This window comes from Bombina bombina, chromosome 2, assembly GCF_027579735.1.
Source record: "Bombina bombina isolate aBomBom1 chromosome 2, aBomBom1.pri, whole genome shotgun sequence".
NCBI lineage: Eukaryota > Metazoa > Chordata > Amphibia > Anura > Bombinatoridae > Bombina > Bombina bombina.
The window spans coordinates 551,408,976-551,481,064 of NC_069500.1; positions in this window are offsets into that span (position 1 = coordinate 551,408,976).

Sequence of the window (72,089 nt, forward strand, 5' to 3'; positions counted from 1 at the left end):
GTGAGTATTTGTGCACAACATGGTTAATTATTTTGACAATTGCCCCTGTATTTTTTAACTGTTAGCGTCATGTTCAGCTATAGGATTACATTTAACCATTTGTTATTTACCGACGCTAATGTCTATTTTTATTGAAATGCAGATATGTAGCATGTCTTACCTTAAGTGTTCAGATAGAGAATGCAATGTAAACATGTAGTTAGCATTTTACACAAGGTTTGTTTTAGGAGAAATACGCATATGTAGCATGTCTTAGATGAAATGGCAAGATATTATCTCATGCAATTTAACCCTGTCATTGTCTTTTTCTGCTAATGTCTATTTTTATTGAAATGCAGATATGTAGCATGTCTTACCTTAAGTGTTCATATAGAGAATGCAATGTAAACATGTAGTTAGCATTTTACACAAGGTTTGGTTTAGGAGAAATACGCATATGTAGCATGTCTTAGATGAAATGGCAAGATATTATCTCATGCAATTTAACCCTGTCATTGTCTTTTTCTGCTAATGTCTATTTTTATTGAAATGCAGATATGTAGCATGTCTTACCTTAAGTGTTCATATAGAGAATGCAATGTAAACATGTAGTTAGCATTTTACACAAGGTTTGGTTTAGGAGAAATACGCATATGTAGCATGTCTTAGATGAAATGGCAAGATATTATCTCATGCAATTTAACCCTGTCATTGTATTTTTCTGCTAATGTCTATTTTTATTGAAAAGCAGATATGTAGCATGTCTTACCTTAAGTGTTCATATAGAGAATGCAATGTAAACATGTAGTTAGCATTTTACACAAGGTTTGGTTTAGGAGAAATACGCATATGTAGCATGTCTTAGATGAAATGGCAAGATATTATCTCATGCAATTTAACCCTGTCATTTTATTTTTCTGCTAATGTCTATTTTTATTGAAATGCAGATATGTAGCATGTCTTACCTTAAGTGTTCATATAGAGAATGCAATGTAAACATGTAGTTAGCATTTTACACAAGGTTTGGTTTAGGAGAAATACGCATATGTAGCATGTCTTAGATGAAATGGCAAGATATTATCTCATTCAATTTAACCCTGTCATTGTCTATTTCTGCTAATGTCTAGTTTTATTGAAATGCAGATATGTAGCATGTCTTACCTTAAGTGTTCATATAGAGAATGCAATGTAAACATGTAGTTAGCATTTTACACAAGGTTTGGTTTAGGAGAAATACGCATATGTAGCATGTCTTCGATGAAATGGCTAGATACAGATTTATATATAATTTTTTTTTTTTTTTTTATGTTTCTGACAACTTTTAATATGGATTATGGTTTTTAAAAAATATATTTATACAACAATATACTAGTTTAAGTATTCTGTTTGAATTATGTTCTGTTCTAAATTTATAGGTGATTCTGGGTACATGAGCCGGCCTTGGCTCATTACCCCCTTGCGTAGCCCAACTGATGTGTCTGAGGAGCGCTACAATAGGGCTCATAAGAGAACCAGGGCGGTGGTTGAAAGGATGTTCGGGCTCCTGAAGATGAGATTCAGGTGCCTGGACCGTTCTGGAGGAGCACTCCAGTACAACCCAAAGAAGGTGGCTAAGATCGTTGTAGCCTGTAGCGTCCTGCATAATATTGCACAGCGGGCTGGGATGCTGCAGGCCGTCCCGGTGGACAGAGACCTCCTCAGAGATGAGGAGGATGATCCTGTTCTAGAGGGGGAATTCCAGGACGAGGGACTTGATGTCAGAGCAGACGTCATCAACCGCCACTTTAGACGGTAAATAATAGAAGTTACACTGGAGTATTTTCAATAGATGTGAACTCTAGGGAAATGACAAGTAGAGAATTGTGCAAACATGTTAGTATTGATAAAATGTTATAATAATATTTATTTCTCATAATATAGGTGATGCTCTGGGCATTGGGTCCTATAGCGAGTCTTTGCCACCTGGTTTTTATAGAGGACATCAGATGGTAAGTAGAAATGTATGGACTGTTGCTGGCATGATTTGTACACAAATACATAATATGGCATAAATTTTTAAAAATATAACTTTGTTTACACATTACTTATGTACATAATCAGAAAGGGATACTCTAGAATGACTATGGTTCAATGTCACACAGAGGTTTGTTCTGCTCAATATGACTCATCTTCACACTTGATAGAAATTAACACAGGTTCATACACAGGCTTAGTAAGCTAGTGATAGATATTTATTATGAAATGGGGGGTGGGAGAGGGGTACAGAACTGATTCACACACTTGTATGAAATCTTTATATATAATTTCTTACATTAGGGAGATGACTTAATATAAAGACTGAAAGGGAACAATTTGAAGCCTGACAGTGAAGATTTCCAAGACTGACAGTGGGGAAAAAGCCAAGATTGAAATTGAAGTATACCAATGGGATCATGTCTGGCATATTTAAATTCTGCTGACCTTGAAAACCATACAAAGACATGTTCACATGGTAAGTGCAAACTATTTGATAGAATAAGGCTGTGGAGACATCCTATTGGAGACACTTAGATGATTTTCTATTTTGTAGATGGTATTTCCCAGTCCTCTATTTAATGAACTGATGAATAAGACACCTATTGAAGATCAACTGTTTACCCCTGAATTGACATTCAAAGACCATGCATTGTCCAGGTTGGTGTACCAATGCATGCTAGTGAAGACTGTAGAATATTAGTAGCTTACATACATTAGTCATATTTAGTTCTTAATTAGATATTTAGGGATCACAATCAGACACTTAGATGATTTTACTTTTTTAGATGGTATTTCCCAGTCCTCTATTTAATGAACTGATGAATAAGACACCTATTGAAGATCAACTGTTTACCCCTGAATTGACATTCAAAGACCATGCATTGTCCAGGTTGGTGTACCAATGCATGCTAGTGAAGACTGTAGAATATTAGTAGCTTACATACATTAGTCATATTTAGTTCTTAATTAGATATTTAGGGATCACAATCAGACACTTAGATGATTTTACTTTTTTAGATGGTATTTCCCAGTCCTCTATTTAATGAACTGATGAATAAGACACCTATTGAAGATCAACTGTTTACCCCTGAATTGACATTCAAAGACCATGCATTGTCCAGGTTGGTGTACCAATGCATGCTAGTGAAGACTGTAGAATATTAGTAGCTTACATACATTAGTCATATTTAGTTCTTAATTAGATATTTAGGGATCACAATCAGAAAAAGGAATACATATTATAGTTGATATAGAGGTATTTGAATGGACATGAAATATTACATTTATGTTCAGCATACATATATTGTTTACATGTGATATACATTATTATGTATAAATTTAATTTTTGAAATTTAAATATTATTTTTAATCAACAATATAATGGTGTATGTATTTCATTAATTTAAAATGAATGTAATGATTATCTTTAAAAAATGTTGATCAAAGTTAGAGCATAGACACCATATGATTTTAAATGTATTTTATGAATATTTTACAACGTGTGTATTAACTTTGTTCCATTTTTATTATTTGTCATTTCAGATTGGCATCTGATGACTTCATGGAATATTTATTTATTTTCTATTAAATATATATTTTTTTTTTAGCAGATTCTAATATATATCAATATAATCTGTAAATAAATAAAACTTGGACTCCCATGACTGGTAGTTGGCTATTTGACAAGCACATGCATAAGAGAAAATAATGCATTAATAGTAGAAAATAAAATTCTTCAGAGAATATTAAAAGATATATTTTAACATTAATTGGGGAGTCATATTCTTCAATGCTTTTATATTGAAAAAGTATATATTAAAAATATTTAGGATATGTATTAATATTATGATTGTTTTAACATTTAATAAGGTGAAGTGGTTCAATTACATGAAAGTGACAGTGTTGTTGAATGTAAAAAGAATTGTATAAGATCATGTATCTTCCTTAGGTATCTCAAAACATTATTAGAAAATATTTTACAATTATTACATTTATAAATGGTAGGTCATTTAACTTTATAATTTTTAATAATTAGTTATTGGATGCCAGGTTAATCTATGTAATTTTCTAGTGGAGTCATTTAACTATACTTAGTAATATTATGTATTTATTACAATCTTACCTCTTGGGTTAGACATCAAATATCTATATAGAATGTAATTTCCCCTTTAGTTTATTTTGTCAATGTTAAATAAAAATACAATATGTTTGGGTCCTTAAAGGGGTCATTCAAAATGTATATTTTGTATACATTGTTACAAATATCATACAAGAATTTAAACATATTTAGAATGTACTATAGAATTACATTCAGTCTTTAAATATACTTGTTAAAATAAAAATAAATGCACATATCTTAGTGAATGATATAAGGCATCTATATGCAAACAACAATCAGCATCAAAATAGCCTATGTAGAGATGTATTTAATCCACGAATATATATAATTACAATATAATGATTGAATAACAAAACATATTAAGTTGGTCAAATATAAGATTATGATACAAAATGCATACATAACATATAGCTTAATGTCCCTCTACGCTGAAGGCTAAAAAATACCTCATTTAATAAATATATTTCAGTCAGTGTGTAAAACAATCTAGAAGTTAATCTAAATTTGCTTTACTCATATGTTAGACTCATTTAGCAAAAGGAAGGTGCCTAGGTTTATGATATATTAAGCATTATTGTGAAATGTTTATTTAAAGGGACATGAACTCAAAATATACTTAAAGGTAGCCATTTAAAAAAACAATGATTTATACATTCTGAATGAGTATTCTATTTTAATCAACTTTAAAACTTGTCTCATATTATGAATGCTCATTGTGATGTTGCTATCATTACTTTAGAAATAAGGCAGTAAATAGCTAATTTATTTGCTTCAGTACTCTGGACAGAACTTGATTGTTTGGAATAATTGATGCAACAATCGTCAAGGACAACCCAGGTTTTTATTAAACAATTGTCCGTAATATAAAATATCATTATTGATTTTCAAAGAAACATAACAAGATAACTTAACATTTGATAATCGTATTAAATAATAAAGTTGATTAACATTTCATGCTCAATCACCAATGGTAAATTTGTTTGGACAGTGTCCCTTTAAGAGCTTGAAATAGTGTATTTACTTCTCTTCCTATCTTGACATACTTTGCTTGAAAAGCATATCGAGATAGGCTCAGTAGATGAAGATTGGTGGATGCACAGAGATGCCTTATGTGATTGGCTCAACCATGTGCATTTAAATTTCTTATGTTGAGGATATATAAATACTAAGAGAAAATGATTTACATTTTAAAGTCTAAACAATCTTCTATCTCTACAGATCATTTGATACAATTGTTTGTAATGTCTCTTTAAAACTAAAGACGCCATTGCACAATAACATATATGAGCACTTCAGAGAAATACAAGCTCGAGGTTTATTTGCGAATAACAAAGCTGTAGTTTAACATTTATAAACAGATTATCAAAGTTACTGACATTCTTCCCGGAATTTTAACATTAATAAATATTGCGTGGGAAACGCATCTTCAAACACCAGATTAGCATATTTAAACATTAGTGTAATGTCACGCAATAGCACACAATCAATGTGCATTATAAATACATTTAATAGAGCAATGTCAATACTTCACAATCAATTTATTTAAAGAACAATAAAGACATACAATATTAAATGTGTATTTGTATTAAAGAAACAGACCGTTATTAAACCGAGAAATGTCTACAACATTAATAATGTGACAGGATGAGATTTTAAAGAGTATTTAATCATTAATATTTCACGGATCACGGATATTAAATCTGCGTCACACATATCCGCATGACAGGCCCATGAGTTACAAATAAGTCTACATGAAAAATGAAGTTACAGCACCACCAAGCGGTATGTGTAAGGAAGTTACTAAGATATGAAACATTAAGGAACGGCCAATCAGAGTTCATCACACAAACACAACTTGAGTCAGGATGGTCTCACAGACATTATAACAATATTTAAATATTTTATCCAATCAGATGTACAGATAAATTGTCCCATGGTGCATCTCATGTTTACTTCACCATATAAAAGTCCATTACACGTTGCCATCTTTGTCAGTTCTCTAATGCCTGCAGGCAATATATATTATTATTATACAACCCAGCAGGCATGTCAGTTCCCAGGTTCACCAAGGAGGAGAGCGCTGCACTGGTCCACGCCGTCAAGGACTTTTATCCCCAGCTGTTTGGGAACAAGAGGAGCTCGACAGATGCGCCTGTTAAGAAGGCCCTCTGGGAGTCTATCACCAATGCGGTTAGATTGGTGTGTGACGTCCAGAGGACCCAGGATCAGATCATGAGGAGATTCGGAGATATGAGGTTGCGTTTATCGAAAAAAGTCAACCTCATAAGGGACTGGGTACAAGCCCGTAAAAGAGGGGGCCAAAGAAAGGCCCCGCGGAAACTGTACCTACTCCCTTATGAGGTGACTTTATGCGAGCTCCTCAATCTCCGGGTCCCCAAAAGATTTAGATCCTCGCCATCCTCGGCCTCCTCTTCTTCCCTCCCAGCTGCGGGATCTGAAAGTCCTGACGCGGGGGACAGGGCAGATGCTTCTCCGTCCGGTGGCCTGGGAGGACCCGATAGAGAATCTGAACCAGGTAATTATCCAACTTCATATAATATTTATAATGTTAAAAATCCAAAATGTGTATTTAGTCAGATACTAAACCTATACAGATCTCACAACATACACTACATATGATGTTTAGATATCTGATTTTACATTAGTGATACATGAAATTGGAATGATGTTTATTGCGCTCTACAGAATATGCGTCACAGAGCGGAAATCTAATTTCGCATCCACGTTAACATGGGTTTGCGGAAAGTGGCATTGCTTTATACATGTTGGTCAAATGACGGATGCGTAATTCCGCTTGGAATCATTGCGCAATGATCGCGAAAATGGCATTTCTCATCCACGTTAACATGGGTTTGCGGAAAGTGGCATTGCTTTATACATGTTGTTAAAAATTAAATGGAAAATCTTAGATTAGTGAAGAATACAGTATTCTTATTTTAAATATTATATCTAATAAAAAACGAATAATACTAATAAATTATAACATATGGCCATCAATTGATGATTATGTAATAACAAGCATATATTCTTAAAGATACAGTAAACAACACAACTGATTGAAAATAAGAGTCCAGGATATATTTATCATTCATTTAATTGCGGAAACTATTAACTCATGGGACTACCAAAGGATTAATATTTTTCTATTGATTTGTTATTAATGTAAATATTTTAAACATGGCATGATTAGTATTAATGATATGCAATCCTCATTTAATATATTACAGATATGGATGTGGCTGCTGGATCCTCAAGCCAGGGCTTGTCACAGTATGGTATGTCTCATTTTAATTGACATTTGTCTTAGAAACATGGAATGAACATTACATACTAAATACACATTGTTCTATATTTATATGTAATGTCTATTTAATAGATGAAAATTATATAATTATTCGGATATACTTAAATAACATATTTGATTTTAATTGCATGCTCAATACCATTCATTACATCAACATATGGAGTAGATAATTCATTAACAAACAACAACATTGTGGAATCTATTTAATTTTAGATTAAAGGGATACTGAACTACAATTATTAATATTGTCTTTCACATACAGTATGCAATATTAATAAACATAAAATATAATACTATCATCATATGTGACATATTCTATTGCTAAATGTATTTTAAAATAAATAAAGTACGTTTATGTGCATCTAAATATTTGTTGACCAACCTGGGTTTATATTGATGATTGGTGGATACCTTCAACAAACAATATTTATTGAATCCAATATTCCTTATCTGCCTTTAAGATTAATATCGAACAACATTCGAATTATAATAGGAGTCAATGTTAAATCATTTTTTACAGTTTGAACATAGAAATCAATTATTTAAATTAATCATGTCAGTGTCCCTTTAAGACAAAATAGATTCATTCATCATTACATTATTTTTATTAAAAACTATTGATATATAAATCTAATTATCTGTTGGAGTTACTTTATATATATCTGCATACTCTAACAGCACCATGATTACATATTTGTAATAATAAAGTTTGTTATGTATTGTGATAAATATGTGTTGTGTCCTAAACAAGATTACTGTACATTGAAAAAATGGCTCGATGTGACACATGTTTGTTTAGATTTGTCAACAGATGCTCCTCAATATGTGGTTTGTGTGTATTCTTGTAACTTCTTAAGGACATATGACGGAATTATTCCGTCATAAAACAATTGAGCTAAGTGAAAGCTGTGTCCTTAAAGGGTTAAGAACATTGATCATTGGGTATATTTAGATATGCAATAGCAGCATCTGAGATGAATTTGATGTCTAATGTAGTCTGACATTAAACATATGTTGAATACAGATATGTTTACAGAATCCCCTTGATTCAATCAAGCATTTTCTGGTGTAATGACTGCTCTATTCTTCACATTTTAAAGTTGATTAATGTTAAAATTCTAGACAGATGTGATTTAGTGATATCCAAAATGTGTTTAATAATATATATCTATATCATTCATAGAGAGAGTTGGTGTGGGGAGCCCACAGGAATCCAGCAGTGACATAGAGCCGCCTTTGCGGTCTCCTGGTAAGTCCATTGACTCATTTATATGTAATTGAAGGTGTATTGCTAATCAATATTATGATCATGATTCCGATGAAGCATAACATTATAAAAAATCATAGAATTTATCTTCTGATTATATATTTATTTTTTATATTGAGCGATTAATAATTTCTACTTTATTATTCTACACATTTGTTATTCATAAGATGTCTAACATATGTTTTTTTAAATTTTTTTTTTTTTAACAACAGTCATCAAGTGATACACACATGAGAAATCTTAAATGTTCTATGTACTATGCTTTTATGAATTTAACATTAAGACAAACAATACATTAATATTCTGATTTATTGACAATAACAAATCTATTGTCATTTGTATGCTCCATCAAAATGATGTAAATCATAACTTTGTGTGTGTATATCTTTAATGCAACATTGATGTGCGTATTTGAGCAACAGTAACATATGTTATAATATCTGATCTTAAGGTGTACACAACATGTTATGTTTTACAGAGATTGATGTCACATGTGGGATGGAGGAGGAAGAGGCTGCCTTGGAGTCTGATGGTATGTGAAATATATCTATCATGTTTCCAACATGTTTCTTTTTTTGAAATCATTTTATTGAAGACATTCAAAGTCTACAGCTTTTTCCCTTTAAAAAGGAATATTATTTGTCTGTTCAAATACACTACTGCCCCCTTTCTATATCAGGCAGCATGAAAATCTGCTTGTATATATTTTTTTAAGAATATATAATTCATGCCATCATTATGTCACATGCATATTCCATGCCAAAACACAATAATAAGTTTCACATTGTACAGACAGTCATTGAGATTCATCTGAGTGCCTATATAGATACCATATCCTCATTTCAGAATAGTTTACAGATTCAAACACACTTCGAGGTATATTGAAAACATAATCAATTTTAAATGCGTTGATTTGATGTCAGGATGTATGAGATGTTAATATATTTATTTTACATTTTCAGATGGATCCACCACTTCTGGTCATCTGGATTCCGCCCCTGCCCAGTCACAGACCCCTCCCCATGCACACACCCCTGACCATGGCCACACCTCTGCACACACCCAGAGCCCTTCCCATCACCAAACCCATGACCATGCCCCGACCACTGCCAGCCCTTCCCATATTTCATATCCTGTCCCTCCCAAAAAACGCCCATACACCCCCCTTCGCCGCTCTCCCCGTATTCTGGCCCGTACAGCTGCCCAGACCCAAACTCCCCACTCCCCAGCTGTACGGCCTACCCTGGAGCAGCAGCTCACCACTCCCCAAGCCATTCCCATCCCTCCCCGAGCCAATCCCATCCCTCCCCCCTGTTTAAACCTTCATTGTCCTGGGTGTCAGATTGTCCTTCCCAGGCACAGCTGTAAGTATCATTCTAAATACACTTTATAAGATACTTAAAGGTACAGTGAAGTTAAATTGGTTAAATTGTGATTCAAATCCAGCATGCAATGTTAAGCCAATGTATAATAGAATACTCTTATGAATTATTCGTCATTCTCTTGATATATTTATTGAAAACAACTTATTCCTATAATTAGTTTAAACAATAAAATAAATGTGGCCATCATTTCTTTATTGTTGGATGAATGTATCCATCAACCAGCATGCACAAACAAGGTTCATCAACAAATATTGGCTTCCATAAAAACCAACATTCTTGCATTCAAAATATAGCTTGACAATTAAAACATATAATGAATATGTGTAATTTCTAAAGATTTGTCATGTCATGCTCTATCTGAATCAGTCCATTAAATATTTAGGTTCAGTGTCCCTTTAATTGGATATCACTACATATACCAAACACCACTACTTGGATACAAAATTTTATGTCCAAATGTGGATACATTATCTCTTGTCTAACCCAGTGGGAATGTAATTTCTTCTGGTTGCTATGTTTACACAGCTTGTCCTCAATGCCAAAATGTTTAAGGATATGTGTGCCTACCACAGTCTAAATTGAATTTTTAAATTGCTAATGTAAGTACAATGTAAATCCTTTAACAAGATTTGATACACTCAAGCTGTATAAGTGGATCATCTAAAACCAATTAAAGGGTTCAACATGTTTGAGTAACATGAGCCTTTAATGATTTCTGTCTGTCTGAATAACCTAATTCATGTGTAAAGAATATATGAAAAATAATTGATGTAAATAATTATTTGTCTTTATGATGACAATGTATGTATTAAAATCTTTTATTCTGTTGTGTAATTATCCTTAATATTAATTTTTATTTTATTTTAGGCTGTGACTCAGCATGGCTCATGCTAGAAGGGATAGCAAGAGTAGAGCAGGCCGTGTTGAGGAACGCAGCTGTCCTGAGAGGGATGAACGACACCATGCAGGCCCAGCTCCGGGTTCAGGACTTGACTCTGCGTGAAATTATGCAATTACGTTCAAGGCCTGAATCTGGAGCTGGACATGCACAGGACAATGAAGAGGATGACCAGTAAGTGGAGGATCTGGATATGCTCCATGGTGGCAGATAATAATCCTCTGTCCACATGTTGAATTTGTATTTATATTGTTGCCATTTGGCCTTTTTATCAGTTTTTTGTTGTGCCTGTTGCACTCTTTTACCTTGTCATGTGTCTCCAATGAGGCTATGCTGGCCCTTGGCAACTCTCTTCATGGACTGTGATGCACTGTGTTACCTTGCCATGTGTCTCCAATGGGGCTATGCTGGCCCTTGGCAACTCTCTTCATGGACTGTGATGCACTGTGTTACCTTGCCATGTGTCTCCAATGGGGCTATGCTGGCCCTTGGCAACTCTCTTCATGGACTGTGATGCACTGTGTTACCTTGCCATGTGTCTCCAATGGGGCTATGCTGGCCCTTGGCAACTCTCTTCATGGACTGTGATGCACTGTGTTACCTTGCCATGTGTCTCCAATGGGGCTATGCTGGCCCTTGGCAACTCTCTTCATGGACTGTGATGCACTGTGTTACCTTGTCATGTGTCTCCAATGGGGCTATGCTGGCCCTTGGCAACTCTCTTCATGGACTGTGATGCACTGTGTTACCTTGTCATGTGTCTCCAATGAGGCTATGCTGGCCCTTGGCAACTCTCTTCATGGACTGTGATGCACTGTGTTACCTTGTCATGTGTCTCCAATGAGGCTATGCTGGCCCTTGGCAACTCTCTTCATGGACTGTGATGCACTGTGTTACCTTGTCATGTGTCTCCAATGAGGCTATGCTGGCCCTTGGCAACTCTCTTCATGGACTGTGATGCACTGTGTTACCTTGCCATGTGTCTCCAATGGGGCTATGCTGGCCCTTGGCAACTCTCTTCATGGACTGTGATGCACTGTGTTACCTTGTCATGTGTCTCCAATGGGGCTATGCTGGCCCTTGGCAACTCTCTTCATGGACTGTGATGCACTGTGTTACCTTGTCATATGGCTCATATATTCCTTATTTTTACAAGATTATTTATAAACGTTGTGTATGTTTTCTTACATACTAATAAAATAAATTTTATTTCACAAATCTTTGTCCTCATTCTTCCTGTTATTTTTTGCAAGCTCTAGTTTATGTTGTTTATCCTTAAAGGGACCTAACAAATCTATTTGTTATAATGAAATCATATATGTAAGACAATAGTAAATGACTTTAAGATTAACATCTCCAATGTAATCTTATTATTTGTGTTTATATTATTTTCTCTTAGCTCTATCATTGCCTGATTATGATTAGCAGAGTAATTTCTTTATATATGTATATATATTTTTGTATTTGTGTATATATGTATATTTAAATGTTCATATCCATGTGTGTATTTATAAACTCTGCATGAATTGATGCACCTTTACCAAATGATCTGAGTATTGATACAATGATATAATCCCTGTAAAGTGTTCATTTTATTTAAATAGTATTGACTATGTGTATGCTCTTTTTAAAAACAAAATAATGTCCCTTTAAGTGATGTTGATCACTATTGTAAATGAATGTATTTCCATTTGTAAAGCGTTTTTGTCCTTTTTACAAGAACAAGGACATATAGTTTTATTAATAAACAATCTTATTGTAATGTTGACAGCACCTGTATTTCATTTTCAAATCTATATTATTGTCAAAGTGTAACCAAATCAATCTCTGTGTGTAATACAAATAATGTAGATGATGAATATTAGTTAACTAATATGTTAACAAAATACATCTCCTCCCATATATGGCTATAGGTAGGCTGACCATAATTAAACTTGAATAAATGACACGTTTAATCAATACATGTATAACTATTGTTATTCAACAACAATCCAAAGATATCTTAAAACATCAATGGCATATGTATTTCTCATGTGTATCTTTTAAATGTTAAAGATATACACCATAGCTATAGTTCAAGGGACAGTCAAGTCCGAAAAGATGATTCATAATTTGGTGACATTCCTAGATAGCAATCTACACACATACTAGTTCCTAAAATATAAATACGTTTCTTAATGATATGCCAAGATGTCACTGAGTCCTTGTATTGTCTGCGGTTTTTCAGCGATCTCGGATGCGCCATGTTGCTTAAGACGTCACCTGCCAGGCTGTCCAATGATTCCTTGTATTGACTGACGTTCTTACGTGATCAGGAATATGCCTTTTATTGGATTGCGTTTTGACGCGATCAAGGATGCGCCTTTTTTTTTTGGGCGTTCTTACGTGATCAATAATGTGCCTTTCATTGGATGGCGTTCTTACGTGATCAAGGAAGCGCCATGTTAAGACGGCACATGTAAAGTTAAAAAAACGTGTGATTGGATTGCGTAGTCCCGCAATATTTGTGCACGTTAAAAACGTTTGTGACTGCATGCAATTTTAAAAAGCTTGCGAATATGTATTATTTGCATCATGTTACATTGTTGACCCGTAGCTGATAAAGACCAACACATTCTCTTTTGCTGGATGTCTGGTTGAATCAACGAACGAAAGCAAAATGTTTTCATGCATAGGATATTTCTAGGCAAGTGCAAATCTCTACAGTCCATGTTTAATATGTTTGTCAACAATGTTCCTTTTTCTTAAAAATTAATGTTGTGTTTAATGTTGAACATATCTAATTAATAAATATGCGCTATTGTGTTTGAATAAAGTAATCAATATGCATTTATCATATGCTAAATATATGATGCCGACTTCTTCTAAATGTAATTTCGTTGTATATTTTATGAAAGGTTCATTAGACACTCACATTATAAATAAAAATATTTGATTTTGTCTCTAGTTAGATAGTCCATTGTTTAACCAATAGGTTTATTTTGTCTTGTGTTGTAAGAAAATGTAAGTAATTTTCTTACTCCTCGCAAAGCCAATGAGTTTCATGTGAGTACCATCTCCAGCTTTGTCCAGTTTGTGTAAAGGTTCTTTTCATATGTTAATGATGGGGTATTGTGTTTTACGGTTGTAATGGTGGTTCATCTATATTTAAAATATAGCTAACCCTATTTTATTTGCAAGTGTTTGAAGCTTTTTAATATTGCTATCAGTATATGTTAATCTTGTTGTTTGTAGTAGTGTCTATTACATACAGTTATGTAAAAAATATAGGATACTGTCCCTTGAATGCAAATGTTGTTTTTTTGTATCATGTATGAGATCCACATAGTTTAATCTTCAAATATATTTTTGTTAGCATATTTCACCCCCCCACTCCTAAAAGGACTTTAAACCATATTCATTGTTAAAATAAAAATAGTTACAATAAAATATTAACACAATAATGTCTCTTAAAGAAAATAGACTTTATTTAACACGTCAATATAAATGTGATTTTCAAATATTTTTTTTGACAAAGTACATGTAGATATAGCAACAAGCTTAAAATGTGTTAGCATATGTAATGTTGTTAAAGGGACAGTTTCGAAAAAAAATATTTTTACATTATTCGAAAAGTCAATTCTGTAATAACAAGGATATCAAATGTTTCTCAACAATTGAACATTTGCTATCTAAATTTGCTATCTAAACCTATGAGGTTGGTGTGCTCATTTCTTAAATCTTGAAGAGTGCTTGTAATCATTATACAATTTGAGCACTAGAGGGCATTTGGATAGCATTTGTATATGTAAAATCTTGTGCTCATACAGCATATTATTGACCATGTATTGATCATTGATATCTAAAATGTTGTTATGTCAGAACAACAAATAAGTGGTCATTTTTCATAGTCATAGATACAAGGGTAAGCACATAAGTCACACATGTATTTCTCCATGTTTTGTTGTTTCAAACTTTATAATGCGTAATACAGTGTTTTCTTTGTAATCAATAATTTTCTGACTGTCCCTTTAAGCTGTGTTATTGGCATTCAAACAGTAATATGCCATCATGGATAATTGTTATGGTAATTTAGTTAGCGATTCGGGAAACAGTTTGGACATCACATCACAGAAACCAATCAATATCATGAACAAGGATAGGTATGTGATGATGTGGTTTTCACACACTTATAACCCACACTCTGCAAAGAATCTTCCTCCATGGACCCGGTCCCATAGAAGTCGATTATATACAGAGTGTGGTCCACAAGTGTATGAAAACCACATCATCACATACCTATCCATTACACAAAAAAAAAAATTTAAGATGGAAAAAAATACTTACTTCCTCTTCCTTCCCCTCTTCCCACGGGGCTGAGGCTCTGGGAGAGGCAACTGCCGACTCCGAAGAGTCCTCCTTGGAGCTGTTGTGGGAGGAGTGGAAGGAAGAGTACTGGGACGACCAAGGTGAGGAGTAGATGGCTGAGGAGGAGGAGGAGAAGATGGCTGAGGAGGAGGAGGAGAAGATGGCTGAGGAGGAGGAGGAGTAGATGGCTGAGGAGGAGGATGAGATGGGCCGGCAGGAGGAGATGGCCCAGCAGCAAGAGGCCCAGCAACAAGAGGCCCAGCAACAGGAGGTAGACCAGCATGCGCCTCCCGGAAAAATGTGAACATTTCCTGATGAAGATTGAACATTCTTGTTTGTCCTTCTTGTATTGTATTCAGTATACTGATTATTTCGTTTTGGCCTTGAATTATTTGATTCTGCCCATCAAGTATTCTGCGTCGTCCTTCTATGTTTTCTATCCGGGAGGTACGCATCTGGTCTATGTACTCCAGTAGAACCCGCACCTCCGCTATTTCTTCTTGTTGTGCCTGTTGAACCCGTGCACGGCGGGGTGCCCGTGCACGGCGGAGTGCGGGTCTTTGAGGGACCTCGGGTTCCGCGGCTTCAGCGGCATCCTCCTGTGCTTCCGGGGCCTCTTGATCATCTCCCGTGCGCTGTTCGTCACGGGGGGCCTCTTCCCTCCGAAGTGGGAATTCCTCACCACCACTCTCATCCCGGGGAGATGCAGGAGGCTGTGCTGCCTCGTCCCCAGACTCTGTATATTAAAAAAAAATTAAAAAAAGAAATGTATATATTAGCATATTTGCAAATAAAGGTTTAAATGACTTAGCTTACGATACAATTACAAATGCAGAATCATTAATCCACTTTGAAATCTAACAAACAATCAATACGATTTCCGCTTTTTCTAAACAGTGTTTGTGATATCTGGTCAATGTGAATGTTTTTGCGTTTGTTTTCAGTCTGTTTAAATGCACACCTAACCTATAGCCTAGATACTGATGTAACCGCTAAGTAATAGAATGCGTGTAAACAGCGTAATAGCATTAATCGGATCCTTAACACATGAAACCCAATGTTTTATCTTTCATGATTTATAAGCATACATTTAGTATCAACTTTCGAATGTACTTTTGTTATCTAATTAGCTTCATTCTCTGGATATTCTTTGCTGAAAAGCATATCTAAATATGTTTATAAGATTCTGATTGTTAGCTGAATATAGCTGCCTCCTGTGATTGTTTCACCGTGTGCATGGCTATTTCTTCATTAAAATATATCTCAAGAATGAATCAAATTATGTAATATAAGTACATTTGAATGTTTTGTCAAATTGTATTCGCTACCTCAATCATGAAAGTAAATGTTTGCGTATAGTGTCCATTGAAATACATTCGTATGTGAAATTATTGTTCAATGAGCTTACCGTCAGATGAGAGTGGCAGGTTCCCGGTATCGATTCCTCCGATACCGACTACTTCCACCTCGGAGATGCTGGGCCGCAACATTTCCTCCCATCTGCAGTACTCCATTTCAAGGGCAGGGCCGCCACCGGTCCCTGCGGCATGTCGGGCCTCCAGGCTTAACTTTTTTTTAAGTTCAAGTTTACAGTCCCGGTACCGATGTTTGATGGAATCCATATCCCGGTTCCGGCAACCCACTGCATTGACTGCATTCCGAATCTCGTTCCAGAGCCTCCTCCTGTCAGTCGGGGTAGTCTTCTGGTGCTGCAGCATCCTATACCTGGCCATATAGGCCTCTACGAGGGCCTCCTTCTCCTCCATCGTAAACCTCGCCTCCCTAGTCGCCTTGGCCTTCCCCTGTGACGATGCCCTCTGTTTCCCGGACTGTGAAGCCCTACTCTGACCGCCACTGGGCCCAGCCACTTGGTCATCTTGAACCAAGTGGCTGGGTCCACCCACCGCTTCCACCCCCGCTTCCTGCCCCCCTTCCTGCCCCCCTTCCTGCCCTGTTCCTCTCCCCCTCCCTCTACTCCCCCCTCTACCTGTCCCCTGCCTGGCCTCCATCTCCTCCCTAAACTAAACCCCAAATAATAAAAAAAAAGTGAGTGTGATGAAATGAAAGGGGGTCAAAATAAAGAACTAAAAAGACAAAAAAGGTGCTTAAAGTGTGAGGGATGTAAAAAAAAACAAAGAGGGTAAGGAGTATTTAAATAAACGAAAAGAATAAGACTAAAAGGAGGATATGTAAACTAAATGTAACTAGGGGATGGGTATGGGATGGGTATGGGGTATGGGATAAGAGTAAATGGGATGAAAGGGAATGGGACTACAAGGAATGGGGTATGGAGTGTAGTATGAGGGGGTAGGGGGTATGGAGTGTATGTAGTGTTATTGATAAGTGTATGTATGTATTGAATGTGTTTGCGTGTAAATGTGTTAAGTGTACAGATAAATCACTCGCTCGCTAACTAACACTACTTCTAATTCTCAATAACAAACACTCCCACTAACGCTCACTAACTACCACTAACTGACGCTCACACTAACAACTATCACTAATAACTCCCACTAACTCACTCACGCTCCCACTAACAGACTCTCTCCCACTCCCGCTAACTCCCACTAACTCACTCACTCTCTCACGCTAACACTACCAACTGACTATCTCACGCTAACACTACCAACTGACTATCTGACGCTAACACTACCAACTGACTCTCTCACGCTAACACTACCAACTGACTCTCTCACACTAACACTAACTCACTCTCAAAAAATCGCAAAATCTCTATTCTTAAATCTCCAAAGACCCACCAGCAACACAGTCAAAGAAGCCCTGCTTGTGTGGTGCTTATATACCCTGTGTAAATGTTTAATGATGTCCCAATTTCCATTGTAATTAGTGTTCAGGTGTGCTTTATTAGCAATTAATATTATTGCAATGTGTATTAGGTGTGTTAATTTGCGCATGCTCATTTTGAGTTGGTATTTGTGGAATGTGTAGAATGCGATGATGTCATAGTGGTCGTTTTCTCTAACATTGTCCAATAGTATTCTTTTTAAATGTGAATTTGCGATGGTGTGTTCTTCGTGAAGTGTTGTATATGTATGTTTTTCATAATATATAATGATATTGAATGCGATTTTTTTTTTAGTGTATGTATATATTTTTTAATCCTTGTTGTTATTGTGCGATTTTCCGCATCTTAAAGTATATGCGTATTCCACGTATAAATAGTATTAAAACTTCCCCCGCTTGTGAATGTGTAATGCTTGTGTGCTTTGTTGATTGATTGATGTTGTGACATTTGCGGCGTGTTATTGTTGTGCATGATGTGGTATGCGTCATATGACCGAGCTGTGCGTATTTCTCGCGAGATCGAGTGTTAGGTGAAAAAAGCTATTTTTTGCCTTTCCCATTGATCTCTATGGGAGACTGTCTAACGCGGGCAGGATTACGCGTGTGACATACACGCGTTAGGAGCATCGTTAGATGGTCTTATATTAACTCTAAATACCGGAGTCAAACAATGCCGTGCGTTAGACATAAAACACGCGTGGCGTTAACAGCCCATCTACCGCCGAACTCTAAATCTAGCCGTTAGTGAATAAAACACACCTTACATGGATGTGTATGACAATTACATGGTAAATAACAGAGGACAAGGTTTATGGTAAACTATAATAATATGTATTTATTTTTTTGGCTACTTAGATGAGGGAGCTGAGGTGCATGTAGTGGATTTTCTTGTTTTCCTGGTTTTGGAGGATTCTGGTGTTTCTGCTGGTGTGCTGGCCACAGATGATAGGCTGGAGGTAGTGTCCTGCTGGTGTGTAAAGTGCTCAACCAACACACCCAAGAGTTGATTTTGTTCTCTCCATCTATTGTCCATCTGCATCTGCATATCAGACAGAATTTGCATCATCGGTGACTGGTTCTGAACACTTGCACTTAAAGGGACATAATACTCATATGCTAAATCACTTGAAACTGATGCAGTATAACTGTAAAAAGCTGACAGGAAAATATCACCTGAGCATCTCTATGTAAAAAAGGAAGATATTTTACCTTTACAACTTCCTCAGCTCAGCAGAGTAAGTTCTGTGTAAAAACTTATACGCAGTTACTGCCCAGTTGCAGGTAAAAAAAAATAAAATGAAGAAATGAACAGCAGCCAATCAGCATCAGCAGTGCTGAGGTCATGAACTCTTTTACTGTGATCTCATGAGATTTCACTTAACTCTCATGAGATTTCATTGTAAACTTCCTTACACTGAATAGGGAAATAAAATGAGAGTGCACAGAGCTTAATCCTTCGGGTGTCCCGGGACAGACATACTGATTTGTTGCTTAGAAGTCCTTTACAATGGCATGTGGCTACTGAAAAACTTTTGAGGTAAAATATCTTTCTTTTTTACATAGAGATGTTCAGGTGATATTTTCTAGTCAGCTTTTTACAGCTATACTGCATCACTTTCAAGTATTTAAATATTTGGGTATTATGGCCCTTTAACAATGCTGCCATGTCCCTCTGCAGCTCTATGCTACATTGTTGTATCCTCTCTTGCCTCCTGAAGAACCTCTCTTGGCCTCTTTGTATGCTCTCAGTGCTTGTTATGAGCCTCCTCTGGAGTGCAATGTATTTCTCACCCAGGGGAGAATACAATGCATCCACAGGCTCTTGAACAACAGGGCTTCTAGTTGCTTGTGGGGAAGGTTCAGCTGCATCTGATGGTGCTCGTGGGGCAGGTTCAGCTGCATCTGCTGGTGCTTGTGGGGCAGGTTCAGCTGCATCTGATGGTGCTTGAGGTGCAGCTGTAGTTTCTGATATATATCCATCTGCAGATGGGGGAGGTTGTCGCATGGATGAGGATGGGGGAGGTCGTCCCATGGTTGATTGATAATCCCACTGATGACCAGTGTGTGACCACTCAGCCTCTCTAACTGGCACTTCTTGTGACATAGTCTGGGGGTAAAAGCCATGAGCATCACTCCCGGGTCCTCAACTGAAGCCATCCAACCATGCTCATGCCTGGGAGCATACTGTTCTTGCGGATGCCTGAAGACTGGTGGTGGTGGTCTGGATGTTTGTATCCACGTGACAGGAGGTTCTGTGGAGGAGTCAAAGGATGAGAAGGATTAGTACATTTAGATATATGTCCATGTGGGCATACAATTACATGTGGCTTGTGGCCTGTGTTACTCTGAGACATGTTAGTATTGCACTATTCCACCTCATATCATGAATTGCATTGTGTTAAGTAGCAGTAATGTCAAGTATAATTGTAGATGTTTTTTGTTAGTACGCCAAATACCATGCTCCTCATCGTGTACATGAATGTGTGATATTAAGGGATGCTATATCTTAAATACATATAATACAAGTGTGTGGGATGTTACTCACCAGCATGGTGTGCTGTGGTTGCAGCCCCTGAGTCCCGTGCCCCTGGAAGTCCATGGACTGCTGTGATACTCAGTGACCTGCGTATCATCTCCTGCCAGGTGTTATACTCTATATCAAGGGATGGACCAACGCCTGTTCCCTTCTGGTGTATAGCTTCCTGCCCATCTTTTCTTTGACCCACCTCTTGCAGTCATTCCAGCGCTTTTTCAGGCCCTCAACAGTCCTCTTCTGCAGGGTCACACTGTTGACAGCATCCTCTACCGTCAACCATGCTATTTTTCTCTTTTTGGCAATGCCTTTGCCCTTCTGCTGCCAGAAGAGGGCACTGCAATTGTCCATGATGGCCTGGAAAAGGGCAACATTTTCCGCAAATGAGAATTTGGGACATCTTAGCCTCTCATCCTCCATAGCCACTTGTCTTCCTCCCTGTGATGTCCCTGGTGTGGGTTCCTCCCTATCCTCTCCCTCCTCCCCCCTTCTGTCTCCATGTGCACCCTCTGTCCCTCTCCTAGATGTGCCTGCTCTCTGGGGCTCTTGGGCATCTCTACTCCCATCATCCCTTTTGGCTCTCCCTCTCCCCACTTCACTTACTCCCTGATTGGGGGCCCACTGCTCATCCTGTCCTCTCCAATACTCCTCTCCCCTCCCACCTACCTCTCCCTGCCATCCTCACACTAAATCACACTACACCCACTCACACTTAAATCACACACAATCACAACCAAACACTCAGCCTATCACACTGTAAAAATCAAATAAAATATGTGTGAGGTGTTAGAAAAAAAAAGTGTGGTGTATTTGTATATGTATGTATGTATGCAATGTGTGCAATATGTAAGAATATGTGTAAGTGTAAAAGCTTACTCAACAACAATGCAACTAACTCCTCTGTTTGCGCCTCTCTCTCTACTCTGACTGATCCTAGTGTGTTGTAGCTCAACGAACAATCCAAACACACTGAAGAAAATGGCGGCTGCTCATGGGTTTATATATGAATTTGAATAGCGTAATTACGCGTCACATTTTTATTTGAATTCCAGTTTCATTTTTACGAGTGTTAACCTAATTTGCATAAAACTATCGTTTATTGACACTTTCCATGCACACAATACTGGCGTAAGCTATTTGCGACGACTAAAATGTGTATTTGCACAAATTTCTTAAGATCGCCAGTTTGTTTAGCATCTAACGGCGCAGTATATGTAATACCCCGATGTGCAAGGTGAAATTACGGGCGGCATGGGTTTCAACGCTTGCGCCGAAGCCTGCGCCGAATATGTAATCGTGCCCATGATATTAAACTGTTACAACTTATATCAGTTGTTAACCATTAGTTAATGTTTTTTTATTGAGCTTAAAGGGACATGAAACCCAATTGTTTAATGATTCTGATAGAGTAAACAATTTTAAACACTTTAATTATCTAATTGGCTTTATTGTCTTTGTATCCTTTGTTGAAGAAACAGCAATGCACATGGATAGGCCAATAACATAAGGCATATTAAGTGCAACCACCAATCAGCAGCTCCCGAGCCTACCTAGATACCCTTTTTAATATAGGATACCAAGTGAACAAAACAAATTAGATGATAAAAGTAAACCGGGAAGTTGTTTAAAATAGAATCATGAAAAAAGTATATTCATTTAAATTAAAAATAAATATAGTATTTAAAAAGAATAGAATATTTATACACATACATGCAAACCAAACATTAAACCACAAGATTCACAAATCAATATCAGATGCCTACTACAGCAATGTATTTTGTGCAATGTGTATGCTGTATGCCAAAACATCAGATCAAAGATCAAATACATGTCCTCGACAGCAAATGTATGGGAGAATAGAGAATGCCAAACCTTTTGGTTAGTATAATAAGGGATATTGCACCGGATTGGGTGTTCATATATTTTATAGAAAAACAGGAAACCTGAGCACTCGATGGGATAAAAATTAAAATCTTTAATGTAACAAAGTTAAAAGTTGCATAGGGTATGCGATGAACATACAGGGGTCTAGGATAATGACAATCCTGACGCGTTTTGCGCCCCTATCGGCACTTAATCATAGGATGATTCACTCACAATCCAGCTCTCACCTTCAAGGAGGGAACAACCAATCAGGCACTAGATGCGGTTAACTGATCGACAACCCCCCCTCAAAGGGAAAAGGTGGTATTGGGAGTTAAACAACTTAAAAACATTAATAGTAATAAAAACTGTTAGATCAAAAAATCCTAGAATAATTGTTCAACTGAATATGACGGCCTGGAGAGGATATACAAAAAGGATTGCAGCAGCATTTAAGTATATATATGTTAATCACAGATATTAGTGCATAGTATAGTACTGGAACGATGGGGCACTATACTAGCAAAATATTGCTTCTAGTTTCAAAAAAGGATTTACATAATAAACATAAATAAACATAAACTAAAGAGAAATAATAAATTAATTTGTGAAATAAGAAATATTTAACTCTAGGTTCATACCTTTGGGATGTCTGGTATCTAATGTAAGGATCCAGAATAGTTTTCTCTTAGTTAAAAATGTATGTCTGTCTCCCCCCCTAGGGTGTCTTTTGACTATCTCTATAATTTGAGCTCCAAAGTTAGGAACACTTGTAAGGTGCAGACCATTGAAGTGTTTGGCTAAAGCAGAGTCCTTATTGAAATTTTAAACATCCCTGATGTGTTCCCTGACCCTTTCCTGGAATTCACGAGAGGTTTGACCAACATACTGTATATGACAGTGGTTGCATGTAATGAGATATATGACCCATCTGGATCTACAAGTTGCATGAAAATTAATGTCAAACAATTTGATAGTAACTGAGGATTTGAAATGATTGCCCAATATTATAGTTTGACAAGCTATACAATTGAAATTGTTACACTTAAAGTTTCATTTTTTATGTAACCAAGTCCTAGTATTTGTATTCTTTTTAGTAACAACCATACTTGGTGATAGTTTTGAACCTAAGGTTTCAGGTTTACGTGAAACAAATCTACATTTGTTAACAAACAGAGCCAGAGAACTATCACCATTCAGAAGTTTCAGATGCTTCTTTAAAATGGCAATTACCTTGTTATAATGCAATGAATATGGAGTACTGAAAACAATTGAACCTTCTGTGAATGATTTGTTTTGATTTTTGTATTTTTGACCGTCTCTCGCTTCTTTCTGGACAGAGTCAAGCAGGGATCTATTATAACCTCATTGAAGGAGTCTGGACTTAAGTTCCTCAGATTGATCACAATACACACTGTCACTAGTTGTGTTTCTTCTCAATCTGAGGAATTGGCTATTGGGGATAGATTTTAAGAGATGTGGTGGATGAGCTGATTGAGCATGCAATATGGTGTTACCGGCTGTCGGTTTTCGATAAGTACTAGACATTATTGTGCCAGTATCAATTACACCAACAAGAGTAAGGTCCAAGAAGTTTACCTTTTCTTGGTCAATTTCTCCAGTAAATCGTTACTCTGAGATATTATCATTGAGAAAGTTCAAAAATTTGGTAATATTAAAACTTTCGCAATTATCAGTATCAATGATAAATATCATATCGTAGATGAAACAATTATAAAAAAAAATTACTGTCTGAATAAATGTAATGGAGTTCCCACCAACCCACAAATAAATTGGCATAAGAGGGGGGAAATTTTGCCCCCATTGCCGTGCCACAAATTTGGAGATAGAAAATTTTATCAAATAAAAAATAATTGTTGGTCAGTACGAACTCCAAACATTCGCAAAGCAACAACTTTTCTTCCTGGGAATACAAGGTATCCCTGTCTAAGACCACTTGACTGCCCTAATTCCCAAATGATGTGGAATACTTGAGTAAAGAGACTCAATGTCTACAACAACCCAACGATAAGAATTTTTCCACTTTATGTGCTTGAAATTCTCCAAGAGATGACCATAATCCTTAAGATAACTGTATAAACTGGTGACCAATGGCCGGAGAATAGAGTCCATCCACTCGGACACAGGCTCCTAAAGGGAGCCTGTGCCCAAGACAATGGGCCTACCTGGAAGGGATGTCATACTTTTGTGAATTTTGGGAACATGGTGGAAGATGGGAATGACTGGAGATATGGGAGTCAATAATTCTGCATCCCTTTTGTTAAAAATGCCTAATGCTATTCCATCTTCCAACAAGTTAACCAAATTGTGCCTAAACTTAGTTGTAGGAACAGAGGGTAGGGTACGGTAAGTGGTGCTGTCTGATAATTGCCTCTTTGCTTCTACAACATAATCTGCCTTATTAAGGAGTACAATAGAGCCTCCTTTGTCTGCATTTCTTATGACAAGATTGTCATTTTCTTTCAATTGAGTTAATGCAGTTCAAATATTTTATGTTCACCCAGCTTTTGATAAAAGTAGCCCTGTGACTTGTATCACAATGCCAATGTAACTTATTGTTTATAGATGAGACCATGCTCCTAGAAAATGCTGCATGCAACCTTTAAACCAATTGAGGCCACATAATTAGTTATACAGGTAGCCCTCGGTTTACGCCGGGGTTAGGTTCCAGGAGGAATAGTTGTAAATCGAAACCATTGTAAATTGAAACCCAGTTTATAATGTAAGTCAATGGGAAGAAAGGGAGTTAGGTTCCAGGCCCATCTCAAAATTGTCATAAGTAACACCTAATACAATATTTTTAAAGCTTTGAAATGAAGACTTTAAATGCTAAACAGCATTTTAAACCTAATAATATAATCACACAACACAGAATACATAATTAAACTAAGTTAAATGAACAAACATTTGCTGAACAGCACCTAATAAAATAATTACACAACAGATTGTATCATCATCAAACTAAGCTAAATGAACAAAAACTGTTGCTGAACAGCATTATAACCCTAATAAAAAATCATACAACACAGACTTTGCTTGCATTTTTCTGCAAACAGTTCTTTGTATTGTTAGAATGTTAGATAATATTGGGTCTGTAGCAATTTGATGCATTCCAGTATGGACTGATTCATAGACAGGAAGATCTTGTTCCTTTGAAAGCTTTGCTCGATAGCTAATGTCTGTGGTCTGTGTACACTGATTCATTTCAGCCTGCATGTGTGTATCTTTGCTGCAACACAAGCGGACAGCTCCACCTACTGGCTATTTTAATCAATGCACACAATGCTTTTCAATAGCAGTCACATGACTGAACAAAAGGTTGTTATTCTGAAACAGCGCAAATTGAACCGGCGTAAACCGAGGGCCACCTGTATTATAATACATTATTAGAAGCCCAAACATTTAAGTCCTTACTGGCTACTAAATATCAAAATGGTATTTTGTATGTAAAATCCAAGTAAGGGAGGCACTTGGTCTTACCTTTTGAAAAATCTCTTTCACAGGTATAATCTGCTCCTTGCATATACTCATATGAAATACCTATATAAACTATTGTTTACAAAGGATGTGGCTTTCTGATCATTTTGGTGCAACAGACAAAACCAAATATTTGTGAACTGCACTTTTACTCTACTATATCATGTGCAGAAATAGGCCTAAAGCCACAGATAGCAGCCAATTTCAGCATTTGTTTCCCTAATACATGCTGAAAATGTAATCCTTGCACATCTGTTTTGTTTACTGTCTTTTTAATTTATGTGATAAACTAAACACACACTCACACATATCACTTTTAAAAGGGATTTTGGCTTAAGAGCACATCCATGCAACAAAAACAAGAGATCAAAAAGGAAATATAATGAAAAAATTGTCTATAAGGGTACAATTGTATAATGATAAAATTGTCTATAAGGGTACAATTGTAAATATGATTACACAAGTAGATAATACATGATGCACCCAGCCCTATATTAAAGGGACAGTCAACATCAGAATTTTTGTTGTTTAAAATGATAGATAATCCCTTTATTACCCATTCCCCAGTTTTGTATAACCACTTTTTACCTCTGTGATTACCTTGTATCGAAGCATCTTCTAACAGCCCCCTGATCACATGACATTTTATTTATTATCTATTGACTTGCATTTTAGCCAATTAGTGCAGTGTCTGCCACAAGCCACGGGCGTGATCACAATGTTATCTATATGGCTGACATGAAATAGCTCTCCCCTGTTGTGAAAAGCAAATAAAAAAGCATGTGATAAGAGGCGGCCTTCAAGGGCTTAGAAATTATCATATGAGCCTTCCTAGGTTTAGCTTTCAACTAAGAATACCAAGAGAACAAAGCAAAATTTGTGATAAAAGTAAATTGAAAAGTTGTTTAAAAATTACATGTCCTATTTGAAACATTAAAGTATTTTTTGACTTGACTGTCCCTTTAAATGAAAAAATAGAACACCTACAGATAAATAATTTGATCAACCCTTAAAGGGACAGTCAACACAAGAATTTTTGCTGTTTAAAAAGAAAGATAATCCCTTTATTACCCATTCCCCAGTTTTGCATAATAGAAATACTGTTTACCTCTGAGATTATCTTGTATCTACTCCTGCAAACTGCCCCCTTATTTCAGTTCTTTTGACAGACTTGCATTTTAGCCAATCAGTGCTCACTCCAGGGTAACTTCACATGCATGAGCTCAATGTTATCTATATGAAACACATGAACTAATGCCCTCTAGTGGTCAAAATGCATTAAAATTAGAGACAGTCTTCAAGGTCTAAGAAATTTGAATATAAACCTCCTAGGTTTAGCTTTCAACTAAGAATACCAAGAGAGCAAAGCAAAATTGGTGATAAAAGTAAATTGGAAAGTTGTGTAAAATTACATTCCCTATTTAAATCATGAAAGTTTTTTTTGGACTTGATTGTCCCTTTTAAAATTATTTAATTTGTTATTTTTAAAATGACTTGAAACTCTACTAAATGTGTTATCACTCGTAATTGTGGTTAATTATGGCTAGCTGTAATTACATTTGTCCACTGCTCTAAGCAATCACAATCTAGTATGAAACTGGTTTAGGCAATATGCAGTGTTTTAAAGGAATCTATGGTAACATAATTTATTTTTCAGCCTTTCTATGGAGCACGAAACAAGCATATTTTTTTTTTACACCAAAGATAGGTGTTTTACAACAAACAAATTCAAAGCAAATACTGAAAGTACACTGCAAAGTTTTTTTTACTACACAAAATGTAATATTTCATATTACAATCTGAAAATGCAACTGAATTGTAAAATATCTCTATACAACGTAAATGTAATAATAATACAGTAGCCAATGAACAACAGATATAAACAAGCTCATGCACTGATCAAGCAATCATTCTAGGGTGGAGTAAAAAACACAATAGGAAGAGTGAGCGGATGAGAGTACATAACAACTTTTTTTTTACTAGGTATCACTTAATATAATTTACATAGCCTAACATTTTATGTGGAATTTAATTTTGATTGTTGTTCTTGGAAGTCTCCATATGTTTTCAGACCTTATAAAAACAAAATATATAGAAAGCCTTGTACAAAATATCAAGATAATTATTATAAAGGGTTACTTGCTTGTTCCTTATAAAAATATAAACTAAACTGGTCTACAGTATAACAAAATGTAAATCTTGGGATTTGCAAACTAAAACATATTTTGTTACTGGGGAAATGGGGCAAGGTTGTTAAGTGTAGAGGGGTAGAGACAAACTAAGCACCTAATAACTAGGTGTGTTACACACCAAATGTCCCAGAGTAAAAATGGCTATTAACAATGTCCTTTTGCAAACATGTAAAATCAATAACTAATTGCAGTCAAGTTTAAGGAAAAGTCCCAACATAGAAGTAATTTTATTTTTAAATGGTGCCAAAGCACACTAATCTAAATGTTATATTAAAAATTGTTTCAGCATTTCAAATGTCACAAAGTTAAAAGCTGGAATGGCATTGATTTCATAAATGGGAGAAAGTTTTATTAACTCTATAAATTGGCAGATGGAGCTCCAATACATTACTTTGTTGCATTCCTCTATGGCAGCAGTTTGGTTAACCCCAACTGTAACTCTTTCTAAAGACTAATGTTAACCCATGAAGTTACAAATGTCAACATTTTACTTGTGTCATTTGAAATATGACAGCATTTAAAATTGAACACATACAATAAGAGTTTATACTAATATTTCAATATAAACTGTCCTGATTTAAATACTATTTTACAGAGGCCTGTCAAAACCTTACAGGGTTCTAAGGAAAGGCTGTGGCTGGGATCAGTCAGATCGAAAAGGATCGGGTGGATTGATGTCCGCGGCATCAGAGCAGGCGGACAAGTTACGGAGCAGTGGTCTTTAGACCACTGCTTCATAACTACTTTTTCCGCTGAGCATGAAGGCTTGCGCGGAAACAGGGGCATCAAGCTCCATTCGGAGCTTGATAATGTGGCCCCTATGAGTCATTCTTACCATTTGGTTAGTCACTGTGGTGGCCATTTTGGAAACTCTTTTACCTGACTTCACCAAGTCCCTGTATATTGACACCACCACTGATTGCAGGACTAGATGAGCCACCTTGAGTTGTAGGCCCAGTTTCATTTGACCTCTGAGACCCCTATATCCATGCCACTGTTTATTTATTGAACATGCTCTGGACTGCTTGAAAGATACAGAGAAAGTTGTATATAATAATACTTGACCCCTTTCTATAGCTTTTGAAAGTTTGTTATGATTGCATGCAAAATACTAATAAAAAGAGACTTGTATATTGTTGTCCATGATACACTGTATAGCTAAATAATGGAGCTGGAGAGGATTACAAATTGAAAGCAAATGTAAATCTGCTAATCTACTTAATTTACATAGGATGTATGGCACTTTCTGTTACTATTACTGCTGCTAGAAGAGTGGCAGGTTTTTCTTAAAAAATGTTTGGTTTTAAATATGACAACTTCTGAGTTTTGTGATGGACAAAATACTAAAAATTCTGATTCTGATTTTGATATATGATATTAAATTGGTCATGTTACATGAAGAAGGTAGATTATAAATACACAGATCATAAGGGTACTTTTTATTTTGCATTTCAACAGTTTTTTCCTATTGTTTGGTAGACATGCGTCATAATTATGTATTACTAACCCTGTTTAAAATATCTTCTTGTCTTTGACCATTCTATTTACTCTAAATCCAGACCTCTTGACCAAATGTTTTGTATTTACATGTTTAGTACCATGTCTTTGGTTCCTCTGAACTATACATGAGTACTAGAATTCGTGTGCAAAGGGCCTCATATGTCTCTACAGAGGGTTTTCAAATTCCAAATTTTTGTTTCATGATTAAGGTAGAGCATGCAATTTCAAAGTGAACAAAGCAAATTTTATAATAGAGGTAAAATGAACATTTTTAAAGATTGCATTCTCTTACTAAATCACAAAATATTTTTTTTGAGTTTTGCATCCCTTTAATGAACACCACAGAAATTTAGATTAATAAAAAGTAACACATATTGCTCAAACTACACCCTTAAGCCATGAAAAGTGTTCTTAAATTCAATAAAATCTTAAGAATTATATGATCTTATTATAAACCCATACATAACCATAAATGGAAACAGAAAATTGACAGTTGTAATTTAATTATCTTCCATACATAAAAACACCATGTTAGCATGATAGTTATACATAAGAGCGATAAATATGATGCTTAGTTACATAAGAAATGCATACAAATATATATAAAATATTAACATGACAAGTGACCTGTATTAGAGTTTCTCTGAATAACAGAACACTGCAATTGTTTTGTGGAAATATAATATGGTAAATATAAAACAAAGGATTGTTATAGATTTGCAGACCACTTCAGCACTGTTTATAGTTATGTGAGCAGCAACATGTCTGGAGCTTAGTTTGTTATTAAGGCTGTTACTTCATCACTTGTGCGCAGCACTTGAAATAGCTAGCACCTGCTTTAATCATCCACTTAAAGAGACTAATTCCAAAATAAATTGCTCTTCTCAGATCATTGCACGATAGCGGAAATACTTATGGCTCTATCTCAATTAGCTCTGCTGCAATTCCCTGATGAGCAGTGTCTTATCAATATGTTCAAGTGACAGCATGTCATATAAGCACTCTTTTGTATGTGAAATTTATGTATAACCTTTGTCAATAGTAATCTGTGTCCATGATCAAGCTTAATTATATATAACTCTAGAGTGAAATAAATTTAAAAAGAAAGTTTTGCATTTGTCCTGCAGAAATAAATTAAATTATTCAAACTATTAAAGTTTTATTTCAAGATTGCTATTCAGCAGTTTACATTACACAGAAATAAAATGTTAAACTACAATAGGAATATACCCTAATCTGCACTAGAGTATTTTATTATTTCACTGTTGCATTAATATAACTATGTGTTTATCCCCTGTAAAGCGAGCCCTAACTTGCGCGCATATTACAAGTTGAAAGTAAAGGGTTTCCCTCGAGCGCAAATTAAATTAGCTATCGTCGGGTTAGCAAGACTGAAGATCTCTGAAAAGGGGTTGACTTAAAAAAAAATGTTGCACTAAAACACAACAAATATTGCATATGGCTAGCTATTTGACTGCAAAGGGCTATTATATATATATATATATATATATATATATATATATATATATATATATATATATATATATGCGTAAATATGTATATACATGTCTATCTATGTGTTTATATATGTATATATATATATATATATATATATATATATATATATATATAGATATACACAGTTAAACGCATATTTACACATGTATATACATATATACTATTTATATATACTGTATATAATATATATATATATATATATATATATATAAAAACTGGCCATAGAACAAGCTATTATGCTATTATGCTGTTGTTCATTCCCAGGTTGAGGGCTTCTCTGTTTTTATTTATATATATATACACATACACACTTTTGAGCCCTTTCCACTCAAAACATAAAAAATAATGTTTATTCAATTTTAATATTTGTTTTGGGTTTCACTGTGTAATTAATGTAAATATTTCCCATTCCAATGTTCTTCACATGGAAGAAAATTTTATTTTTATTTTTAAATATTTATTTCTATATAGATATATATATATATATATATATATATATATATATATATATATATATATATATATATATGAATATATGATATATATGTGTGTATGTATATATATAATTATATATATAAGTAAGAAAAGCAGTTGGGATTCGCACACACACCCAATAGGTAACTTTTTCTTGATATAAGTAATGTCCGGTGCAATACCTAATAGGACCACCCTTCAGGTCCCAGGGTAAAAATATATATCCAGTGAAATAAAGGTAGCACGCGGATTCAAAAGGCTGAACCTTTTATTAGAGCAACATTTCGGGGCTCCTGCCCCTTTCTCAAGCTCTAAAAATATATATATATGTGTGTGTGTATATATATATATATATATATATATATATACAGTATATATATATATATATAATATATGATATATATATACATATATATATATATAATAAAAAGAAAACTCTTATATGTGAAGAACATTGGAATGTGAAATGTGAATAACTCACGTCAGATTAAGTGCACTTTGTTTTATGAGGTATCGGGTTAGCACGCAAGTGATACATTTTAAGGTTTTTCTAATTACTTGCTCCATTGAATTCTATGGGGATAAAAAGTTAGTGCAGTTGAGATATCCGTGCAATGTCGTTGTTTGTAAGCGAGCAAAAGCTTTAAATAGCTCGCCACTTGTAATCAAGCCCTAAGTCAGCTCCAGAGCAGCAACTAACTACTGGATCCTGGATGAACACATCTGGTGAGCGAATGCTAAGAGACATATGTGTGTATGCACCAATCACCAGCAAGTAATGAATTGCTGCTCCTGAGCCTACCTAGCTATGTTTTACAACAAAGCATATCAAGAGAAGAAAGATGGATGAAGATGGATGAAGATGGATGAAGATGAAGTGCCACCATGAAGATGGAGCACCGCCCATCATCATCATCGGTGAGTATCAACTTTGGGGTTAGTGTTAGGTTGTTTTTTTTTTGTTTTTTTATAGATTATGGATTTTATTTTTTTGGGCAGCAAAAGAGCTGAATGCCCTTTTAAGGGCAATGCCCATCCAAATGCCCTTTTCAAGGCAATGGGTCATTTTTTTATGTATGTTTTTTTATTTTGGGGGGTCGGGTTGTAATTTTAGAGGGGTTAGTGTTTTTCACAAAAAGAGCTGATTGCTTTAGAGCAATGCCTTTACAAAGGCCCATTTAAGGGATATTGGTAGTTTATTTTCAGAAGAGTTTTTTTTTTATTTATGTTGTGTTTTTTTTAAGGGGTATTAGAAAAAGATTAACACATTTTTTTTGTAATTTCTTCTTTTAATTTTCTGGAATGTTAGTTTTTTAATTGTTGTAATGTTCGGTTTCTTTATTTTTCAGTAATGGTAGTTTTTTTATAATGGTAGTTTTTTGTGTGTGTGTAATATTAGGTTTTTTTATTTTTCTGTAATGGTTGGGTTTTTTTGTGTAATGTTAGGTTTTTTTCTGTAATGTTTTTTTTCTTTAAAGGTAAGATTAGATTTTTATTTATTTTACAGATACGTTTTTTTTTTTTTTTTTAAGTAGTTAGGATTTTATTTTAGTTAATTTAGGGGTATTTTTATTTGGGTTAAGTTAGGGGGTGTTAGGTTAGGGGGTTTAGATGTTAGTTTATAACTTTGCATTGTTGGGGGATTGTTGTTGCGGTTTAGGGGTTAATAGTATTATTTATTGTTTGCAATGTGGGGGGATGGCAGTTTAGGGGTTACTAGTTTATTCAGGTACTTTGTGATGTGGAGTGATGGCCATCCAAATGCCCTTTTCAGGGCAAAGGGTAATTTTTTTTTTTTATGTACTTATTTTTTATTTTGAAGGTTGGGGGGGTGGTAGGGTTGTAATATTAGAGGGGTTAGTGTTTTTTTTACAAAAAGAGCTTGCTTTAAGGCACTGGTTTTCAAACCTGTCGTCAAGCCTCCCTAACACTACAGGTCACATTTTGAGGATATTTGGGGGCCCGATCCGATATGCAGCGTCTCCCGCAAAAGCCGGCGATGCCAAATTTTGCGCTGGTTTGGTATCCTATATACGGCGTAACATAGAAGTTATGCTTGTATATTTCTGCCTTCGCCCGTAGTTTTTTCCCCCCATAGACTGACATACAAAAAAGGTGCAGTTTGGTATCCAATATACAGAGCAAAGCCTTACGTGGCGAAAATGGAGAAATCTTACTCCATTTTCACCTCGCCACAAAATGCACCCGTAGCAGGCCTTGCACTGAGTATTGGAGCACCGTAACTCCCTAAAATGCCTGAAAAAAAAACCTAACACCTAACGCATGCGCAATGTCTATCTACCTGTAAACCGCAATCCCCCACCGATATACCTAATAAAGTGTATTAACCCCTAAACCGCCGCTCCCGGACCCTGCCGCCACTAAATAAAGTGTTTAACCCCTAAACCGCCGCTCCCAGACCCCGCTGCCACCTACATTAAATATATTAACCCCTAATCTGACCCCCCTACACCGCCGCCACCTACATTATATTTATTACCCTCTAATCTGATCCCCCTACACCGCCGCCACCTACATTATATTTATTACCCTCTAATCTGATCCCCCTACACCGCCACCACCTACATTATATTTATTACCCTCTAATCTGATCCCCCTACACCGCCTCCACCTACATTATATTTATTACCCTCTAATCTGATCCCCCTACACCGCCGCCAGCTAAATTAAATGTATTACCCCTAATCTAATCCCCCTACACTGCCGCCACCTATATTAAATGTATTACCCCCTAATCTGATCCCCCTATATCGCCGCTACCTATATATAATGTATTACCCCCTAATCTGATCCCCCTACACCGCCGCCTCCTACATTAAATATATTAAGCCCTAATCTGATCCCCCTACACCACCGCCAGCTACATTAAATATATTAACCCCAAACCTAAGTCTAACCCTAACACCCCATAACTGAATTATTATTTAAATAAATCTAAATAATATTAATATTATTAACTAAAGTATTCCTATTTAAAACTAAATACTTACCTATAAAATAAACCCTATGATAGCTACAATATAATTAATAATTACATTGTAGCTATTTTAGGATTTATATTTATTTTACAGGTATATTTGTATTTATTTTAACTAGGTACAATAGCTATTAAATAGTTAATAACTATTTAATAGCTACCTAGTTAAAATAATTACAAAATTACCTGTAAAATAAATCCGTCTTCACCCAACCGGGCCGAACTCTTCATCCGATGCTGGCACAAGTGGTCCTCCATCAGGCAGATGTCTTCATCCAAGCGGGGCAGAAGAGGTCCTCCATCCGGCAGAAGTCTTCATCCATCCGCGGCTCCATCTTCAAGACCTCCGACGCGGAACATCCTCCTCGGCCGACGGACTAATGACGAATGAAGGTTCCTTTAAATGACGTCATCCAAGATGGCATCCCTCGAATTCGGATTGGCTGATAGGATTCTATCCGCCAATCGGAATTAAGGTAGGAAAAATCCGATTGGTTGATTGAATCAGCCAATCAGATTGAAGTTCAATCCGATTGGCTGACTGGATCAGCCAATAGAATTGACGTTGCATTCTATTGGCTGATCCAATCAGCCAATCGGATTTTTCCTACCTTAATTCCGATTGGCTGATAGAATCCTATCAGCCAATCGGAATTCGAGGGACGCCATCTTGGATGATGTCATTTAAAGGAACCTTCATTCGTCGTTAGTCCGTCGGCCGAGGAGGATGTTCCGGGTCGGAGGTCTTGAAGATGGAGCCGCGGATGGATGAAGACTTCTGCCGGATGGAGGACCTCTTCTGCCCCGCTTGGATGAAGACTTCAGCTGGATGGAGGACCACTTGTGCCCGCATCAGATGAAGAGTTCGGCCCGGTTGGGTGAAGAGTCGACGGCTCAAGGTAGGGTGATCTTCAATGGGATAGTGTTTATTTAAGGGGGGATCGGGTGGGTTTTAGAGTAGGGGTGTGTGGGTGGTGGGTTGTAATGTTGGGGGGGTATTGTATTGCTTTTTTTTTTTACAGGTAAAAGCGCTTATTACTTTGGGGCAATGCCCCGCAAAAAGCCCTTTTAAGGGCTGGTAAAAGAGCTGGTTACTTTGTAATTTAGTTTAGGGTAGGGAAATTTTATTATTTTGGGGGGCTTTTTTATTTTATTAGGGGGCTTAGATTAGGTGTAATTAGATTAAATTTCTTGTAATATTTTTTAATTTTTTGTAATTTAGTGTTTGTTTTTGTAATATAATTTAGTTTATTTAATTGTATTTTATATCAGATAATTGTAGTTAATTTATTTAATTAATTTATTGATAGTGTAGTGTTAGGTGTATTTGTAACTTAGGTTAGGATTTATTTTACAGGTAATTTTGTAATTATTTTAACTAGGTAGCTATTAAATAGTTATTAACTATTTAATAGCTATTGTACCTAGTTAAAATAAATACAAATATACCTGTAAAATAAATATAAATCCTAAAATAGCTACAATGTAATTATTAATTATATTGTAGCTATCTTAGGGTTTATTTTACAGGTAAGTATTTAGTTTTAAATAGGAATACTTTAGTTAATAATATTAATATTATTTTGATTAATTTAAATAATAATTAAGTTATGGGGTGTTAGGGTTAGACTTAGGTTTGGGGTTAATATATTTAATGTAGCTGGCGGCGGTGTAGGGGGATCAGATTAGGGGTTAATATATTTAATGTAGCTGGCGGCGGTGTAGGGGGATCAGATTAGGGGTTAATATAATTAATATAGGTGGTGGCGGTGTAGGGGGATCAGATTAGGGGGTAATACATTTAATATAGGTGGTGGCTGTGTAGGGGGGTCAGATTAGGGGTTAATATATTTAATTTAGGTGGCGGCGGGGTCCAGGAGCTGCGGTTTAGGGGTTAAACACTTTTTTTAGTGGCGGTGGAGTCTGGGAGTGGCGGTTTAGGGGTTAATACATATAATGTATCTGGCGGTGGGCTCTGGGAGCGGTGGTTTAGGGGTTAATAAGGATAGTTTACTACAACGCAAATACAGTGGCACCACACCGGCAACCTTTTCTATATTTATATTAGCTGACATAAACCATGTTCATGTCTCCATATTTATTGTAGCAGAAAAGTTGGTGCTGTGCAGTATGTAATATACTAGACAGAAAAGAGGAAGAGACCTCTCCAAAGACTGCACATATAGCACTCTAAGCCTGGACTAGAAGTGGAGAAATTGGGAAATTTAAAATGTAACTTGTATTATGTATATTTAAAATAAAACACTCAATTAAAAACAACCAAAGGCCTTTGAAAAAGACTGATACGGGCGAAACCGGTCAGGGGGTTGTAGAGCTTAGGGGAGCTCTATTCATTTTTAAACACTACCTAGAATTGTTGGCCTGTATAGGCGGGTATAGACTTAAAAACCTTAGTGATACAAAGAGAACTATGAATAACTTTACTTTGTTACTTACTGAGCTATCGCTAACTTAGACAAAATAGAATGTTACACACTATTAGCGAGGAACTTTATTGAAAATCGGCTATGTAATCAGAGCTGCATACAAGTACTTGTTTTTAGGGGGGAATGTTTGATACTAACCCTTACTGACAAACTTGTGCAAACAATTATTTAAATTGCTAGCGTGCTGCTAACTTTGTAGTCACTATCAATAATTCAGTGACTACTGCTAGAAAGTGCATTGATTATCTAATAGAAATACTACAAGCGGCTGTAGTGAGATGTCATATTTTTGCGGCAATAAACATAGACCGGACATATTCCGGTATAGTCGTTGGATGGATAGAATTCACTACACTAGTGCAATTTACACAGGCACGTTCAGATCTACTATTGCAAACCCACTTGCTAGTTTTCTATAATTCATTTTACACAAAACTTGTCTCCTATTGTAGTACTTCACAATTTAATAGTGATATAACTTTATCTATGTAACAATAGTTAACACACAGCGAGTGTATTTAATTTATCAAATATTAGTTTTATTTGATATGAATGACCTATTCATTTTAAAAAGAGTATACTCCAATCTGATATACTTAGCTAACGTATGGGCTGCAACATATCACCATAATTGAATGTGATGTTACATGTACAAATAAAGTGACATCACACAGTTGCAAATATCATAATAAAACAGTCATAAGGTATTATATGCAAGTCGCATGCTCTGAAATCTATACGATTTAGTATCAATCTAAGCACAGTATGAAAGTGATACTACATGCATAATAAGCATATTAAAACACTCACAAGGGGTTGAGTGCAATTCGAATACTTTGAAATCCACACTATCCAGTATTAATCCAAATACTAATTGAATTTGGTGTTATATGCAGAAAGAAAGTGATATTACACAATTATAAATGCGTATTAAAACACTTACCAGGTTTTCACATGTTATTCAAATGTTCTGCATTTATATCACCCAGTATTAATCCAAGTATAATATGAATGTGATGTCATATGTACAAATAAAGTGATATCACACAATCATAAATATCACTTTTTTTATGTCTACTGAGTGTCATTAGTGTTACATATTAACAAAACCCAATCACAAACACAATATAGAAACTAAGATCTCTGATTGTGAACTTAAGATAACACCCTGAATAAATATAATAACAAAACAAACTTTCTTATCTGAACATTTATTCTTATATGAGTTTATCTTGGTAGGGTTTTTTGTGTGATGTTATTTTTTTTTTTAAGACAAGATTAGTTTTTTTTTGTTTTTTTTTAAGGGGGTTTAGATGTTAGTTTATAACTTTTGCATTGTGGGGGAATGGCGGTTTAGGAGGTTAATAGTATTATTTAGGTATTGTGATGTGGGGAATGGCAGTTTAGCGCTTAATAGTTTATTTATGGATGTAAGTGTAATGTATTTTTGTTGTGTTTTGTGCAACGTTATATTTTAGGAAAACAGTTTACCACAGCTCTTAGATCGCGGAAAGGATTGAAGAGGTGATTGCACTGAACTTGTAATATCGGTGGAATGAATTTTTTTTGCAAAATTGCGATTGAGCTAGCACACACCATTTGCGCAGCACTTGTAATCTAGTCCTAAATGTCTCTTTAAATGATATGTTCTATCTGAAACATGAAAATGTAATTTTGACATTCATGTACCTTTGAAGGACCATTAAATTATGTACAGTTGCATAACCAATAAAATGTATTCTAAAAAGACAATGCAACATTTAAACATTTACTTTTATTTCCATGACCCTAGCCCATGATGTCCATCAGCCAATCATAGACTCATACAAAGAGAATCAAAGTTTTTTTTTGTTTTCAAGTTGCATGCTCTGTAGGATTCAAGAAGGTTTTAGTTTGACTTTCATGTCCCTTTAAAATATATATTTTCTTTCTAAAGCTTGTGAGGCACACAGACACTTTTCTAATGCTAATTCATATAACAGTTTATAAATAACAATTACCAATACTTTAAACAATATGCATTGTACATGACAATGCATATCATTTAAACATTGACACCTAATCAGTAGACTGTAGAAGCTAAGGCCCTACACATAAATATTAAATATTTAAAATTATGCATTGATATGTAGAATGCATAATGTTTAAATATTTGCATAGAAATTAAAATGTAATCATTGTTGCTTGCTGTGTTTATTATTTATAATTAAAGACAGTATAATTAACATTATAGTTATACATAACTGCATGCCTGTTATGTAAAAATATAATTTAATGCTACTGGCTATTATAACTAATAAACACAATAAGCTAACAAACACATTTTTATTTATTTACAATAGTTAAAAGAATATGCATCATACATAAGAATGCATAATATTTTGAAAATTTTAGATAAATGCACTATTAACCACTAAGCTGCCCTAACCTAATAATCTAATCAACCCTCATACAGGTATGAGGGATGGTTAGGTAATTAAGGCATAATAAATGGTAATAATCAATAAGCACCTAATCAAACCCCATACAGGTATAAGGGGTGATTAGGAGATTAAGGCATTATAAATGGTAACCATCAATAATCACCTAATCAAACCCCATACAGGTATGAGGGGTGGTTAGGTGTCATGTTCTGGTGTATATGAGCTCAGGACACAGACCCTCAGGGCAGTGGTAGGAAATTGGAGACACTGACCCCTGACCCGGGGAAGAGTATCCTGGACGTGGATAGATGATATTCTGTGATTCATAGATGCAAGAAGTTATTGTAGAATTCATGGAGAGTGAAACATATGTATACAATATATTCTGGCTTCAATGGAAACATACATTTATACAGTGACTTATAGTTAATAGGAGTTGCTGCAGGATTCATGAGTGAAAAATATAGCAATGTAAGATGTTCAAACTTCAGAGAAAAATGGTAAAAGATTTACTCATAGATGCAAACTAAGGTTTGTTGCAGGTTCACAGTACATAACATTATATAGAGCTGTATGTCAGTAATAAGCAGAGCAGCACAGGTGATAGACAAGTTGCAAGTTTAAGGCATGAAATACTGTTTGTGCATATATTGGAGAATCACAGGAAAGCTGTTTAACTGAACACATAGATGCAGAGTTCTGAGTATATTAACATATTTGAAGGAGAATATTTCAGCTATGACAACTTTTAGCAGAGAATAGTAATAAAGTTCTGAGTAAGATGCTGTTGTAGTAATTATAAAGTGATATAAGTTCAGAGTTTGTTAAGTAGCAGTGTCCAGGAAACAAAATGGATTTATATGGATACTTGCGATTAGATGATTTTAAGCATAGCTAAAAGGAAAGGCTGCAATTTTATGCTGGTAAAATCCTTGCTGGAACAGTCACAGACCTCAGTTGTTCTGGAACAAAACTTTAAAGCTTATGCAATGCACATTAGGCCTGAAATGGTTTAAAAAGAGGCTGAGGAAATCAGGTGCATTAATGATTAATTAATTAGACAGGTAAGTTGAATGCAGATACTCCCCAAACAGTGATTGTCAGTAGCAGGGAAAGCAGTCTTAAAAGGACAGTGATATCAGGCAGGCATATGTTACAGTCCAAAATGTAGAGAGAACAACAATGACATGGAGAGCCGGTAGTAGCTGCATGGAGGTAGTGAGTCCAATCCAAAATCAAGAAAGGAGGGTTGGAGATCTCTTGAAAAAGCAAAATGACAATGCGAAGGCCATGGATTTCAGATATCAAAAGATCTTGAAAATAATGAGAGGAAAACTTGAAGTCATCTTTCTTGTAGTCATCATGAGAATGCTTGAACGTAACATACAATGAGATTCCAACCACGGAATCATCCTGAGAGTTGATAGGCGAATGTACTCATGACAGATGGCCATGTACACAGCCAATGAAATGGCACCCAGTCCTAGACATATGAATAGGCTTTCCTCCACTTCAGAAATAGAAATGCAGCATTCTGGATTGTAAACCAGATTATCCACTTTTGGATTAGAGACTTGAGTACCCTCTTGTCTGAGGATTAGATATACTCCAAAAGAAAAAGCTATAGCCACTTCTAACCCAATAGCAGGGCTTTCTTTATAGTAGGAGATAGGAGTGTAGAGTGCAAGATTTGACCAGTTCTTGCCATCTTCTGGTTCAATATCAAATGTGTCCTTACTGGATTCAGAATCAAGAGTGTCCTCACTAGGATCAGGTATATGAATACCTATTATGGGGCCAGGTTCAGGAATGTCCTTACTAAGATCAGGTAAAGGAATGCCCACACCAGGGCAAGGTCGAGGAATACCCACATATGTGCTTGTACGTATGCAGGTGTATCTGAGTGTGTGTATATCAGGAATATCTTCAGTAGGATCAGGTAAAGGAATGCCCATGCCAGGGCAAAGTTCAGGAATACCCACACCATGGCAAGATTCAGGAATATCCTCAGTAGGATCATGTACAGGAATGCGCAAACCAGGGCAAGGTTTGAGGACAGAAGAACTGAGGACAGGTGTGCCAACGTCAAGGCTTTGTTCATGGACAAGAGGCTTGAAGACTGGTATGTCCTCATTAGGGTTAGAAACATGAGTGTACAAATTTGATACAGTTGCTGAGATACTTGTATTGGGATCAGGTTCAACTATAGAAAAGAAAAACAACCCACTTTAGAGCCAGGAACCATACTCTCTTCTGAGCAGAGGGCAAGGCTTTCTTCAGGGTTCACAAACGAAGAATTTACAAGACCCACTTTAGAGCCAAGAACCATACTCGGTTCTGAGCAGAGGGCATGGTTATCTTCAGGATCAAGTATTATTACACCCATTTCAGGGTTAAACAAAGGAATACCCATACCAGGGTCAAAAACAGGAGAGTCCACCTTGATGCCAGGTTTAGTAGTATCATAATGGTAAACAGGGACAGGAATGGCCACTGGGGAATCTTGTTGAAAAACTTTAGTATAAGTTTCAGGGTCAAGAATGTCCACTTTGGGACTAGGTTCAATTATATCCTCACAGGGTTCAGTATCAGGAATTCCTGTACAGTGGACAGATGTAGTAGAAAATGTAGGTTGATGCGAAGTATCTCCCAAGATAAACATTTTCTTAGATGCAGTAACAGAAGAATTTTGAGAAGGTGGAGTGTACTAAAATATGCCACTCTCAGGTAGATGCGGAGGAATTGTGACACAAGATTCTCATTGAAAAGTTTTCTGGGGTTCAGCAGGCATTCTTATTTGAGTTTGAATTTCAGAGCTAAATTCTCCAGGGACTACCTGGAAAACTGAAAGGTTGTATATCTGGAACAAAATGATCTTTTGCTTCTAGCACAGGGTTTACAGACATTGAGGCAGCATGAGATGGATGTAAGGAATCAGCAGCTAAAAGCAGTGTTTGTAATTGTAGAGTTTGAGAAGAGAAACCATTAAGTGCTTCAAAAACAGACTGATGGCAACTAGAGACAGCATCCAGCTTGGTGTGGAGAGTATCATGAGGCAAGAGAGGATCTGGCACAACAGAAACTGAAACAGAAGATTCAGGCTGAGTTTCCTCTTTACACTTATGAGTTTCTGAAGGCAGAAAGATTTTCTTTTTCTTCTTTTTTTTTTTAGAGAGCTTAGATAACTGATATTTCTTCCCAATATGAGGCTTTTTGGGATGGTGCCACTGTGGCCTGAAGTACCTTATATCAGTTTGAGAGCAGAAATCCTCTTTATCAGTTGATGCATAATTCTGAAGTAAAAAATCAGCATAGTTCTTGAGGGGATCATTACTGCAAACAGCAGTCTGTAAACCAGATGTCTCTTCTTCCAGTTCTGAATCTGTCCAATATACAGAATCCCTGGGAATATCAGAAATAGGAAGATCAGTATTCCCATGAGAGGTTTCATGATGGGAGCTGTCTGCAGCATCTATATTGTAAATATAGCATCCCAGGATGTCATTATAGCCAATAGGTTGAGGTTTTGTCTGATTTTGTGGCGAATTAAAGTTGTGCTCATACCAGTCTAATGCCAGTTCAGCTGGATCTGTGAAGTCATCCTCCTCATTGACATATTCAGACTTAGAGTCAGTATCACCATAATGGAAATCACGAACATGAGGAGTAGATGACATTCTAGAAAAGTGGTTCTGTCTCTTTAAATATTTGAAGATCTGATTTATTTCTGCTGAATCTATGGATAGATTCTCTTCATTTTCATAGTCAGATTCAGAATCCATTTCACCAAAATGGAAATCACAAACATGAGGAGTAGATGAAATTCTAGAAAAGTGGTTCTGTCTCTTAAAATCTTTAAAGATCTGAATTTTTCTGCTGAATCTAGGAATACATTTTCTTCATTTTCATACTCTAGAATGGGAGTACTGTGTCTTTAAATTTTTAGAAGTATGAACATCTTCTCTTTTTCCTTTAGGGATAGCTTGGGTCTGAGATAGGTTGTAATTTTTTATTTTTTTCTTCCTGGGTCGGAATCCTTTTTTAGGCATTAGCTTTCAGTCATGTTCCGGAGTATATGCGAACAGGAAGCAGACCCTCGGGGCAGTGGTAGAGAATTAGAGACACCGACCCCTGACCCGGTCAGATTAAAAAATCTTAGTTACAAAAATTAAAAATAAACTACAGTTTCCAAAATAAACCCCCCAGCATTTTACCTAACAATAAACAACCAGGCCCATCAAATAAAAACAACACCCAATACAAAAAAAAACTAAACCCTAAAGTGATCAGATCTTTTGCAAAACAAAAAAAATTAGAAAACCCCCATCTACATTACAAGTACACCCCCCCCCCCCATAACAAAATCTAACTAAAAAAAATCTAGGCTAGAAAATAAAAGTAAAATAAAAAAATAAAAAACGTATTCTTAAAAATAAAAATCCAACCACATAAAATCCTAACTAACCTCAAAGTGGTACTCGCCGTTGGGTAATTCGGCTCCTCTTGATCCAACGTTGGGCCCTCTTCATCCAGGCTCCAGGTGTCGGGGGCCAATGTTCGCAGTGGCAAAGGCGGACTTTAGCGGCCTCTTCCACTGCCTCTGCTCCGCAATCTTCTTCCACGCCGGGACCCTCTTCATCCAGGCTCCAGGCACCGGAAGCACATCTTCACGGAGGTAGACTTCAGCATCCTCTTTTATCACCTCCACTCTGCAGTCCTCATCAACTATGGGGCCCTCTTGATCCAGGCTCCAGGAGCCTATCCTTGCAGCGGCATAGGCGGACTTCTGCAGCCTCTTCCGTCGCCCCTGCTCCACATCTTCTTTTCATCGACTTTCTTTAGGGAGCCCTCCTCCTCATGCACTGATGCACACTGAAATTCCAGATGCAGAGCCACAATATATAGGGTTACCACTTAATCCTGATCAGTCAATCCCTATTGTCTGATTTAAATCATCCAATAGAAAAGGATAATTAGAATTTAAATTAAAAAACCTTATTGCTATTGGCTGATTTAAATCAGCCAACAGCAATTGACTGATTCAAATTAGCCAATCAGGATTAAGTGGTACCCTATATATTGGGGTTCCGCACTTCTGAAATTTCCACACTTCTGAAAGAAGATACAGAGAATAGGCAGCAGAAGAGGCCGCTAAGTCTGCCTCCACAGTCGAGAAGATGGCCCTTGGCGCCAGGAGCTGGGATGAAGAGAGTCTAATGTTGGATCAAGAGGAGCTGGATTTTTCAATGGTGATTACCATTTTTGGAGTTAGTTAGGGCTTTTTTGGGATGTTTTTCATTTTTAAGAATAAGGTTTTTTTATTTTAACTTTTATTTTCTAGGCTAGGTTTTTTGAGTTAGATTTTGTTATTTTGGGGGTGGGGGTTACTTGTATTATAGAGGGGGATTTGTAATTTTCCTTTTTTTTAAAAAAAAAAAAAAAAGAGCTGATTACTATAGGGCAATGCCCTGCAAAGGGCCCTTTTATGGACTCTTGTCATTTATTTTAATGTTAAGGTTTAGCTTTTTTGTTTTTCTTTTGTGTGTTTTTTTTATTTCATGGGCCATGTAGTTTAGTGTTAGGTATAATAGTGTTCTTTATTTTGGATACTGTCGTTTATTACTTTTTGTAACAGCCTTTTTTATTTTAAAGGGGGTTAGGTAGAGTAGGGTTAGAGTAGTGTTAGATTGCGCTTGGGCTTTGGCAGTTTAGGTTTAATATTTTTTTATTTTTTTTTACTTAGATTTTAATTTTTAGGTGTTAGGTTAGTTTGTGTTTGGGGTATATGGTGGCATAGGGGTTAATAGTTAGTTTATTGTGGTGGGTATTTGGTGGCATAGGGATTTATAGTTAGAGATTCAGGGGTTAATAGTTTATTGCAGTGAGTATGTGGAAGCATAGGGGTTTATAGTAAGAGACATAGTACTTAATAGTTTGTCTACTGCAGTGGGAATGTGGCGGCATAGTGGTATAGGGGTTATTAGTTTATTGCAGTGGGTATATGGTGGCATAGGGGTTTATAGATAGAGACATAGGGGTTAATAGTTTATTGTGGTGGGTGTAGGGCGGCATCGGGGTTTACAGTTAGAGACATAGGGGCCGATTTATTAAAGTGTGGTTGGACATGCCGCACATCGATAAATGCCGACAGCATACTTGGAATATTTTGACAGGCTCGCTCAACATAGTGGCGGATCCCTTTTAATATTTCGCCACATCATAGCACTTTTGATCATCAGGATCTTTGTCATATACCTTTGAACCCTTATAACTTTTTAAAATAATTATACAAATATTTTTTATCAGATAGTGTTTATATGAGTGTAACTGTTCCTTGCATCATTTGATAGCATAGGTTAGATTTATTTAATTCTTGCAAAAAAAGAATATTATCAAATTACTGTTCCTCTAAAACTTGAACTTTTGAAGATAAAATTATTCTCTATGGTTTTAGAAAGAAAGCAAACTGCTCTCATTAGAAATCTCATGGGAGAAATGTTTGCCAGCCACATACTCTTAAGACCAAACCCCAAGTTGCCAGTTTTGCTCAGTTTGAAGTTTAAGGTTTAATTGGACTGACCCTTGCTACTCCTTATACATTCAGGTTCTACATGATTGCTAAAAAGTACAAATGATTCCCATCAGTATGTTTGGGTGAAAGGATTTCTAATCCTAAATCTAATATAAAGAAAACACTTGCATTACAAATACAAATCATTGCAATCTGAAGTAAAAAAATAATAATGTGTGAGTGTGAGTATGTAGGTGTATGTGAGTGTGTATGTAGGTGTATGTGAGTGTGTATGCAGGTGTATGTGAACTTGTGTGTGTGTGTGCACATGTAGGTGTATGTGAGTTCATGTATGTGTGCTCATATGTGCTTGTACGTATGCAGGTGTATCTGAGTGTGTGTATGTGTGCATGTGTGTATGTATGCAGGTTTATGTGAGTGTTTGTGAGTATGAATATACGTGTGTGTGCATGCAGGTTTATGCAAGTGTGTGTGTGTGTGTGTGGGCGTGCATGTGTAATAATTAAACACACAAATTACTTTTTGACAGCATTTTACGAAGTGTAATGATAGAAAATAATCATCATGATAAATATGCAAAAAAGCTAATTTCAACAATGAAAACAGGAGTTAAGAAGCAGCGGCTCCTTAACTCGTACGCCTCCTCTGAGGCTGCGGACATCAATCAGCCTGATCGAATATGATCGGGTTGATTGACACTCCTGCTAGCATCCAATTGAATCTGCAGGGGCTGCATTGCACAAGCAGTTCATCAGAACTGTTTGTGCAATGTTACATGCCAACAGCTGTCGGCATTCAGCGAAGCTATGGAGAATCATGTCTGCCCGGGGTATAATAAAACTACCCCTAAGTGTTAACTGGTGATTGGTGGCTACACACATATGTCTCCTCTTATTGGCTTACCATATATGTTCAGCTAGGTCCCCGTGGTGCATTTTCACTCTGGAGCTGAATTGAAAGGGACATTAAACACTAGGGCTAGATTACAAGTGGAGCGCGGATTCATTGCGAGCCCACAAATGGGCGTGCAACAAATAATCAGCCATTACAAGTCGCTGGTTATTGCTACAGTGATCTCTGGTTCATTTTATAAATATCCACTAAATGTCCCTTAAATCAAGTGTATATACACATATTAACACATAAATATATATGTATATACACATATTAAGAATAGTGATGTCGCGAACCTAAAATTTTGCGTTCGCGAACAGAGGACGCAAACTTCCGCAAATGTGTTGTTTTTTTTTTAAATCTACACTACTGTTACACCACATATGAGTTGCACTGGGGTGACACTGTGCCCTGGCAGGCAGGCACTTAAACGCACACGTGTGAAGGAAACTGACTGCTATTATTTAACACAGTCAAAAAAGTGTTGTTTTTTTTAAATCTACACTACTGTTACACCACATATGAGTTGCACTGGGGCAGTGTTAATTTTGTCGACTAAAACTAGACTAAAATGCCTATAAAACTAAAGAAATTCTGATGACTAAAATACGACTAAAACTAAAATGACATTTTAGTCAAAAGACTATGACTAAAACTAAATCAAAATGACATTTTAGTCAAAAGACTATGACTAAAACTAAATCAAAATTTGCTGACAAAAACATTTTATGCAAGGTGTTATAATCAATTCATATCCAATTACTTCTCTTTTGTAAAATTTACTAAACTTAATTTTATTAAATTTTAAGATAAATAAAGACATGTTCTATACCACAACAGTTAAACCTGTTAAATCTGTATTGCATGTTCAAACCTTAATACCACAAATAAAAACAGGTTAATAAACCTTTACTCCAGGAGTATATAATGAGTTTGAAAATTCTAGAGCAGTGCTAATCTTTGCCGAAAATTTTACGAATCTGTGAACAATAAATTGATTCTTCCTATAGAAATAAGCATAAACCACGAATATGAGTTTGTTATGCCTGTGCTAGCTGCAGAAACGTTTTGTTGTGTTGAGTTACTTGATACCTGTTTTAATTAACTGTTAAAGTTTTTATATTAGGTAATATGTGCAATAAAGCCAATACAGTTTACAGTTTTGATTTTTTAATATTTTAAAGTTGCACTTCTGTTTGTTTATGAAACTTGGTTTTATTTAATTTTAAGTTTAATAAAGATGTTACATATCACAACGGCTAAATCTGTGTCTGTATTGCATGTTTAAACCTTAATACCATAAATATTAACAGGTGTTATGTTTACTCCTGGAGTATATAATCAGTTTGCAAATTATAGAGAAATGCTTAAATAATGCATTACACTTTAACTAAACCCCTTAGATTTTAGTCGACTAAAATCTACTGGAGATTCAGTCGACTAAAACTAGACTAAAACTAAAACAATTCAGATGACTAAAATACGACTAAAACTAAAATGGCATTTTAGTCAAAAGACTAAAACTAAGACTAAATTGAAATTTGCTGTCAAAATTAACACTGCACTGGGGTGACACTGTGCCCTGGCAGGCAGGCAGGCACTTAAACGCACACGTGTGAAGGAAACTGACTGCTATTATTTAACACAGTCAAAAAAGTTTTTTTTTTTTTTTTTTTTAATCTACACTACTGTTACACCAAATATGAGTTGCACTGGGGTGACACTGTGCCCTGGCAGGCAGGCACTTAAACGCACACGTGTGAAGGAAACTGACTGCTATTATTTAACACAGTCAAAAAAGTATTTTTTTTTTAAATCTACACTACTGTTACACCAGATATGAGTGGTGGCACTGGGCAAGTGGGCACAGTATACGCTGTGAGCCTGACACACACGCTGGCAGGTAGGCAACTGCAATTAGATTACACAGGAAGAAAAAAAGCAGCCCTAAAAAGGGCTTTTTGGGGTGCTGTCCTTACAGCAGAGATCAGATGAGTCCTTCAGGACTGTAGTGGACACTGAATACACTAGCCTAGCTATAGATTTCCCTACTAAATCAGCAGCAGCTACACTGTCCCTCCTCTCACTAACAATGCAGCTTCCGATTGAATCTAAAATGGATGCTGTCCAGGAGGTAGGAGGGTCTAGGAGGGAGGGTCTGCTGCTGATTGGCTGGAATGTGCCTGCTGACTGTGAGGTACAGGGTCAAAGTATTACTCAATGATGATGAATAGGGGGCGGATCCAACATCGCATATGTTTGCCTGCCGCGGCGAACGCGAACATGCTATGTTCGCCGGCGAACAATTCGCGACATCACTAATTAAGACATAAATATATATGTATATACACATATTAAGACATAAATATATATGTATATACACATATTAAGACATAAATATATATGTATATACACATATTAACACATAAATATTTATGTATATACACATATTAAGACATAAATATATATGTATATACACATGCTAACACATAAATATATATGTATATACACATATTAACACATAAATATATATGTATATACACATATTAACACATAAATATATATATGTATATACACATATTAACACATAAATATATATGTATATACACATATTAACACATAAATATATATGTATATAGTCATATACATATATATTTACAATTTTCTGCCATCGCTGCACGATTTACCCACTTCGCTGCACTAGTTCTCATGCCGTGTCTCAAGGCATAAGAACAAGGCTCCCATTGGAGCCTATGGAAGCGTGCTCTCATGCGTGCACTGGTATTACTCAGTGGAGTGCAAATATCGCTTTGCGCATCCTCACCTGGTTCCTGAAAGTCAAGCAGACTAACCTGATACCTGTGTTTGCTCACCTTGTTCCTAAAATTGTGCCTATCTGATATACTGTAACAGTCTTATACCCGCTGGGTATGCTGTGTCTGCATAGAAACCTGTGTCTACCATACAAGTGACAGCGTTCTTCAAAACAGCTGTGCCTGTTGTATGTATCTGGAAATTTCGTGACAGTCTCACCAACAGCACCAACAGCTTCCGCTGGGTATCCTGTGCCTGCTGAGAAACCTGTATCTGCTTTCCTCTCTCTAGCTGTGTCTGCTGTACCTACAATATACCGCAAAGAAATTAAAGTATCCTGAACCTTGCATTGGACTTTAGTGTTTTGCATAAGGCCTATGTTTAAACTTGATGCTACTGTGATCTCCAATCTGGACTACCAACTGTTCTTTTGCTTATCAATCAGTGAAGCTTTCAAAGGGACTTTTATTGTTCTGTGTATCTGTTCCTGCATTCTGAGTTCCACACACCCAAACCCCGTCACATCTCTCCTGCTTTTAGGATCCTCAAAGAACCTTATGAATGGAGAAGGATTCTCTCACTTTAGGGACATCTTAATTTTTGTGAATATATCTCATTGGCTGTGCAGCAAAAATCATGACTTTGGGATAGATGTGCTCAGATTTCCCTTCTTATTTGTATGGTTAAGTAAATGGATTACAGACAGTGTTTGGTGGGTTGGATTTACAGGAAATCTTCTGCATCTCTTAGCCCAAGTTTCAGTTCAAGTGACTTGAATTGTCCTCTTCCTTTTATCTCATATAATAGTGGTATGTGGGATAGTTTGGCTTAAAATTCCTATTTATACATTACTTATTTAATATCACTGTTCAACAAAAAAAATTAATTTGTTTCCTTGCTAGAAAACATACTTTATTAATTTGGGGTCTTGAAAATTGAGTATGATTTAAGAATTTTTTATTAGCTCTAGTTTTTTAAAAACACTACTTGCACTTCAGTAATATAGTCATAGTGAAAAACAATATTACAACAATCTGATTTTCTTGATACAACATAGAAGAAAGTTGTTTTCATTCAATCAATTGAAAATAACAACACAAAATTAAAAAAACATACAGCAATTGAAAGTGGCCTATTCACGAGAGCACCATCCCATTCCTTGTCACTTGTACTCCTCTTCTGAGGCATCTCTTGTCACTGTGCAACAGTAGTCACCAAGCGTAGAAACATTCCACCTACCCTAATATCTTCGTTCCATTGCTGAAATGTCTTGGTGGAATGGTGCTCATCACTCACTGCACCACAGTTGTCAGGAAAGAAGTACAGATGAGAGGTGAGAAAGTGGATTTTGAGTGATATGTTGCTGCCTTATTGATTTCTATAAGGTTGTTTGCCAGCTCAACAAAGTTTCCAGCTCTTCAGTTACCCAAGAAGCCATGCACAACACCTTTAACTCCTTAAGGACAAGGCCATTTTTCAATTTCTTACCCTTAAGGGCCAGGGCTATTTTTACATTTCTGCTGTGTTTGTGTTTAGCTGTAACTTTCCTCTTACTCATTTGCTGTACCCACACATATTATATACCGTTTTTCTCACCATTAAATGGAATTTCTAAAGATACCATTATTTTTATCATATCATATAATTTACTATAAAACTTTTTATAAAATAAGATGAAAAAATTTAAAAAAACACACTTTTTCTAACTTTGACCCCCAAAATATGTTATACATCTACAACCACCAAAAAACAACCATGCTAAATAGTTTCTAAATGTTGTCCTGAGTTTAGAAATATCCAATGTTTACATGTTCTTTGCTTTTTTTGCAAGTTATAGGGAACTAAGTACAAGTAGCACTTTGCTATTTCTAAACCATTTTTTTCCCCAAAATTTGCATGTTACATTTTAACACTGATATCTGCCAGGAATCCCTGAATAACCCTTCACATGTATATATATATATACGTGTATATATGTACAGACACCCCAAAGTATTGATCTAGGCCCATTTTGGTATATTTCATGCCACCCTTTCACCGCCAAAAGCGATCAAATAAAAAAAATTGTTTACTTTTTTACTAACTTTTTCACAAACTTTAGGTTTCTCACTGAAATGATTTACAAACAGCTTGTGCAATTATGACACAAATGGTTACAATGCTTCTCTGGGATCCACTTTGTTCAGAAATAGCAGACATTTATGACTTTGGCATTACTTTCTGGTAATTAGAATGCCGCTAAATGCCGCTGCGCACCACACTTGTATTATGCCCAGCAGTAAAGGGGTTAATTAGAGAGTTTATAGGGTTAATTTTAGCTTTAGTGCAGTGTAGTAGACAACCCAAAGTTTTGATCTACGCCCATTTTGGTATATTTCATGCCACCATTTCACCGCCAAATGTGATCTAAATAAAAAAAATCGTTAACTTTTTCACTAACTTTAGGTTTCTCACTGAAATAATTTACAAAAAGCTTGTGCAATTATGGCACAAATGGTTGTAAATGCTTCTCTGGGATTCCCTTTGTCCAGAAATAGCAGCAATTTATGGCTTTGGCATTACCTTTTGGTAATTAGAAGGCCGCTAAAAGCTGCTGCGCACCACACTTGTATTATGCCCAGCAGTGACAAGGTTAATTAGGTAGCTTGTAGGGAGCTTGAAGGGTTAATTTTAGCTTTAGTGTAGAGATCAGCCTCCCACCTGACACATTCCACCCCCTGATCCCTCCCAAACAACTCTCTTCCCTCCCCCACCCCACAAATGTCCCGCCATCTTAAGTACTGGCAGAAAGTCTGCCAGTATAAAAAAAAAGTTTGTGTTTGTTTTAAAAGAAATATATATATATATATATCTTCTGTAGTGTAGGATCCCCCTTACCACCCAACCTCCCTGAGCCCCCTCAAACAGCTCTCTAACCCTCCCCCCTCTCACTATTGGGTGCCATTTTGGGTACTGGCAGCTGTCTGCCATTACCCACTTTTCAAAATAACGTTAAAATATTATTTTAACATTTTTTGTAGTGTAGCTGCCCCTCTCAATACTCCATCCCCCTCATCCATTTTTTTTAAACATAATTTCCCTACTACCTCTCCCAACACCCGCTCCCACCACCCACCAAGACTTGAATCATCATCTTGCACATATTAGTGAAGATTGCGGGCGCACGCGCACATGCCCCCACCCCCGTGCGCGCTCCCGCATGCACCTGGGACAGATCCGACATGGCTAGCCAGAAGTCATCGAGCAATGGGCCGCCCACCCACCTCCCTGCAGCTGCTCCCACCCACCAAAGATCGGCACCATCGCTGGCCGATGCAGAGAGGGCCACAGAGTGTGCATAAAAAGGTATTGCAGTGATGCCTCAATATCGAGGCATCACGGCAATACCTTGAAAGCGGCTGGAAGTGATCAGGGTTGCTTCCAGCCACTTTAAACCCCTAACGACGTACATCGGTCTTTAAAGACCAGTTTGTGTTTGATGTACCCTGTACGACGTGTGTCGTTAAGGGGTTTAAAGCTTCCCAAGCCACTTTCTCGTTATCCTTGGGCTATATCTCCGAACCGAGAGCTTACTAAGAGATTTAAATGTCATATTTGTTTTTCTCATGCTGAAATGAATTAGAAGTATTTTCAAGTCAGAAAATGTTCAATGTTGAGCAGTGTACTCCAAAAAAATATTATAGAAAATAATCATCATGATAAATATACAAAAGTGCTCATATCTGCAATGAAAATATTTTATTTATTTATTTATATAGAATTTCATAAATATATAGAAGCATATTTAACAAATGTCTGTCGGACCTGATCCGACAGTGCGGATCAGGTCCGACAGACATTGCTGAATGCGGAGAGCAATAAGAAATCTGTATTCAGCCTTGCACCAGCAGCTCACAAGAGCTGCTGGTGCAACACCGCCCCCTGCAGACTCGCGGCCAATGGGCCGCCAGCAGGGGGTGTCAATCAGCCCGATCGTACTCGATCGGGTTGAATTCCGGCGATTCCTGTCCGCCTCCTCAGAGCAGGCGGACAGAGTTATGGAGCAGCGGTCTTTGTGACGCTGCTTCAAAACTGCTGTTTCTGGAGAGTCTGAAGACTCGCCAGAAACACGGGCCCACAAGCTCCATTCGGAGCTTGATAGATAGGCCCCATAACCTTTTTCCAGAGTGACTCATTGATACATTGTTTACAACATCTTGTTTGTGTTTATCTTTTTTTATCTGTTTATTCTGTTATTTAAGGAGCAAGGATGATATATTTACCTCACTTCTTTTGGTTGTCATTCTAAACCATGGCCTTCAGCTGCCATGCACATGGTTTTAATCTTTTAGAAACTTTGAAAATTATTTAAAAATACACAGATACAACAGGAAACATGTTCAGAGCAAATGTACATCAAATGTTGATGTCCCTGATGTTGTGAATTTGCAATTATGTTTCTCTAATGGTCCAAAAATGACCAACTTTTGGATTGATATTCTTTAATTCCAACCCCTGTTAAAGGATATCAGAGAGAACCTTTCCCAGAGTACATGAAAATGCTAAAATGTGTCATGTTTACAAGTGTCTAACTATACACTACTGTGTTGTATATATATATAAAAGTATACAACAGAAGTGAGTACACCTCAGTGCAGTATCACTTAAATGTCAAATGATTCAAAATTGTATAACCTAACAGTAACTGCATTACATCTAAGTTTTACAGTAGGGTATTTACTCTTATGTAAAATTAAAAACTAACAGTTTAGATTTACTATATTAAAAATACCGGCCCCAAAGCAGGAAATCAATGCAACAAAAGTCAATGCACCTTTCGTTACTGAGATTCAAATCTTTTATTTGTTTCAATACTTTGCCTGTCCACCTTTATTTTTTATGACAGACTCAATCCTCCTTGGCATGGAGGAAACAAGTCGTACAAATTTCTGGAAAGATGATCTCCCCTTCTTCAGAGGGGTTGTGTTGCTCTACCATTCTCTTTAAAATACCACAAAGGTGTTCTACTGGATTCAAGTCACGTGACATACTTGGCCATGTCATAGTTTTCACTTGTATCTCCTTTAGAAACTCCTTTGTGATTTTGGCAGTGTGCTTCGGATCATTATCATGCTGGAATATTCGTCCTTTGCCAAACTTCTGGAGACTGGGAGTCATCTTGTCAGCCAGTATTTTGGTGTATCCCAGGCATTCATGGTGCCATCTATAAATGTCATCTCCCCAACACCTTTTATAGTCATGCAGCCCCATATTGTCACAATCCCACCTCCATGATTCACTGTTGGGACTATGCATTCACTGTAATAATCCAGACTAGGTTCACACCAAACATACTGCTCCCCATCTGAGCCGAAAAATTGTATCTTGGTCTTGGCCATCTTACAAAATAATGTGCTCCCAGTATTCATCAGGCTTTTCATATTGTTTAGCTAAGTTTAATCTTGCAGTTTTGTGATGAATATCAAGCAAGGGTTTTTTCCGTGGATGCTGTCCACAGAAGTTGACATTATGCAATTGCCCTTAGCACTGTCTGAGCTGTCACAGAAACTCCAATTTCTATTGATAATCCCTGAGCCAAATCTGAACACTTGCCTTGATGCAAATCTGAAGTTCTTGCCTGTTGCCTGTTTTTCAGAGCTAGATTGTGCAAGTAGCACACTGTCCGTGGCGTCATTTTAAGAGGACAGCCATTGTGGCTCTAATTTCTGGCACTGTGTATCGATCTATACCTCCTGATTACTGCTGCAACTGCGTTTTGACTGATTTTTAGTTGGTCACCAATCTTCCTGTATCCTTTTCCATCTTAGTGAAGTCTCACAATCAGATTTTTCAATTCTTCTGGCAATTCTTTTCCATGTGGAGACATGATGCAGACTTGCAGATAGACACAGCCAATTGGTCAAAAAATTAGACTGCTCTGGTAACTATGCTCATGCAATTAGGCTAATTGGAAATTATAGGTGTACTCAATTTTTTTTCAGTGATCTAACTTGTGTGTCAGTGATCACAGGTGTATTCACTTTTGTTGCATTAAGGTTCTACTTTGGGGCCTGTATTTTCCAAAATATTTTTATTGAAGTATAATACTTACATTGATAACAATTCACAGAATACAGGGATCGCCATGGACAACTTTAACAACAATGCGAGTAGATATATAAATAGGTAAGTGAACTTCTGGGTGTTTCGAATGAAACCGTGTGAGAGGTTCGATCAAATCACACTACACGCTCTATAAGTCCCTTAGTATTCATAAGTAACATTTGCAAATTTACAAACACAACATAATTAAGTTAAAACTTTCTGTTACCTTCACATGTGGAGCTGATAGTTATCACTAAAGAACACATACTGTGTTGGTTGCAAGAGGCAATCGCTCAGATGTGTTAGCGAGTATCAAGACCCGTTATACTGAGCTAGCCCATCTGTAGCATATCCAGGTGGGTCAAGGTGTGATAAGGAGGGGGAGGGGGTTTAATCAGGTCTGGGAGGGGAGGGGGGGGTCGGAGACAGAATGTGAAAAGATTGTACAAATTGGGTATATTTAAGTGCCCTGAACTTTAAGCAAGTCAATAGAACTATGAGGAACGAGAGTGGGGATGGTTTAGTGAGCTTGTGTTAGAAGTTTCATAATACTGAAACCAGGGTTCTCATATAGCCCAGTACAGATCCTCTTTGTTTAGATTACAGTAAAAAATTTGTTCCATTGTGGCAGAAAATGGTATTGTTGTTTTGACGTCTGAGATGTCAGGGGGCAATGATTGTTTCCATGCTCTAGCTATAGTGAGTTTCATGGTGGCAAAAATGAAGATGACCAGTTTAGATTGTAGAGTAGGAAATTTGGTTGGGAATATATGAGCAGGGCTACCTCCGGTCTTTGCGGAAGGGTCAGTCACATCCCCTCACATAGATGGAAGACCTTATTCCAACAAGGGCTTAATGCAGGGCAACTCCACCATATGTGGAGATCAGAGCCCCTCTCACCACAGTTACGCCAACACAAGGGAGATAGTATCCGGAACATCTGTGACAGTCTAACAGTTGTATAGTACCGGCGTAGTAGTATCTTCATATAAGCTTCAACAGTGTTTGCACAGTGGAGGTTTTTTTTTGTCAGTGTGATAGCGCGATGTAAGTCTCTGTCAGTGATGGTCAATGCCAAGACAAAATCCCAGGCCTTAAGTTGTCAGATTCTATCAGAGTTGGTGGATGTCTGGATCATAGTGTAGTGATATGATAAGGTTTTGGGGAACTTTGTCTTAAAGGGACAGTCTAGGCCAAAATAAACTTTCATGATTCAGATAGAGCATGTCATTTTAAACAATTTTCCAATTTACTTTTATCACCAATTTTGCTTTGTTCTCTTGGTATTCTTAGTTGAAAGCTTAACCTAGGAGGTTCATATGCTAATTTCTTAGACCTTGAACCCCACCTCTTTCAGATTGCATTTTAACAGTTTTTCACCACTAGAGGGTGTTAGTTCACGTATTTCATATAGATAACACTGTGCTCGTGCACGAGAAGTTATCTGGGAGCAGGCACTGATTGGCTAGACTGCAAGTCTGTCAAAAGAACTGAAAAAAGGGGCAGTTTGCAGAGGCTTAGATACGAGATAATCACAGAGTTTAAAAGTATATTATTATAACTGTGTTGGTTATGCAAAACTGGGAAATGAGTAATAAAGGGATTATCTATCTTTAAAAACAATAAAAATTCTGGTGTAGACTGTCCCTTTAATTTTCCACAATTTTTCCCAGGTGGTCAGAGGTCTGAGGTTCTGGGAAAGCCCCAGGATAGAAGGAAGTTATATAGTCTAGACTATTCAAACACCATCCATGGCGGTGGTTCCTATATCACAGAGGTCACTTTATGTGGCGGGGTTAGTGTGTCTAATGTGTATAGTTGTGAGACCTGATGTAGGCCTCTCTTTCCCCATTGTGTAGTATGCATATCCTGTAGTGTTACCATGAGACATGGGATAGAGTGAAGCGGGGAAGGGTGCAGTGCAATTTCAGACAAATGTCTGAGGGACTGCCAAGTTTTTAGGTTATCGCGAATAATCGTATTACTAATCTTCAATTGTTCTAAACGGTATATTGGGATCCAAGGCAGATCTGCTAGTTGTAAGCCCAAAGGAAGGCAAGATGCTTCAACATTTTTCCATCTCTGTGGTTCTCCTTTGTCTGCCCATGTGAAAATATGTTTAGAATGTGAAATGTCCACAGCACTGTAAATTTTCAATAATACTTTATTCAGACATAAAAACAGCAACGTTTCGTGACTGTGTGTCACTTAATCATGCTATACTTAGCTTAACAGTGGTTTCTACTTTTAAACATTCATTTTTCGCGCCAGTCACTCTGTGGTTGTACTCTGGCACCATCTTGTGGTTCTCTTGTGTAATGACAAGTTAATCTGTGAAGCAAGTAAATTAAAAACAATAATGTAGCAACAATGACATAAAGTGCAAAATGCTTTTACCATACATTATTAATTGAATAAATCCATTCAATTTACACAACTGTAATACTTCTTAAAGATTTTACCTTCTATATTGTAGCTTAAATTAGTTTTATCAGAAATACCAAGACAAATCAAAATCCCTATTTAAACCTTTTGGGGCCAAGGTTTCCAATTTATGGATCCACCACATTTCTTTCCTTTTTAGTAAAGTCTCTCTGTCCATGCCATTCCTGGGCATTTTAATCTGTTCAATTACTTGCCATTTTAGCTGGCTTATTCCATGTCCTTTTTCCAGGAAGTGCCTGGACAGAGGGGCTTCCATGTTCTTTCGCCTTATGTTGGATCTATGCTGTGTCATACGGTCTCTCACTTTCTGTGTCGTCTCGCCTAGATATACAAGGGAACACGGACATTTAATTAGGTATATGACATGAGTTGTTTCACAGGTATAATAACCATTAATATAAAAAAAAATCCCACTATGTGGGGGAAAAAAATTAGGGACTTTTATTATTGAGCTACAACTCATGCAATTTACACAAGGGAAACTTCCTTTCTGCTTAGTACCTATTTGGGTTTGTCTCCACACCTTTTCTGGTCCTATGTCTGTTCTTACTAATTGGTCTCTTATATTTCTTACCCTCCTATAGGCCATAAGTGGTGGTTCATTGAAGTGTGAAATATGTTGATTACATTCCCTTAACACATGCCAATTTCTGCGTATTATTTTTGACACCTCCACTAAGGGGACTGTACTGTGACACAAACATTATTCTATGGTCCGAATTAGCTTTTTTACTCTTAGGCTTGGGGTTTCTTATTTCTTCAATTTTTTGTTTAATGAGATTGGGGGATACCCCCTATCTAGGAATTTATTAGCCATTTCTTTCATCCTATACTCACTATCCTCTTCTCTGCTTACAATTCTCTTTACCCTTAGGAGCTGACTTTTGGGAAGGGAATTTATTAAGTTTTTCGGGTGGAAACTATCATACTGTAACAACGTATTTTTGTGCGTATCCTTTGTATACAGATCAAAATGTAGGGTGTTTCCATCCTTATAGACTCTGGTGTCTAAAAAAGTTACTGTCTCCTCGCTGTAGGTGACTGTAAACTGCAAACCCCTTACCATGGAATTAAGATCACTTACAAATCTATTAAGGGTTCCAATGCTACCCCACCACACGCCAAACACGTCATCAATGTAGCGCCACCACACTGATCCATGCTGCTTGAATGCCTCATGTTCATATATCATTTTTTCTTCAAACTCATTCATGAACAAGTTGACGTATGATGGGGCAACATTGGAACCCATGGCAGTTCCCTTTACCTGCACAAACCATTCATCTTGGAATAAAAAATAATTCCAGTACAATATCAACCTGAGTAGTTGTTCAATAAACTCTCTGTCTTTCTCTGTCTGTGTACCCACTGTTCACCATGAGCGTCTTTTTTATGATCGCTATGCCAGTCTCATCATTGATAGATGTATAGAGACTTTTGACATCCATGGTGAACAGTACGTACCTGTCAGAATGCAATTCTAGCTGTCTTGCTTTACTTAGAAAGTGATTAGTGTCTTTCAAAAAGCTGGACATCCTGACCACCTCTGGTTGTAAGATTTTGTCTATGAATTTGGAGATGTTGGTGTATACAGATTCAACGCTGGAGACAATTGGTCTCCCTGGTGGCTTACTAATATCTTTATGGACCTTTGGGACCGTATAAAATATTGGATTGCGTGGTGAATCTATATACAGGAAATCTGCCAATTTGTTGTCTATGATTTCCATATCCATGGCTTTTTTCAATATAGATTGTATCTCCTTCTGTATCTTGGCTAGAGGATTGGTGTTTATTTTAATGTAGGTTTCCTGGTCACTCAATTGTGTCTTAATTTCCCCTACATAATATGATTTGTCCATTATGATGGTTGCCCCTCCCTTGTCTGCCCCTTTAAGCACAATTGTGTCATTCTTTCTTAATTTATTCAATGTGGCCTTGTCTTGTTTGTTATAATTGATCATATTGACTAATTTCCCTCCTTCCCATTTAAGGGCCTGATCTTTCCTATTTTTGTTTTCAGCTCTAAGTTTTTTAACGGCATTTTCTACTAGGTTAATGAAAGTATTAACACTGTTGTTGTTAATGATAGGATTAAAGGTGCTTTTTTTTCTAAGTCCGAGTGTTTGTAATGACCATTTATCAAGATTAGTATTACCAATAGTTTCAGCGTCCCTCTTATCATTACTGAACCACACTTTGAGCTTGATATTTCTGTACAGTCTTTGTAAATCTTTCTCAAGCTCAAAGAAGTCGGTTCCCTGAAACATGCAAAACGACACTCCTTTCTTAAGAACATTGTCCTCGTCATTAGTTAAGGTATGTCCTGATATATTTACCACTACATCGTGGTCGCCGGTCATTTCTTATTGCCTTTGCGATTCGACTTCCTCGTACCCTCTCTCTGTGTGGATGTTCCGGTCGCCATTGTGATGTTTGCGGCCTCCCCGGCGATGTCGCTCTCGCCGCCGCTCAATTCCAAAGGGGACAACGATGCCTGATCCGATGACATGCCGGAGGTACCGGAAGTTCTTGTATTACTTCCGCTGCGTTGTTGCTTCCCTTTCTGCTGATTGGTCCTCCGTCTCCAGCCTGTTCTCTGTGTTGGGCGGTTACCTTGGCTACCGTAACGCCACTTATACACTCGACCCTGTCGGTAATCGTCCTCATCCCTCTGGAATTTTGTTCTTTTTGTCTCTTTGATGGCCTTCTGCTCTGCCGTTACCTTCTCATCGATGGATTTCTCAAGCTTCTCAAATTCTTCTGATGACAATGAGGTAAGTAATGTTTCTTTATGCTTTTCTATTACCTCTGCTTGAATTTCCATTTCCTTGAGGAGGGATTCGACAGTCCAGACCATCAAGTCGTAAGAGCATTTGTTCACTATTGCCTCAAGCTTGTCACAGTAATCTTTGCTATTTTTCAATAAAGTAGGGCAGGTATACATCCTGAGTCCCCTCGGGATCCGTTTTACCCGGTAATACTCAGCAAGCGTTGTGGCGTGGAGGTCCCATCTCATCTGTTTTATTTTCGGGTTCTCATACTCTTTGCTCACATTGGTTGCTGCTGAGGTTGTAAGGAACTCTCTTGATCCTTTTGTTAAAGCTGTAATCCTTGCAGCGTCTATCTCAGAATAGGCAAACATTTTGCTACCGTCAGTCATTGTATCCTTGTCTGTATCCAACTGCATTTTTTCTTGCAGTGTTTTTCGTCTTGCAGTGTGCAATGTTACCGGCAGTACTATATCCAAGTATCCAAGTAAGGGCCAGCACTCCTGCAATTAATGCACGTGTAGACTGGGGTAAAACTGCCAAACCCCACAAGCAAATCCTTAGAATGTGAAATGTCCACAGCACTGTAAATTTTCAATAATACTTTATTCAGACATAAAAACAGCAACGTTTCGTGACTGTGTGTCACTTAATCATGCTATACTTAGCTTAACAGTGGTTTCTACTTTTAAACATTCATTTTTCGCGCCAGTCACTCTGTGGTTGTACTCTCGCACCATCTTGTGGTTCTCTTGTATAATGACAAGTTAATCTGTGTTAATCTGTGAAGCAAGTAATTTAAAAATTTAAAAATGAGAAGGTAACGGCAGAGCAAATGGCCATCAAAGAGACAAAAAGAACAAAATTCCAGAGGGTTGAGGACAATTACCGACAGGGTCGAGTGTATAAGTGGCATTACGGTAGCCAAGGTAACCGCCCGACACAGAGAACAGGCTGGAGACGGAGGTCCAATCAGCAGAAAGGGAAGCAACAACGCAGCGGAAGTAATACAAGCACTTCCGGTACCTCCGGCACGTCATCGGATCAGGCATCGTTGTCCCCTTTGGAATTGAGTGGCGGCGAGAGCGACATCGCCGGGGAGGCCGCAAACATCACAAAGGCGACCGGAACATCCACACAGAGAGAGGGTACGAGGAAGTCAAATCGCAAAGGCAACAAGAAATGACCGGCGACCACGATGTAGTGGTAAATATATCAGGACATACCTTAACTAATGATGAGGACAATGTTCTTAAGAAAGGACTGTCGTTTTGCATGTTTCAGGGAACCAACTTCTTTGAGCTTGAGAAAGATTTACAAAGACTGTACAGAAATATCAAGCTCAAAGTGTGGTTCAGTAATGATAAGAAGGACTCTGAAACTATTGGTAATACTAATCTTGATAAATGGTCATTACAAACACTAGGACTTAGAAAAAAGAGCACCTTTAATCCTATCATTAACCTAGTAGAAAATGCCGTTAAAAAAACTTAGAGCTGAAAACAAAAATAGGAAAGATCAGGCCCTTAAATGGGAAGGAGGGAAATTAGTCAATGTGATCAATTATAACAAACAAGACAAGGCCGCATTGAATAAATTAAGAAAGAATGACACAATTGTGCTTAAAGGGGCAGACAAGGGAGGGGCAACCATCATAATGGACAAATCATATTATGTAGGGTAAATTAAGACACAATTGAGTGACCAGGAAACCTACATTAAAAAAAACACCAACCCTCTAGCCAAGATACAGAAGGAGATACAATCTATATTGAAAAAAGCCATGGATATGGAAATCATAGACAAAAAATTGGCAGATTCCTGTATATAGATTCACCATGCAATCCAATATTTTATACGGTCCCAAAGGTCCATAAAGATATTAGTAAGCCACCAGGGAGACCAATTGTCTCCAGCGTTGAATCTGTATACACCAACATCTCCAAATTCATAGACAAAATCTTACAACCAGAGGTGGTCAGGATGTCCAGCTTTTTGAAAGACACTAATCACTTTCTAAGTAAAGCAAGACAGCTAGAATTGCATTCTAACAGGTACCTACTGTTCACCATGGACGTCAAAAGTCTCTATACATCTATCAAGCATGAAACTGGCAAAGCGATCATAAAAAGACGCTCATGGTGAACAGTGGGTACACAGACAGAGAAAGTGAGTTTATTGAACAACTACTCATGTTGATATTGTACTGGAATTACTTTTTATTCCAAGATGAATGGTTTGTGCAGGTAAAGGGAACTGCCATGGGTTCCAATGTTGCCCCATCATACGCCAACTTGTTCATGAATGAGTTTGAAGAAAAAATGATATATGAACATGAGGCATTCAAGCAGCACGGATCAGTGTGGTGGCGCTACATTGATGACGTGTTTGGCGTGTGGTGGGGCAGCATTGGAACCGTTAATAGATTTGCAAATGACCTTAATTCCATGGTAAGGGGTTTGCAGTTTACAGTCACCTACAGGGAGGAGACAGTAACTTTTTTAGACACCAGAGTCTATAAGGATGGAAACACCCTACATTTTGATCTGTATACAAAGGATACGGACAAAAATATGTTGTTACAGTATGATAGTTTCCACCTGAAAAACTTAATAAATTCCCTTCCCAAAAGTCAGCTCCTAAGGGTAAAGAGAATTGTAAGCAGAGAAGAGGATAGTGAGTATAGGATGAAAGAAATGGCTAATAAATTCCTAGAAAGGGGGTATCCCCCCAATCTCATTAAACAAAAAATTGAAGAAATAAGAAACCCCAAGCCTAAGTATAAAAAAGCTAATTCGGACCATAGAATAATGTTTGTGTCACAGTACAGTCCCCTTAGTGGAGAAGTGTCAAAAATAATACGCAGAAATTGGCATGTGTTAAGGGAATGTAATCAACATATTTCACACTTCAATGAACCACCACTTATGGCCTATAGGAGGGTAAGAAATATAAGAGACCAATAAGTAAGAACAGACATAGGACCAGAAAAGGTGTGGAGACAAACCCAAATATGTACTAAGCAGAAAGGAAGTTTCCCTTGTCTAAATTGCATGAGTTGTAGCTCAATAATAAAAGGCCCTAATTTTTTTCACCCACATAGTGGGAAAAAATTTGATATTAATGGTTATTATACCTGTGAAACAAGTCATGTCATATACCTAATTAAATGTCCGTGTTCCCTTGTATATCTAGGCGAGACGACAGAGAAAGTGAGAGACCGTATGACACAGCATAGATCCAACATAAGGCGAAAGAACATGGAAGCCCCTCTGTCCAGGCACTTCCTGGAAAAAGGACATGGAATAAGCCAGCTAAGATGGCAAGTAATTGAACAGATTAAAATGCCCAGGAATGGCATGGACAGAGAGACTTTACTAAAAAGGAAAGAAATGTTGTGGATCCATAAATTGGAAACCTTGGCCCCAAAAGGTTTAAATAGGGATTTTGATTTATCTTGCTATTTCTGATAAAACTAATTTAAGCTACAATATAGATGGTAAAATCTTTTAGAAGTAATATAGTTGTGTAAATTGAATGGATTTTTTTCAGTTAATTATGTATGGTAAAAGCATTTTGCACTTTATGTCATTGTTGCTACATTATTGTTTTTAAATTACTTGCTTCACAGATTAACTTGTCATTATACAAGAGAACCACAAGATGGTTCCAGAGTACAACCACAGAGTGACTGGCGTGAAAAATGAATGTTTAAAAGTAGAAATCACTGTTAAGCTAAGTATAGCATGATTAAGTGACACACAGTCACGAAACGTTGCTGTTTTTATGTCTGAATAAAGTATTATTGAAAATTTACAGTGCTGTGGACATTTCACATTCTAAGGATTTGCTTGTGGGGTTTGGCAGTTTTACCCCAGTCTACACGTGCACTAATTGCAGGAGTGCTGGCCCTTACTTGGATACATGCGAAAATATGTGTCATCCGTGAGGCCTCATAATACCCTTGAATACTAGGCATAGCCACTCCGCCTTGCCCACATTTTTTATGTAGAATTTTTGACGCTATTCTGGGTCTAGATGAGCCCCAGACATAGTTTTGGAAGAGCAAATGGAATTTACAAAGTAATGCCTGAGGGACATTAAGAGGAATACAGCGAAATTAGTATAGTACTTTGGGGAGAATAGTCATTTTCAATGAAGCGATACGTCCCAGCCATGAAACTTCTTTAAAACTCCAGGATTTTATAAGCGCTGATATTTCTTGTAGGACTGTATTGTAATTTTTCTTGACAACTACTTTAAGGTCAGGGCCTAATTGTAGTCCTAGATGTTTTAAAACAATAACAATTTTGGTTTTGACTGTCCCTTTAACTTACATTTTTAAAATCAAACTTTTAGACCACTTTCTCCTGATCTGATATTATTCCTTTTTTGCACTTATAGTTTTCTCTCTTTTTTACACTAAAACAACTTTCACCTAACTCCTGCTCAATAGCTTATCTCTAATCTTTAATAATTTCTCTGAACTTTATAAAAGGAAAAATGGTTCTAGGTTCTAGATTCCTACTAAAAATCTAATTATATAATTAGCCTCACTCTTTTCCCTGAATTCTGAAGAGTGAACATTCTTACATATATGGATGGGGTGACATGTAATATCACCTGTACCTATTGATACCTTGAGTATTATGGTTTATTGTATCACTAGAGATCCTATATATAGGGCATTATAGCCATATGATACACAATTACCCATTATTGGTCAGGGTTAGTCTTTATTACACTGGGTTAGTAGTTTAGTCATTAGTTGTAATTGTAGTACGGAGATGTTAAACTCAAAGTGAATTGCAGTGGGAAGATTGAATCAGCCATTAATGGTAACTGCAGTTGTGGGAGGCTGTGGTTATGGCTAACTGTGCTTGGTGACTGGGATTAGGGCTAATAGGCTATACCACTGATATCTATGTAATATATTTACCACTGTTGTTGTGGCTGATGTCATAAACTACCTGCCATCTGCTCATAGTGACTACTTATTAGGTGCCTCTATTATTTAATGAAGCACATATAAAAAGCAGTCATTAAATAATAGAGGTCCAAGTATTATCCAGTCTCTAAAGTAGTGGCTAATAGATGCATTTATAGTAAATGTCATTGGATCTTGTCCCTATACTTTATATGTATTTTCCACCCAAATGCAAAATTTGGAATATCTACCTCAACATTAAACTAAAAAAAATAGTTTGAAGAAATAAACATTTGGTCTAATATTTCAAAACATCTGTAAAAATCAAAGATGCATTACAGTTTACAATTCTCAAAAAATTATCTTGGAGAATTTTACTCTATTTAAAAAATCAGAGTCAAGTGCTTGCATTAAAGTATTGTTAGATTTTAAAATTTTAAGGATCTTATCAATAACATTTTTATAAACATGTATTACATGATTTGATAATATTTGGATTATCTAATTTTGGAGATGCAAATTAACATATAGTGAATGGAGGTATTGTAATGTAGCGTGTAGCATGGTCATGAAATTAATTGAATTCTTTGTGTGGTGTGATGTGACACCGCCTTCAGAAGAAGACTTATCTTGGCCTGGATTGCAAGCTACATACAGCTGAATATGAGTCGGCCCTTATGGTAGCAAACTTTGGAGTCTAGTCATAATGTTTTCTTACGTGGCATAGTACACTATAATATTATAGGCTTGCCAGAAAGCACCCTTACCTAAAAATATAACCAATTTTAAAATAATTTAGAATAAATCATAAATTGATCTTTTAAAATATCAGTTTTGATAAATAAGCAAAACAAATAAAATGCAGTTTTATTTATAGTTGCATATCTTTCAAATTGTATTCTGTCTTGGAAATCATCATATTGTTACATTACCTGTTTTTAATTTGTCTGCTTAATCATAATATTTGCTGAATTATTCCTAATTTATTTGTAAATAACACTCTTTAAAATGTAAAAAGCACCAGACAGAGGAAAATATCTATCTGGGGGTGATATTTAATGGCAGCATTACACAGGTAAAAAAAAAAAATATATGAAGGGCACTCACATGTCAGAAATCCAGTATGGCAGTGAGATTCTGTTTCACAGCATGTCTGGTCTGTTGTGATCCAAGAGTTGGCCCTACTCTCTGCTCTAGAACTTACATCTATGTTACAGTTTTAAGTTCTTCTGCTTGCTTACATTTCTGAGTTTCTGCTTAACATATTCTGTCTTTGGCATTTTCTTTAGGATAGAAATATCCTTCTCAAACCCTTACTGCAGTGTCTCCTGAAGGTTAGACCCTAGTAGTGTTCCCACACAAGTGTAACTCATACCAAGTTTGTTCTACTCAGTGATGTATGCATGAGGTCCAAATGAACCCTCAAACAGTACACCAACTGCTTTCTTCTTCTTCTGTGTCAACTCTTGGTGGATCAGGCTGTCCTGAAGATATCTTAAAACAAGCAGTCTTATAATATTATTTCAGAATTTTAATTTCAGATGAACAGAATACATATTTTTTTCTGATAAATTCTGTTTCCATTATACAGGGGAACAAATAGTCAGTGAAACCCAAACAATCAGACAAGTTAAAACACTCACAATCTTAGTGCTAAAATTATATGTATCAGGGATCAAAGTCCCACTTTAGGTTAATTTGAGGGCTTGGAGCAACTCACCAGGGCCGCAGTTCATGCCTTACTTCTGAAGTCCGGAGTGACCACAATCGTGATTACCATCCTGTGCCACAAACGAAGTTGAAACTACGCCTCTCTCACTTCCAATCTCGCGGCTCACAGGACCTCTCCGATAGGCTCTACAAGCCTCTCCCAATGCTTCCGCAACTCGTCCGTCACCCAAAAAGTGACCACACCTCCAAACCTTAAAGGGAAAAAGATCCGCTCCAAATGCTGCACCAGCCTCTGGGTCGGTTATGCTGGAACTGAAGATACTTAGAAAGGGAATCCGACACCGGTATGAAAAGGTAAAACCAGTCTTTTATTAGATACAAAAGTTAAAACGTACCCAGCAAACAATTATATGAAAGGTCATCATGGGCGCAGCACTGACAGGCTTACGCGTTTTGGATGAATATACGTAGTCACAGCCTGTAGTGCTGACCGTCACACCTGCTTAAAAGACATATAAACAGATATGATAGGTTTAGACAAATATACCGCCTCCATGAAATGAACCAATCATAATTGGTAAAACTTACCAACCCCCCATAAATGTTACCTGCACGTAATATATAACATATAACAAACTGCATAGAAAATACTGCTTCTCAAGATATATATAGACAATGGTTCACAAAATTTAAACCCACATGTAAATAGATATATGCAAAACAACCAGGAATAACTTATCAGATACACACACACACACACACATATATATATATATATATATATATATATATATATATATATATATATATATATATATTTAATACATACATATACGCATCCCATACAAAGATACACTCTTATAATTTATACACTTTACAATATTACATTAGATACATAAAGAGCTACTTGAAATAAACAGAGATATGTTAAATGATAGCATGTTACAATACTGAAATGCTAAACATGGTGCAATCGCACAATTCAAAAATGGCCAATATACTCTTATGGAACTACCAAATAATGCAAAAAATATATACATTTATGAAATTATTATAAATCATCAAATAATGGCATTGTATTAGAATGAATGCTCGCCAAAATAAAAATTAAAAAAGGAAATGCTTTCAAAATAGAAATATTAAGATAAAAGTAGCACTATCAATACATTGTTCACATTGGTTCAAAGCTCCATACTAAAAAGCTATATATACATAGATATACCCGCATTGATAGTAGAAACACTATTTATATTTACATTTGTATTAAATTTATTCCCAATGATTGATGATATCATACCTGGAATTCAAACCACTAGGTAAACGTGTACCCAAGGTGAAAATCCAGTAGGCCTCCCTTCTTGCTAGAATAAGATCTATGTCACCCCCTCTTCCAGGTTTATTGATCTTTTCAATGGCACGCCAAGTAAATTATCTCAAATCATTATTGTGTAAAGTTCCAAAATGTTGTACACTCGGTGTTGATGCCCTCTTAACCTTAAAGAAGGAGAGGTGTTCCCTAATTCTAGTATTAAGGTCCCTTGAGGTGAGTCCTACATACTGCACCCGACATTGGGTACATTCTATTAAATATATAGCATACTCTGTAGTGCAATTCATGCAGGCACCTATGTTGTAATTTTTGTGTGTAACCACACTCACAAACTTCTTGGTCACATTGACATAATCACAAGGCTTACATTTGCGGTGCCCACACTTATACATGCCCGTGTGCTTGAGCCATGATCCACTAAGGTCCTTTTTAGTTTTTAATAGAGTAGGAGCTAGAATGTTACCCAAAGTGGGACTCTTCCTATAGGAACATCTAAGGCCATTGTTAACTGTATCCACCAGTTTGCCTTTAGCAGAAAGAATGGAAAAATGTTTGCGCACAATTGTACATATCTGGGGGTACTGAGCACAAATGTAACACCCTTAACCCCTTTCTTTTCTGCTGATTTCAAAGTGAGGAGATCATCTCTTTTGACCTTACTGACTGCTTCCTTAGCTTTTTTTCACTGCTGATATGGGATATTTTCTATCTCTCAGTCTTTTTTCCAGGTTCTGTGATTCAATAAGAAAATTAGAAGAATTAGTCTAATAAATTCCCCCTTTGCAATGGCAAATGGTACATGCCTAGGATGACAGCTAGTACTCAACAGCAATGATTTACCAGAAATGGGTTTCCTGTAGATGGCAGATTCAATAGCACCTTCATTAGTACTCATTAGTTTTACATCAAAGAAAGTTAATACACTCATGGTTCCATTTAGAAGTAAATCTGAGGCCTACATCATTCTGATTAAGGTAATCAATGAAAAGCGGGATATCTGTCTCCTCTCCTGTCCAAATAAATAAAAGTTTGTTGATAAACCTTTTAAACAGACTAATGTGTTCCCTGTAGGGGTTACTATCTCCAAAGATGTGGTAAAATTCTCACCAGCCAAGAAATAAGTTGGCAAAAGAGGGGGCAAACTTTGCCCCCAAGGCGGTACCACATCTCTGGAGATAGAAAACTTCCTCAAACTTAAATTTTTTTTAAGTGAGTAAAAAATGAACTACCTTAAGAATGAAATCCTTAAACACACAGTGAAATAATCAAGAAAAAAGGTTATGGCGTCTATTCCCTTGGAATGAGGAATACTAGAATACAGGGAAACAACGTCTACTGTTAGCCATATTGAGGAATTAGACCATTGTAATTTGTCGAGTACATTAAGAATATGCTTTGTATCCCTCACATATGAAAGTAACGAGACAACGAGTGGCTGCAAGATACTATCCAGCCACTCCGACAGGTTACCCAAGAGGGAATCTACACCGCTCACAATTGGGCGACCTTGTACATTCAGTAGGGACTTATGTGTTTTGGGTAGATGGTGAAACAAGGGCATTTTAGCATGTTCCACAAATAAAAAGTTGACCGTAGTCTGGTCCAAACACCCTTGTTCCAAACCATCATCCAAAAGATGTTTAAGTTAATTTTGATACTGTAATGTAGGGTCCCTCTTGAGTACCAAATAGTCTTCTGAATTTTGGAGCTGTCTCAAACCCTCTGTGATGTATTGGATATGATCCATAACAACATCCATTCCTCCTTTATCAGATTTTCTAATTACCAGGTCTGTATTATCTCTTAATGAAATAACAGCTTCCTTTTCAGAAATGGAAAGATTATGTTTATACTTGGTTTTGCTATTTTTAAATTTAACTAAATCCTTTTCCACCCTACCATGAAAAATTTCAATCACATTCCCCCTGCTCTGCATTGGATAAAATACAGATTTTTTTCTTAAGGCTTGGACCCCTACTAGTAGTGTCAGATTCTATTGGGGTTTCAAATTGAAGCTGTTGTAATGCTATGATATTGCAACCTTCTGAAAAACTACCCGTATCATTAATATTCCTACTTATTTGTACAGCATCAATAGAAGTATTCTCTGCAAAATGTTTCTTAAGGGTAATACTGCGCACAAGTCTATTTATATCAATAATGGTTTGATCAAAATCTTTAGATGGTGCAAAATTTAAACCTAAGCTCGACACCTTATATTGAGCCTCACTCAGTACTTGAGACAAAAGATTCACCACATTACCCACTATTCTGGCATTACCTATTTGTATTTGGTTTGGAGCTTCGGCTCTCTCAATTGAAATCTGTCTTGGTTGGGATTCACGCTTGTATTGTGAATTAGTACTAGACCCTGTCCTTCCCCCCCCCCCCCCTGCGGATATATCCTGATCCTGTGGAAAAACCTGATTAAGGAAGGATAGCATTATCAGCTCTATAGTTAAAATATACTGTAGGGGTAGATTCTATATAGGGAGTCTGTTTAGGTCTCACCACCATGGTGTCTTGATTAGATGTATTTTCCTTCACTACATGTAGTGCAGCCATATTAGATATCATAGTCCCAGTGTTTTGCCCTTCTTTAGAGTGTTGTATATTTTGATTAACTGAAACATTTTCAGAATATTTCTCACCATCACTAGAGCACTCGGTATCACTACCTGAAAAAGTCAAATTTTTAGAGGTACTGTTCATATTTTTATTCTGGTTATTCCTATTCCTATTTCCTCTCCTTCTTCTACCAAATTTTGGCTGATTCTGTCTAAAAGTCCCCCTGGTCTTCTTATTCCAAATATACACAGAGTTATTCACATAATCATATTTATCTCTTACAAACTTAGTATATTTGGTTTCCATTATTGCAGATCTACCTTTAGGTCTATTCTGACTCAGATAGTTGTAATAATGATCTATCCCTTGCTGAGACCTCTATGCCTGGCCTGTATAAGAAGATACAATCACTGCAGACAGTCTTTGTCAGATAGCTGAACTCACCAATTCTTTGTCAATCCACAAA